The sequence below is a fragment of the Myotis myotis genome, unplaced genomic scaffold, assembly GCF_014108235.1.
Source record: "Myotis myotis isolate mMyoMyo1 unplaced genomic scaffold, mMyoMyo1.p scaffold_m19_p_3, whole genome shotgun sequence".
Lineage (NCBI taxonomy): Eukaryota > Metazoa > Chordata > Mammalia > Chiroptera > Vespertilionidae > Myotis > Myotis myotis.
In genome coordinates this window covers 141,345,641-141,417,729 of record NW_023416335.1, presented here as the reverse complement: position 1 = coordinate 141,417,729, position 72,089 = coordinate 141,345,641, and the positions used below count along the sequence as shown (strand labels likewise).

The 72,089-nt window shown below is 39.7% G+C and overlaps 2 protein-coding genes across 6 annotated transcripts; both read right to left on the bottom strand.

Annotated features, from left to right (window-relative positions):
• Nucleotides 1-11,901: 11,901 nt before the first annotated feature.
• On the bottom strand, nt 11,902-20,369 carry PHLDA1 (pleckstrin homology like domain family A member 1). Its single transcript, XM_036299703.1, has 2 exons — nt 16,558-20,369; nt 11,902-16,132 (listed from the first exon to the last, which is right to left on the bottom strand). Exon 1 carries the CDS (start codon nt 17,748-17,750, stop codon nt 16,584-16,586), a length of 1,167 nt encoding a protein of 388 aa, XP_036155596.1. The 5' UTR covers nt 17,751-20,369; the 3' UTR covers nt 11,902-16,132; nt 16,558-16,583.
• Nucleotides 20,370-33,004: 12,635 nt separating this feature from the next.
• On the bottom strand, nt 33,005-65,613 carry NAP1L1 (nucleosome assembly protein 1 like 1). Of its 5 annotated transcripts, none has more exons than XM_036297925.1 (16): nt 65,463-65,613; nt 55,274-55,311; nt 50,871-50,956; nt 49,354-49,456; nt 42,670-42,811; nt 42,150-42,230; nt 41,171-41,296; nt 40,046-40,117; nt 39,101-39,240; nt 38,510-38,655; nt 38,394-38,413; nt 37,625-37,747; nt 36,947-36,976; nt 36,385-36,432; nt 34,803-34,872; nt 33,005-34,139 (listed from the first exon to the last, which is right to left on the bottom strand). In XM_036297925.1, the coding sequence occupies exons 2-15, from the start codon at nt 55,288-55,290 to the stop codon at nt 34,837-34,839; spliced, it is 1,170 nt and encodes a 389-aa protein (XP_036153818.1). In that variant the 5' UTR covers nt 55,291-55,311; nt 65,463-65,613; the 3' UTR covers nt 33,005-34,139; nt 34,803-34,836. The 5 variants fall into 5 exon arrangements, with proteins under 5 accessions (XP_036153818.1, XP_036153814.1, XP_036153817.1 ...); XM_036297921.1 differs by having other exon boundaries at nt 41,171-41,299; nt 65,463-65,612; XM_036297924.1 differs by lacking the exon at nt 65,463-65,613 and adding an exon at nt 61,595-61,615 and having other exon boundaries at nt 41,171-41,299.
• Nucleotides 65,614-72,089: the final 6,476 nt, after the last annotated feature.

The following is a 72,089-nucleotide window of genomic DNA, read 5'->3' as shown; positions in this document are numbered from 1 at the left end:
GACCTTGTTGAAATGGTCCCTGCTTTTGCTTAAAAACACAACCTGGCCTAGTCTCTGCAAGTCACCCATGAAGAATTATTTTGCTACTTACTTTTTACCGTATATGTCACTGCAGGGTAGTAATCCGTACGCTTCTTTTGGCACCTCTGGGAACTGGGACTGGTTGCTAGGGTTCCTCTATCTGTGTGGAACCCCTGGGCCTTCCAGGAGAAACAGCAAAGGGACTTGGGTCTTGACAGTCACTCACCTGGGACACTGGAATCAGCACTCCCCAGTGAGGAGGGGAGGCAGATGCTGCCCTGGTTTCCTGGAGGAGCAGAGGAAGAGGTAAGAACATGACTTGATTGTCGGGAGCATGCCATGGCGGCGGAGGGGGGGGGGGGGTGGAGCAGCTAGGGACAGGTTGTTTGGGGACCCACACTTTCTAACATCACGCACACTGGGATCTCAGCTGGCGTTGTCCCAGGCCCAGGGAAGCTGTTCTAAGCCCTCCGGGATGACAGGACTTTCTGAGATCCTGGAGCTGAGTCTTGCTTTTCCAGTTTACACTGTGGTCCTGCTTTCCTACAGGCTTCGTGTTGACCCTTTCGTCAGAGCTGTTATCAGCCGCCCCAGTCTGTCCCTCAGGGCCTTCGAGTCAGGCTTTCAGAGTCGGCTTTTTCAGTTTGCACTGGACACTAAGCAACCAACCAGCGAGCCGTCTAGCTAGACCTTTTAGGAAAGGAGATGAGGAGGCAGAGGTGAGTGGTGCAGGGCTCAAATCACAAACTCATTGCTGCCCAGTGAGTGGCTGGGGACACTCAGGTTTCTTAACAGCACTAGGCTAGCAGGAGGGTGGATGGGCGGCTTTCCCCTTGCTGCCACTGGGCTGACTTCCCCCTGCAGGCTCGCACGAGGCCCAGCCTTCCCCCAGCCACTTGTGATTCTCCACTAAACCCCATCTCCATCCCAGCTTGTCTTCTTTGCTGGTGATGCGCTGTCACACTCTGACTCCCGAGCTCACCACCAAGGAAGTCAGAGCCGCTCCTTTCCTGGAATCCTGACACCCCGAGGGCCAGGCATCCATGAGAGAAGCCTCCTTCTAGAAAGTACCTGTGAGCACTGTCATGTTAAGTGGTCAGACATGCACTGCGTGCTGATCCCATGGGGCAGGGCGGGCAGGGGAAGGCACAGGCTGGGACAGGAGTCAAAGACGAGGGCCCCTTCCATGTAGTGGGCAGATGGTCCAGATGTCCAGTGCAAAGCCTGGCAGAGATGAGGGTGCAGGCAGACCAAGGTGGCTTGCTGGGGGGAGACAGACACACAGCTTTTGGCAAGTTGCTCCCTGCTGGGCACCATCATCACCTACTCTATAAGGCACAGAAAGAACCAAGCAAAAAAATAAGAGTTTCCTCATTACCCTTCAAGGCTATTTGTCCTTTATCTTCTCTTTGTAAGAGCTGGGGTTTGCATCCCTACTCAAAAGCTCTCCCCTTTCTGCTCCCTAGAAAACTCTATCTTGTTTTTTACACCTCTACCCTCTCTGTAACTTCTACAGCACTCAGAAAACAGGCCCTCCAAGGAAACTTACACACACACACACACACACACACACACACACACACACGGCCATCTACGTCACACACTTGAAATTTCCCTGCCCCTTCCGGTGGGAGGTGGACGGGCTCCTGGTGACACGGAGGAGCCTCTCACACCTAAGTCGCAACCTGGACTCTGAAGCCTGACCCAAGCCCTCACTCTGCAGACTCGGAGGCAGCTGTTTCAGGCAGAGTCTGCAGAGTCTCCAACGGCAACTGAAACACCAGCTGGGAGGAGAAGGGCCTGGGCTCCCACACTGAGCCTCACACGCCTCTTGACCTCATGGAGGCCCTGCCTTCATTAACGGGGCCCTGAGGATTAGGCTGAGCACAGTCAGCCCCAAGGAAGATGAAGGAGCCGGAAGAAGCTGACCTACCCTGAGTCTCACAGTGATATCATTTCCACCAAAGCGCCCACTCGGGGTTGGGGCACAGCCAAACGAGTGAGTCAGAGAAGGAGGGGCTGCAGGTGGGCGGCAGGCGGCATCCCTTCTGCCATGCCACGAATCCCCTTAAAATGCTTGTTTTTAATTTTTTAAATATATTTTTATTGCTTTCAGAGAGGAAGGGAGAGAGACAGAGAAACATCAGTGATGAGAGAAAATCATTGATTGGCTGCCTCCTGCACACCCCCTACCGGGGATCGAGTCCACAACCCGGGCATGTGCCCTGACCAGGAGTCAAACCTCCTGGTTCATAGCTCAATGCTCACCATTTAGCCACACCAGCAGGGCTAAAATGCTTGTTTTTTAAAAGGGGAGAAGCAAGAGGGCCAGAAGGGGCTTTAATAAATTACAAAAAAATAAATAAAATCAAGGCATGGTGAGAATGAGGTGAAGGCTAAGTCGTTAGTGGGCCACCTCGTGAGTCTCCATCCCCTGCCTACATTTTACCAGTAGCTCCTTTCTGGTTGTGTTCTGTGCCTGTGCCCTCGCCCCACTGGACGGAGAGTCCTAAAGCCTTCCCATTCACCGTGATTCATGTGTTTTCCTTGGTTGAGGGCAACAGCTCACCCTTGGCAGGTGGGGGGTCTCGGGGATGACAGGATGTTCTGATTAATCCCCATAGGAAGTGATGCTTCTCCTTGCAGTTGGGAGACGGGGCTTCCATTCCATTCCTTATAAAGGCCTGTGTTTTTCTTGAATAAATGCTAAATAAAACCAGCCTTTATGTTTTTTCCCCTTGATCTGCAACCCCATTAGTCCATAAATAAAATGACGCCTTCAAAGCACACAGACTGCTCTGCAGGGTGGTCTGGGGAGACAACCGCAGGCTGTGCGATGGCCTATGACACCACACTCTTCTCTGGAAAGTCATGCGGGCCACACAGCTGCCCCCGCCAGGTCTCAAGGCCGAGAGAAAGTGAGCCCCGCTGTGCTCAGTCTCCCCCATCCCTGCTGACTCTGGGGGGTGGAGGTCAGCTTCTCACTGTGGAAGGAGCAGGGCCTCCAGAGGCTCCTGGAGCTGCGGGATTGCCTTCTGGTCTAGGGAACCATCTAACTTCTGTGAGCGGTTCTTTTCCTAGCAGGAAAGGGAGATAACAATGCCTACCTCATAGCACCGTTATAAAAAAGACCTGTCATTAAGTATATGCTCCAAAACAATAGTAACTATTATTGTTAAATTTTTATTACCTCAGTCACTGGTTACATTATTGAAGTAAAACCCTGCTCACTGGAGTGTTCAGTTAATAGAGGATTTAGTTTACATAAAACAAATTTTCTGCGTAACACAAGCCTTTCAGAAGTAACCATTTTCATTTCTGGCCATGGTGCAGAAAATAATTCTAGATCAGTGATGGCGAACCTTTTGAGCCCGGCGTGTCAGCATTTTGAAAAACCCTAACTACGGTTTGGCTCTGTGGATAGAGCATCAGCCTGTGGACTGAAGGGTCCCGGGTTCGATTCCGGTCAAGGGCATGTACCTTGGTTGCGGGCACATCCCCAGTGCGGGGCGTGCAGGAGGCGGCTGATCGGTGTCTCTCTCATCGATGTTTCTAACTTTCTATCCCTCTCCCTTCCTCTCTGTAGAAAATCAATAAAACATATTTAAAAAAAAAAAAAAAGAAAAAGAAAAACCCTAACTTAACTCTGGTGCCGTGTAACATATAGAAATTTTTTGATATTTGCAACCATAGTAAAACAAAGATTTATATTTTTGATATTTATTTTATATATTTAAATGCCATTTAACAAAGAAAAATCAACCAAAAAAATGAGTTCGCGTGTCACCTCTGACATGCATGTCATAGGTTCGCCATCACTGTTCTAGATCATGTTAAAATGCTTTCAAACTTCAGAGAGTAACTGGGTACTTGGACCATTTTGCATCTTGCATCACTCTGAGCAGTACTTCTCATTGTATAGTTGTGTTCTCATTGGGTTGAGTTGAAGGCATATTGGGCTGTAAACATAATACAACAAAAACAAAAACAAATTCTACAAATGAGCATGTCTTAATTTAGTTTCCACCTTTTTCCTAAAGTGTCTGGGTAACTTGTAACTTCCCTTTTTCTGGAGCCCTTGGGGCACAGCCTAATGTACTGGGCGCCAGGACAGATACCACAAATTCCTTCATTATCATTTTAATTGTTCCTGCACCCACCTAAGTATGTGTCCATCATTTTACTTTTTATCCAATCCCAGGGGTTTCCCCCCCCCCGTTTTGCTTTCTCCCCCCTTTCTAATCTATCACCAATGGATTTCATGTAATCCACCTATGTCCCTTCCTTTGATTGCAATGTATAAATACAGATGTAACCCGCCATTCTCCGGAGCATTATCTCAATTCATTAAGGTTCTACTTCCCGGCATATGTCGACAGTTTGGCTCAAATAAATTCACAAAAATTCTTTACAGGTTTCAATGGTTGTTTTTTTTTTTTTACCTTAACATTACTGGGCTAAGCCTGAATTAATCACTAATATCAACTTTGTGGGAGAGCTACCCTTTGTAGAGTTAGTAAAGGGGTGGGCAAACTTTTTGACTCGAGGGCCACAATGGGTTCTTAAACTGGACCGGAGGGCCGGAACAAAAGCATGGATGGAGTGTTTGTGTGAACTAATACATGTTAACACTGCTGGTGGTGAAGGAGCGGAGGGGAGAGCAAGAGAACCCTCCGCTCTTTCGGCTCCGCGGGCCGGATAGAACAGCCGGATAGAACACGGCTGATAGTATCTAGAATAAAATATTCTAGTGAAAGTCAATTTTTCAAACTCAAGCCAAATGACAGAAAATGTTTCTTAAGAAATTTGAGCCTATAGAAAATTCAGTTTTGCTTTATTCTGTTTACGTTCCTTTTCAGAGACTCAGAGGAAAAACAAAATCTTAAAAAGAGAAAAGAAAGCTTAATTATTCATTTTCTTTTCCCTCTAAAATAATCTACACACGCACACGCACAAAGAAAACCACTTAATCTTAATCACTAGTTAGAAATAAACCAAATGAGTGTGCACTGAGGAAGTCTTTAGAGGAATATCTTTGTTCCTCCCCCTCCCTGCTCACTTTTTTTTGGGGGGGGGGAGGGGCAAGATCTCTTCACTTTCTAGGCCTGCCTGGATCACCCCCTCCCGCCCCCTCCCCACTTCGACTGGGCCTATCAGTATGGAATCCTCTTGCCCACCCTTACAACTCACACTCTTGTATTTAATACATGATTTCATACTTCCAGTTCACAAATTTTGTCTCTCACTCCTGTTCTACATGCTAATTTCTGTGCAGTAAGTTTGAGGTAAGAACAGTGATTGTGTATGCCAAGTCGAATGCATACAAATAAGAGGGTACCCTGCTCAGCACACCGACCTTGTCATGAGTTTGTTTAGGGGCGCTGAGAACCAGCTAATGCCACAAAAGCTGCTCTGTGGCCCTATTTTACACGGTTATTTGGTTCAACCGCGGATTGTTTTTTAAAGCCACATTGAAATCAAAGTGTTTTCCCAGGCTCTCGGAGTGCCCGGGTCAAGAATGCTGACAATCTCCTGTCAGAGAGAGGCTGTCAGCATCACCCCCTGTCAAGCACTCCCAGTCGTCACTTGAATAAGAACAAGCAGGCAACCCGCGGCCTTGTGACAAGCGCTGAGCGCGGCGGGAGCCAAGTGCTGTGAAGGGAGCCTGTAAAGGTCACTTTATGTAAGAGGAAAGAATGGCGTCACCCAGAGGCAGACGCAGTTCTGCATTAAAAACCTGCTTCCTGGACGCTGGAGCGCATGGCCTCACTGGGGACCCTCTCCTCCCGCCCGCCCCTCGTCCTCTCAATGAAAGGGACCAGTTCTGAAATCTCCAGGTTGTCCCGTTTGGGGCATCGAACGTCCTAGGGAGGTGATAAACCGTTATTCATGATTGAATGTTGAGCTTTGTCGATTGCAACCACCTAGTTCCTTGGAAGGGAAATAACAAGGTTGACCACCCCACCTTTTGGATTTCATGGTTGCCAATGGATCCGTTACCCTGGACATACCTTTTTCAGGGAATATTTCTCCTGACACTTACACAGAGAGGCGAGAAAAGCCAGTCAGCTACCTCCTTAAGCAACTGTATAAACATTCAAATCACTTCAACATTTTTCAGCTCCAGAGATAATTTCAAGACCTTGGGGTGGGGGTGAGGGGGAGTTAGTAACACCGGAAACATTCCATGAATATTTTAGGAGTCCTGTGATAACATAAATTCCAAACAGCTTTTTAACCTAGTTTCTAAATAAATAATTTTCAGTTAATTTTTGAAAAAAAATATATCTTAACAACCATATTTAAAATACATTTGTTTCAAAAGATATACCTGTTTTCTTTTGTGCATTTTCTGCTTGCTTAAAGTTTTTGTTAAACCACATGGATGATATTTGGAAGGTCGAAGTCTAAACTCGCTTTTGAAAACTGTAAAATTAAAGTTTATTTTAAATATTTATAACCGCCTTAAGACAGTTTGACAGCTTATATCATTTAAATAAAAACTTATACTTTGGCCGAAACCGGTTTGGCTCAGTGGATAGAGCGTCGGCCTGCGGACTGAAAGGTCCCAGGTTCGATTCCGGTCAAGGGCATGTACCTGGGTTGTGGGCACATCCCCAGTAGGAGATGTGCAGGAGGCAGCTGATCGATGTTTCTCTCTCATCGATGTTTCTAACTCTCTATCTCTCTCCCTTCCTCTCTGTAAAAAATCAATAAAATATATATTTAAAAAAAAAAAAAAAAAAAAAAAAAAAAAAAAAAAAAAACTTATACTTTGGGCTGGGGCGTGGTGCATATGGTGTCTGGAAGTTTCAAGTGATTATTTGCAAGAATAACACCTTGAATTTGTGTAAATTATCCTCCAAGCCCTACAAAGCAGTGGCACAGTGGAAAGAGCACTAATCAGAGAAGCTGGGTTTGGTTTGCAATCCTGGCTTTGATTGGCTGCAACCACGAGCAGCTCGCTGGCCCTTCCTGTGTTCATTTTCTTCCTCTGCAAAAAGGGGAGCGATGAATGAGGCTTTGTCTAAACTCCTAAAATTCCATTTTCAGCTCTGGTCTCAAACTCACCATTTCCACTGACAGAGGAGAGGTATCGTTGCCTACCATCTTACAGAAGGCAAATACAAACCAGGGCCCACCAGCTTGAGACAGCCACGCCACTCAGGTCTCCCAGGAGCTGCCTGGCACTCTTCCTAGGCATCAGGAATTTAATGAGAACCTCTGGGAATCATTATAATTATTCTTTGTGAACCAGTGCACTGTGGCAAGGATCAGAGTCACCCTCACACATTCAACCATATACTGATCGCTACCTTAGGAGCCTCCTTTGCTGTCAGAAACTGAAAAAGTAAATTATTAAATTATTCTCTCACTGAGATCGAGCTATTCCCTCCAGGGATGGTGTCGAAACAGGACAACAGGCAATTACAAAGGGACTTGGCAGTACCACAGACCACTGCTTTGTAACCGGGGTTTGGGCAGGCTGGGGCCAACCCTCAAAAGCAGGATGCCCAAAGCTCTGGGGGAGCCGGCTGTGCCCAGTGCTGTTTCAAACCCCTCAGATGTCAGGTTCTGCAACAGAAACTGACCAACTCACCTTTGTGAGCCATGAAAGTTACTAGCAAGAAAAGTGAATATATAAACACACACACACACACACACACACACACACACACACACACGTATGTATTGGGGGTTACTTGGAAGGATCATTAAAGGCAGGTATATGTTTACAAATTGCAGCCAAACTTTGTAGAAATAAACATTTTTTTAACAGCTAAATAGAAAAAAGAGCCCGGTTGGTGTAGCTCAGTGGATGAGCATCGGCTCCTGCACCAAGAGGTTACCGGTTCATTTCCCAGTCAGGGCACATGCCCTGATTTCCAGCTCGACCCCTAGCAGGGAGCATGCAGGAGGCAGCCAATTCATGTTGATGTTTCTCTCTCATTGATGTTTCTATCGCACTCCTTCTCTCTCTCTCTCTCTCTCTCTCTCTCTCTCTCTCGATCTCGCTCTCTAAAGGTTCAATAAAAAGATATTTTTTTAAAAAATGTAGAGGAAAGAGAATATACCTATAACCTTTACAAGTTTGGTTTCTTTGTGATTAGTCACAAAGCCAGGCTGCTCTTTTGAGGTGATGAGTCAGTCTGACAGAGCAAGCCACACCACTCGGTAGAGCCTGCTACAGCCAAGTACAAAACACTTGCAAAATAACTGAACTGTTGGCTCCGGTATGAGCGGAACTGTATGTGAGTTATCAGCTTCAGGAGAAAGCCAGTGGGGGACCATGACATAATTAGAACTTTAAATTCCTCAAGAGTCATTTCCTGTGTCTTTCTGTACAGTAGTTGAATACTCACTTATCATTTACTTCAAAAGCAAAGGATGTCTAGTCTTAAAGGACTGCAGTATGTGTTTACTCTGTTATAAATGACTGGCAGGGTTTGAGGGTATTCAACATAACCACATTTTTTTGACTATTTTTTCAAGTTTTTCTTTCCAGAGCTCAATTAAACATCAAATGCTTCAGGTTAATGCCCTGGCAGGGAGCAAGCACTCCCACATCTACCATATCTCAGCAGTTAATTCTGGCTCTGCATCAAGGTGTAGCAGAGTAGAGCTCTCTTTCCCCGGGTTCTAAAAATCCCTTCGAGATAAAATCTGATTCAGAATAACCCTCAGACCAAGGAGCTCTGCCCACATCAAATGTCCCAGGTCATCTAAGTTTCCCAAGTCCTCTGGCCCCCACATGCGCCATCTTTGATAACCAGACTCACTTTGTAAGCAAGGAAGGCCAGGGCTCTAGAACACCCACATCATGGCATTTATTTGCCATGGTGAGGGTTTCTAACAAAGTCTTTGAGAAAGATGCAAAGCCAGGAAGAATACCTTGATGAATAGATTCATATTCATTCAATAGAAGAACTGTGTTTATAGAGTTCATTATTCAGGTTTTCCTGTGTCAATAATTCTGGACAGTGGCAATATTGTGCTCATATGATTCCTCCCACTTTACTATGAACATAAATTTGGCTCGAGTTCTATAAAAAAAATTTGGAATTACTTAATGCTATTTTTAATTGCAATAATATCCTGTTTTTAAATCTAAATTATTTGGACTGCAATACACATTATGTGTATTATATGCACATGTAATCTCTGTATCTATATAGGCATAATAGAAATAGAAATATTTAAATATCTTTCTTAAAATGGTCTTTAGATAATAATAATATTTACAAAATGCTTTACTACAAGTAAAGTGGTTAAGTAGTGGCTCTGAGATTGTGCTCATAGATTCACTGCCACTTCATAGTATATCCATACGAGCTCCTCAAGGGAGCTACTGAGACGGGCCTCTGCCAGTTCTACAGGGAGCACTGCAGCTAAGATGGCCCTTACGGCTGTCCTGATCGAGACAACAGGGCATGGTCTCTTTTTTAAAAAAATTGATTTTAAACAGAGGAAGGGAGAGAGAGAGAGAGACACATCAATTTGTTCCACCCATGTGCCCTGACTGGGGATCGAACCCACAACCTTGGCATATTGGGACAATGCTCTAAGCAACTGAGCAACCCAGCCAGGGCCAGGGCCTGGTCTTTAGCCACTCCCCAGAGACCAATCATTGGATGTGGGTCACCCTCAAGAGGGTGCGTCCTAAAGCTTTATGGTTCTCCCTGAGACAACAATGAGGACAATTCTGAGAAAAGAACTCACTGAGATCATGACAGCCGCCAACACTACCATACCAGGGGACTGAGTGCTTTCTCTCTACACATAAAAAAATATATCTATAGCCCTAGCCAGTTTGGCTCAGTAGAGAGTTGCCCTATGGACTGAAGAGTCCCGGGTTTGATTCCGGTCATGGGCATATGCCTGGATTGCGGGTTCAATCCCCAGTAGGGTTCGTGCAGGAGGCAGCTGACAAATGATTCGCTCTCATCATTGATATTTCTCTCTCTCTGTCTCCCTTCCTCTCTGAACTCAATAAAAAAATATTTTTTAAAAAATATATCTATAATAGCAAAGTTATAATGAAACAATCAAAATACTCATTGTTTCACTGTAACTCTAAATACATAAGCATATGAAGCAAGACTGGAAAGTAATAAGCAAATGAAAATAGTAGTACTATAAATAATGTTTTGCTTTTGTTTTTTTTAAATATATTTTTATTGATTTCAGAGAGGAAGAGAGAGGGATAGAGAGATAGAAACATCAATGATGAGAGAGAATTATTGATTGGCTGCCTCCTGCATGCCCCCCACTAGGGATCAAGCCCGCAACCCAGGCATGTGCCCTTGGCCAGAATCGGACGTAGGACCCTTCAGTTCACAGGCCAACGCTCTATCCACTGAGCCAAACCGGCTAGGGCAAATAATGTTTTTTGTCTTTTTTCAAAGTTGAACTCAAGGATGTTGTTGTCATACTGTTCTTACCATTTTTTAAGTGTATATTTTTATTGATTTCAGAGAGAAAAGGAAAGGGAGAAAGAGATAGAAACATCAATGATGAGAGAGAATCATTGATTGTCTGCCTCCTGCACACCCTACACAGGGGATCGAGCCAACAACCAGGGCATGTGCCCTGACCAGGAATCAAACTGTGACCTCCTGATTCAAGGTCAACACTCAACCACTGAGCCATGATGACCCGGCTGTTCTTACCATTTAAAAGAAATGCTGAGATCTCAGGAAATATAATTTATAGCTTTAAAATGCCAGATATTATATGTTAATATGACTATAATGATTCCCAAGCCAATTTGTGTGCTCTAAAATACAGGGAGCATCTAAAAAATCATGTATGTACTAACTTATTAAATCTTCTCAATAACCCTAAGGTAGATACCTTTATTAACTACATTTTGTGGAGAAGAAAATTGAGTTTCCACAAGGTTATGTAACTCAAGATCTGCATGGCTAGTAAGTCATGGACTTGGGACTTGAGCCCATGCACTATGACTCTCAAATCCTGGCTGTTACCAACCATGCTTTATCGCCTATCACATACCTTTATATCACACCATACCCCTGAAGTCCCCTCCCAATGGCAGTAATTTGTCCTCTTAGGTTTCATTACTTCTTTTTTATTTATTGATTGATTTGAGAGAGGGGGAGAGAGAGGAAAGGAGAGAGGCAGACAGACAGAGAAACATTGATTTGTTGTTCCACTTATTGACGCATTCATTGGTTGATTCTTGTATGTTCCCTGACCGGGGATTGAACCTGCTCTAACCAACTGAGCTACCTGGCCAGGGTTCATTTCTTCTTTAAAAAATAAAAATAAAATAAAAAATCTTGCTTAAAAAAAAATCCTGCTTAAAACAGTAGAGAAATGAAAAATACTTTTAAGTTTTCTATGTTAAAGTCTTGAGATTTAAAGGTTTTTTTTAGATGCCAATGGAGATTGTAAAATTATGCTATTTTCCTTTAAAGAATCAAGCCTCTATTCTGCTCTCAACATAAAACAAGAAGCTTTATAGATACCTGTTTGAAGAGTGATTCTCTGAGTCAAGGCTCTACCCTCTCAAGAGACATAGAAGGACTAGACTCTTTCTGGGACTCAAGTAATTCAAGCTAATTACTGGAACCATTTCTTATCCTCTGAGGCATTATGGGAAATTCAACTCGAATTCATTAGCATTCTGAAAGGTAATTATTTTCCCAAAAGATCTAAGTGAATTTTTATATCCTATATTCAAAATGCCCAGCTAATGTTTTTAAAAGTAAATTTCCAATCCCCCAGATGGTTTTTTTCTTCTCAGAATGGTCAAGGGCTTTTCAACAGACAAGCCCTTTAGAACCCTTCTCCCATAGGGAAGCAGAGTGTCTATGCCCGGTCAGCAAGGCCTTCAAAGGGTCCACAGATCAGTCATCTCATTCGATATTTTATTTAAATGGAATGCATTTTTAAAATATGAAAAATAAATCACATCTCCCCAAATCATTTAAGAGACATATTTACACAAATTATGAGCATACTTAAGTTCAGGAATGTGATAGTAAAGCATTTGGTACATTGTGATACTTGTTTTTCAGAAGCCGGTACTTGCATATTCTGAAACTAAGCAGAAAGCCGACAGTGGAATGTAACAGACAATCATTTTATCTTCCTTCTCAAAATTAATACAGTGATCTGGACGGACCACCTATTATTAAAAACCAATTCCTCACTATCCCACTAGGCCAGCTTCAGAGCGACAGGGAGTAGGCCTCTCCAGCTTTTATGAAGATGCTGCTAATGACCCAGAGTCCTCTGCTTCCTTCACCGGACAATAATGCCCTAAGAAAACCCTGTTGGATCCTACACTCCATTTAGCAGATGTCCTGCCAATGAAGTTGCAGATCACTTTGTCATCTAATGGGATGTAATTCTAGATTGGCTGTACAACATACAGACCAAAAAGTCACCCTTCACATTGTGTCCAAACTTTAGAAAGTAGTTATTAAAAACCCACCCAACACAATTTCATAATTAATACATCTCAGGTTGTTTTTGGTAAATTGGCATATTTCTTTTATAAGAATCACAGATGTATTCAATATCAAGCTCTGTAACTTCCAAATTTAAATTTTAGTCAGCTGAAGGCATTTTACTGGTAAAGCCAAAGGAAGTTTGTTTACATTTACCAACAAAAAACAAACAAAAAACAAAGAGAAGAATGAATGTTCACAAGCCCATCCTCATCCTACAAAGCTCTATATTTTATGGGATTGATCTAGTTTTCACATACAGTCTTAGACCCCTCTTCTAAACCTGCCATTGAACATGATATTATAAACACTTGGAGACAAGCTAAAACCAAGTTACTTTCCATGGGGACCGAAAACAAGTGATGTGTTTGAACTTCCACACTAGCAACAAACTTGTAGTGTCAGATTTAAAATGAGGAATCTTTAAGAGAAATGGGTATATGAAGACAGAGTTTAAAACACACACACACACACACACACACACACACACACACACACATACACACACACACCAAAAAATGCCTTTGAACTTAAGCCAGACTTCTTAACAGTGTTTACATGTGAGGGGAATTCTTTCAAGCAATGAGTTGGGTTTTTCTACCTCCATTTGAAAAAATGTTAAGTGAAATAAAGTTGGTTCGATTTCCAGATGAGAAAATTCCAGCTTCCTCTATGAGGGAAATGTTCATTTTGAAAGAGCTCTTTATAGGCATTTACTCTGACCTCAGCATTCCCTGCAGGGCATAAGCAGATCCGATTTCCACTAAGAAAGTATGCCTGAGGAGCTTCCTCATGTTGCGCAGCTTGTCCAGGATTAGCTTTTCTCAGGGAATGAAATGAGTGTAAAAGGAAGCTCAGTGTGAGGCAAGAGAAAGAGAAACCACCTCCTGGGTGCTGGGATGTTACACACTTTTTCCTTCTTTCATTCATTATTCCCAACAAATAGTTATTGAGCTGTGTACGAGGCTTGGCGCCAACAGAAGTTTCAAGACAAAATTTCAGTTTCCAGATGAAAAATCCTTTAAATTTCCCAACTTTTTACATTTTATGTTTATTTAAGGGGTGAGTTTTCTGTTGGACCTGCCCTTTCCTTCTTCTTTTTCTTGGGTTAAAAGAAATACTTTTATCTTTTTCCATAAAGGTGATTGGTTAGGCCTTGTAATACCTTAAGTGTTTAATATTACTTTTTTACAGGTAGAATAGAACCACTGACACGCAAAATGCTTTGCATTTGTATTTTGTTTGTTTTGTTGCGCTTTGTTAAGCATAGTTGTTTCTTTGTTCTGGAAAATTATTCAACCATAATAATTTCAAAGTGTCAAAACACAAAAACCATCCTACTTCTCTCCTTTCTCATTTCTGAGTTTTCACAGTTAAATATTAAGAGATCTTCAAACTAGAGAGGCACTAAGAGGGTCAACTCAACATAAATATCACAGCAGACCAAGGACTAAGGGCTGTGGAAAAACAGGACAAGGAACCATGATTTTGATGGCCCCATTAGGAACCACAGACATGGCGGTGGAAAAATTCCACCAGCCAATAGCCTATATTTAAGCTTAATGAATCTTAATTTTAAAACTACTTGGTATAAATATTATCTTTTTATATAGCACAAGAATTGGAAGAAAAATCCTTCTATCTGGGGAAAAAAGCTGTGGTTTCATAGGGGTTATATGATCTACATATATTAAAACACTGGTACAATGAGGCATTATCTTAAAATTACAGCAGGGGTACCAAAGAAGCTGAACCAAACTTGGCTTAAGAACTCTTTAGATTTGACTCTCTGAGCTGCCCATCATATGTATGTGTGTGTGTGTGTGTGTGTGTGTGTGTGTGTGTGTGTGTATGATTTTTTTAAATCTTTGCAACAAATGTTCACAGCCACAACTTAAACAGCCTCTGGAAGTGGGAGTCCCCTTAAGTTCTATTTGCCATTTGCTCAAGTTTTAGATTACCCCTGCAACTTTTTGGATTAGAGTTATGGCCTCAAAATTCCATCATTTAAATATTGCACTAGCAAGTAATTTGACTGTGAAACTCCTTTCCAGATGGAAGGAGAATAAAGGTATCTCTAGCATAAAATTCTGCTTTCATTTCTTGACTACATAATTTAGCATTGGCCTAATATCGACCTTCCAATTTGGATGCTGGAAAAATACTGATCAAGACTTTGCAAAAGATAATGGAAAACAGAGGCCCGTTAGTAAAGCCATGCAGATAGGAAGTGATTTTCAGCCCCAAGAGGATTTTGTATCATCTATGGCTCGTTTTAAACCGAAGTAGCATCTGCCCTTGTGGATTCTGACCATCCTTTTGATTTAACACAGAAGAGGGTTTGTTCCACCTTTAAAAGTACCCCCCCCCCCCAACCCCTCAGGAACAAGTGCTGCTAAAACAAGACTGGGGTTGTTTTCCTACTGAAAACCCAGTGTTTATCCAGTCCTTCCTTTGTCAATGTCTGAGTTTAGTTAACCTAACAGCAAAACATATAACCCTCCAATTTCTCACAGAGCAATAAAAAGCAAAACAATTGGTTTCTCTGATTAACATTATTTTCAGTAAGAAAAAAAAAAAGTTATGACTCTTAGACCTTTGAAATAGTTACAAACTGTATTTTTAAACTCTAAGATTCTAGGATATGCTTCTAGAATAAAGTAAGGAAATGTGGTTCCAGTAAAGGGTGCAAAGCCCTTGGCGAAGGGTAATCTCTAGTGTGGACAGAACACAAAAATGTTCTCTCAGACAAGTTGAATGATTCCCTCCCGCCCCCGCCCCCACTATGTTTTTTGAAATGAAACACCTAATGCATTTATACTCATAAACCATAAATATCTCCTTATTAAACCCTTCACAGATGGCATAAGCAAGGTTTTTTCTACTGTAGACATAGCCCTACCACACATTCAAGATCATCCTGCCATCAGGTGGGTTACGTTTTAAATATTTCGGATTAGGTGTCATTACTACTCATTTCCTTTTAGAAAAACAGATTTTCACAATTACACAATTCTGAACATTTAGCTTCTTTAAACTTCTATTCTACACAACACAGAGTCTAAAGGGAAAAAAATAATCTCCAAAAAAAAAAGTTATATCACAGAGTTTAATTTCAACCACCTGGCATAACAAGTGTGTCCGGGTTCTGAAATTGATCTAGGAATAATGAATGAATGAAGTCTTAATGTTTTCCCCTACACCTCTCTTTTTTCCTTTCCAAGATTAGAACTTACTAGGAAATAGGTTTTTGAAAATAAAGTTCCTTTTCTGGAAAACGGCCTACATTCAGAAATGTCTTAGAACAAATATTTTTTAAAAAAAACTAATAAATAATCATAAATCAAAATACATTAAAATAAAATTACAGTACATCTTCGCTCCCAGAAGGTCCACCATACTGGGAGATCCTTTCAAAGGTTCATAAATAAAGCCTTCTAGCCTTGAAATCGTTTCCTGCATTGTGATGAGGAAAAGTATGCAGAAAACTAAGAGGAATTGCAAGTTATCGGTCGGAATTGCAAGTTATCGGCCAAACTACTTGGTCTGGTGCAGAGCAGGGAGATTTGTTTTCCATCCAAATGAAGACAACAGAAAGGCGCTCTCGTCCCACTTCCTCGAGTCCTCAAAACCTGGAAAGAAAGGACACCGAATGAAGTAGATGGCTCAGGTTCCTCCAAGACCCAGTTCTCTCCGGGCCGGTCAGACGGACAGAGCGTGCTCGCTAGGACACCGGGGTCGCTTCCTCCAGTGCCAGACACGGCAAGAGCCAGCGGTGCGGCTGGGCGCACCCCGCCGGACGCGTGCGGGCAGGGTGGGTGGGCAGGTGGCGGCCAGCGGGCCTCCCCGCCTAGCCCGAGTCCCCCGCGCCCCCCTCTCTGCCCGGCTTCTCCTGGCTCTAGCCTGCTTCGCTTCTTTCCACCTACCCAGAAACTTGAAAGAACTTCTCATTTTTCCACCCAAGAGCCAAACCCGTGAACACACTTCCAACTCCTTCTAACAGCCCGAGACCCAATCCTCGCACGGCCCTCGGGAGCCGGAGTTGCCGGGGCCTTACCTCGTCTTGCCCGGGTGCTGCCCCCTTCAGGCGGAGTTGGAGGTGCTGCGGAGAAGCCGGTGGCCGTGCGGCTGCGAGAGCGGCTGTTGGTGCGGGTGCGGTAGCTGATGCGGGTGCTGGTGAGGATGCGAGTGTGGATGCGGATACGGGTGGAGCTGTTGGGGCTGCGGCTTGGGTTGGGGTTGAGGCTTGGGTTGAGGCTGCGGCTGGGGTTGGGAATGTGTTTGGAGTTGGAGCTGGGGCTGGGGCTGGGGTTGGGGCTGGGGCTGGGGCTGGGACGGAAGCTGCGGCTGCGGAGGCTGCTGCTGGACCAGGTGCTGCTGCTTCTGCCGCGTGGACTTGACCGCCAGGATGGCCTGACGGTTCTTGTACTGCACCATCTGCAGCGTGATCTCGGCGTTCCAGCCTTGGTCCTGCGGGCACCGAAAGTCGATCTCCTTGCCTTCGGCCATCACCACAGTGAAGTACATGTACTTGCCCTTGCGCTCCACGCAGTCCACGGTCTTCATGTTGGAAAAGTGCAATTCCTTGAGCTTGGCCGGCGGCTCGAGGATGGCCGCGGTGGGGCCCCCGGGCTGGGACGGCTCCGCGGGCCCCTGCCCGGGCGGCGGCGGCGGCGGCTGCTGGTGCTGCAGCTGCTTGGGCGGGATGAGCAGGAGCCCCTCCTCGGTGAGGATGCAGCACTTTTTCTTCCAGAGCTGCAACAGCCCGTCGCTGCGCTTCTCCAGCACACCTTCTTTCAACGCCTTGCAGCCGCTGCTCTCCAACATCTTCCCGGCATAGGAGGGGGCGCCGCTCGCCTCGGCCTCTCCAATTCCAGCCGCCCGGGCCGGGGGCAGCAGTAGCAGCCGCGCTCCGTCCTCGCCCCAGCGACTCCCGCGGCGGCCGCCCGCCCGGAGCGCGCAGAGGAGGCTGACGCGCAGGAAGCAGAGCGACGGCGGCTCAGGGTCCGGGCAGAGGGGCAGCCGCGTCCTGATGCTCCACCAGGTCCCGGAGCTGCGAGCCGCCGGGCCTCGGCCGTCCTCTTGCGAGCGCTCAGCGAAGGGCACTGGCCGGGCCCCCTCGCGGCGCTTTTGAATGGGCCATCTTCCCCACCCCCGAGTGACACCCAGCGGAAAAGGCGGCTCTTGGCGCCCGCCCCGCGGGGGAAAGCCCAGCTCCGAGAGGCGCTCTGCCGCGGGCGCACGCCTCATTCACTTGGGGCCGGTCCAAAGCCGGCCGCGCCCACGCCCCCCGCTCCCTCGCCCCGCCTCTCACCGCCCCCTCGCTTCCGCGCTCCTTCCAGAGGGTGACGGCGGCGACCCGAGCCCCGGAAACTCCCCTTCTCCTTCAGGGGCGGCAAATGCCAACTCCCGGCGGGCGCTGAGGCCCTCCCCACCGGCCCGCCTCTCCCCGGCCGGCGGGGCCGTCTGCTAAGAGCCTCAAAAATGAAGATGGGGCTGCGAGGTGGGCACAGCGACCAGACAGCGCCCGGAGCGCCAGCCTCTCCCGCCGCCCTCGGGACCCAGCCCCGCAGAGCCGAAGTCCTGGCCGGGGCGGGCCAGGGGGCTGAGCATGAGGCCCGCGAGCCGTGGGATCCGCGGAGGTGTGCCCTCCCCGACCCTACGTAAACATCTCAGTGCACAAGGCCGAGAGGACACGGTGTCTTCACCCTCGTTTGCTCGCGGTCATTAACTGTGTCTTCTTGGGACAGAGAGGGCAATTGTTGAAACAGCAGCGCTCCCGTCCGTCCCATTTGGAAGGGGTGTGGGAAGGCGACCTCAGATGGCATCTCGCCTCCCTTCTGTCCAGGAGCGCAGGCTCTATCTTCACCTTGGACACGAATTCTCCAGCTCGCTTCTGGACCCACCTGGACGGTCTGCAACATCGCACAACAGTAACTCAACTCTAACTAAAATCCCGGGACTGGCCCGTGCTGAGACTCCACACTACAAGGCACAGCCGAGCGCTTCCAAGGGCAGATTGGTCTCCGTGGGCCCCTCTCTCTACAAATGCCTACGGGGCCAGATCTCTGTTTTGTCATCTCATTTATATGTGACCTGGGGAAGGTAATGCTGTCCTTGCCCCTAGCTCTCTCCTACTTCCATCTTCAAACAATTTCTACAGAAATTCTGAGAAACAAACCAGAATAAAGAGCACAAACTGAAACCAAACCTCTTGGTGGGGAGATTCATCCCCAAATAAACAGAGAACCCCTCTGTAGTGACCTTGAGGATATGAAGAAGAATCACTCGAAGAAGAAATAAACCAGGGGTGGACAAGTCAGAATTGGCCACGGTAAAAGGAAGGGCTGCTGCTTGTGCCAGGAAGAAGGGAGAGCTTAGCTCATCTGCTAGTTTCTTATGGCTGGAACAAAGAATTCAATAGGGGAACAAGTGAGAGATGAACTTGGAGATGAGCAAGAGTCAAATCCTTTGTGCTATGATAAGAAATTCGAACTTAACCCCAAGGTAATCAAGAACGAAGGGTAATTTTTGAACAGGAGGATCCTGAATCTTAATCTAAGAAACAGTGCCTTGGCAAATGAGACAATTCCAGCACCATCCTGAGTCCCACTAAATGTGCAGTTGGCAGGTTCCCGGGATCTTCACATTATTTAATGGACTAGCAGTCTTTTAAAGAAAAGGGCAATTTTTTAAATTATAGATTTTTGGTAAGATGATGTAAAAATAAAAAAAGCAATTCTGTATAACAATAACAAACACTACACTGCACATCTCAGTTCTTTCCTTGTCTTGTAGGACAAGTGAGCATTCCAGAGAATTTCTGCATGACCAGCTGTTCATCTTTTAACAGAATGCCATTCTTCTGCTCATTTGGAAAGAACACCTCCTTTAAGTGTGTAATTCAGAGTCCCCGAGGGCAGGTGAATTTGGGAAAGACATTTTATATGAAAAAAAAAGTGGTACAATACAAACTTGATTGGGTGAAAAATAAGATGTAATCTGGAAGCCCAAACCATTTTCTTAGGAGAAACTCAATATATTTGGTGTTATCCAATCTGCAGTTTATCAAGATGCAACACACACATTTTATTTAAATTTCTTCAGGATGTCCAAACAAGCACAATTTTCAAACGCACTTATTTTATTATTGAGACTTTAAAACTCGGAATTTGCAGTTGAATATTTCATGACTTAGTGACGGTGACTAGCTCAGAAGTATGTGTTCTCTCTGACCACAGGGCACTTTTACTGAAAATCTCAGTAGTATAGGAATCTTGTAGATGGGTGACAGCTTTGATCACCACCAATTCACAAAAATGATCATATTGACGATGAATTCACAAAATATGAATTATAAGAAATAACTGTTGTAAAGAAATACCACAAGTTCAGTTGTAGATATAATGAAAATCTACAAGCGTCACTTAGAAGTTGCTAAAATTTAGAAAGCTAGCTAACAAAATAATTGCTCTGGTAAACAAACCTGAAATGGCTACTTCAAATTATATATTAACGGCTGGCTGCATCAAATTGTCTATTAGCATCTGACAGTTTATCATTTTCACCTTTTGGTTACGGTTCTTCATTTGGCTTCAAGGACACCTCCCTGGTCACTGTCTCCGTCTCTTCTACAGGGTCATCCACTTTGTCCCAATCTTTTCATATTAGAGTCTCATCATTTTCAATAATATCTATATGCCAAAGACTCCCAAATTAATATCCAACTACTTGTTGCCAAAGAATAAACCAAGACTACCAGCCCGGCCAGTGTTGCACAGTGGTTGAGCCTTGACCTATGAACCAGGTGATTACTGTTCAATTCCCGGTCAGGGCATATGCCCAGGTTTTGAGCTCAATTCCCAGTAGGGACCGTGCAGGAGGCAGTGGATCAAGGATTCTCACTTGTCATTGATGTTTCTTTTTATCTCTCCCTCTCACTTCCTCTCTGAAATCAATATATTTTCTTAAAGAAATTGCTCATAAAAAAGAAACACACACACACAGAATAAGACTATCAACATTTTTAAAAAGTAATAATACTAACATGCTAGGCAAGGGAACACATACTAGTGAAGACATTCACTGAGTAGTTCACTAGAAGAAAAAGTATGAGGGGATTTTATTTATTTATTTATTAATATATTTTGTTGATTTCAGAGGGGAAGTGGGAGGGAGAGAAATAGAAACATAGATGAGAGAGAATCATTGGTTGGCTACCTCCTGCATGCCTCCTACTGGGTATTGAGCCCTTAACCTGGGCATGTGCCCTGACCGGAAATCGAACCCTGTACCCTGCAGTCCACAGGCTGACACTCTATCCACTAAGCCAAACCGGCTAGGGCTATGAGGGGATTTTATACCATAGAAAGCAGGGTTCAACCCTAGCTGGTTTGGCTCAGTGGATATAGCGTCAGCCTGTGGACTGCAGGGTTATGGGTTTTATTCCGGTCAAGGGCATGTGCCCAGTTTGCAGGCTCAATCCCCAGTAGGGGGCATGCAGGAGGCAGCAGGTCAATGATTCTCTCTCATCATTGATGTTTTTTCTCTCCCTCTCCCTCCCTCCCTGAAATCAATAAAATATATATGTATATATTTTAAAAAAGAAAGCAGGGCTCACAGAGTGTTTGCTAATACAAAATTGGTAAGCAATGCTCTAGAAAGTATGTTCATAGGTTTATATACGATGGGTTCAAAAATTTCTGGATGGAATTTGTTCAGTAAGGGTCTGGAGTCACTTAGAGGTCATGGATTTTAAACAGCTTTAACTTGTTAGAATGGTTGTAGTTAAAACAGCCTTCAGTTTTGATATATTGCAGGCCAGTATTACTGTAAGTTGAAAATTTCCCTTTTACCCTTCCCTACTGTACTATTTGGATGTCTAATAGAGAACTCAGATATATGTGTTCCCAAGCTTATCTCCTCACGCTGATCTCCACCTGCAGCCCCCTTCTCCGTTAATAGCATACCATCTGTACAGTTGTTCAGGCCAAAAACCTTAGAACAGTACTGCCCTTGATACAAGAAAAGAGAGCCTTTGCTCAGAGCCCTGAACTTTAGAAGAGTCAAAAGGACATTTCTATCTGGAGCACACTCCTGTACCCCAGGTACTCAGGATTGCAGTGACCCTGCCTAAACGACCTCAACTGTTCCAGAGTATGCATATCACCCGTGCGTGCACTGGTGTGGAAGGAGGGTGAATTTTGAACATGCAGGCTAGGATGTCCACACAAATGTGTGTGTGTGTGTGGGGGGGGGGGGGCGGCAGATGGGGGGGTGCTGCCATAGAACTCAGAGCCAGGGATGGGAAGAGAAGGAAGATGAGGATCAGCTCTGCTCGCAAGTAATGTTCTGGCACTGGACTTAAAAGAATCTGAAATTTGCCCAGCCGGCGTGGCTCAGTGGTTGAGCGCTGACCTATGAATCAGGAGGTCACGGTTCAATTCCCAGTTGGGGCACATGCCTGGGTTGTGGGCTCAATCCCCAGTGTGGGGCGAGCAGGAGGCAGCCAATCAATGATTCTCTCATCATTGATGTTTCTATCTCTCTCTCCCTCTTCCTTCCTCTCTGAAATCAATAAAAATACATATATTAAAAAAAAAAAAAGAATCTGAAATGTAAATCTGGCCCCAAGTACTTATGAAGGTATACTTGTCAAGATAGGAGTATTTTCATTTAACGAACTTTAAATATTCAATCATTGGTATATCTCCATTGTACTCTTGCCACAGGATTGCAAATGTTCATAAGCATATGCCTGCCTTGCAGTTATCTTTTACTCATGTCTCTTGACACCCAATCCACAAATTGCTAGGAAATCCCACCAGTTAAGTCTTCAAACTACATCTACATTTCATCCCTTTTCTTTCTTATCACCCTGGTCAATGGGATCACCATTCTCTCTCCCTTAAATTACTGCAATGGGCTCCTAACTTGTCTCCCTGATCCTAACACTGTTATCTTATAGTCTCTTTTTAACACTGCAGTCAGGGTCATCCTAATCACTTCAAGTCCTTGCTCAAATGTTCCTTCAACAAGGCCTACCCTAATCACTCTAAAAATTGCAACCTCCCAATTCCCCTTAATCCCCCCATAGCATGTATTACCCCCTAACATACTACTGAGTTGTTATGCCTATTGCTTATTTCTGCTCTAGAATGTAAACTCTTCAAGAGGGAAAGGATCATTCCAATCACCTAGTACACTTCTTGGTACACAATAAAGACTCATCAGATGTAGAAATTTTCAATGGAATCAGAAGCCTCAGACATAAAACCAATGTTTTTAATGGATTTTTCATAATGCATCATATTTTTAAATTTTTTCAAGCTGTAAGAAATTTCATAAAAAAGCTTTCAAATTTTGCCATACCAATATATATTTGGCATAATTTTTTAAATGGGTAACTACTACACATGCTAGGCCTCAGAATGTAAATGCTATTTACTCTATAGATGCCATCTAAAATAAATCCTACAAATCTTTTCTTTCCAAAGCCACAAGCAATTTAATAGGTATTTATATAAACCATCATTCTATTGGTTTCTAGTAAGAGCAATCATTGGACAAGAAACAGTAATGGAATTGACTTGATAGCAGTTTTGCTTACCAGTTAAACGGCCAAATACTTGCTTAAGAATCCATTAATTAATACTGGCTTAAAAACATCTGATTTCAGAGGACTTAAAAAGTTACTACGAACTGCTTAGTTTCACTTATAACTTGATTGCAATGTCATAAAAATCTTTAATCTATTAAACTCTCCAATTTGCAATATGCAATAACTTGACAGATTTTTAAAGATGTAGGTACAGCAAAGTTCAAGTGTCTTTCAAAAAAGTCAAAAAATCTACAATAACAAGTGACTCTCAGTGTATAAATGCCCACTTTGACTGCAATTTAACTTCTTAGCCATTCACTTCTTCAGTTTTACATACCATTCACTAGAAATCAATCATAAGTTCCAATGCCAAGCTGAAAAGGTTAAATGTTAACTCTCTTCAATTGAATACTAAACTATCCGGAATTCTTAGGTGCATTAGCTTAGACACCTTCCTTTTTGTCTAACTAGAATGAACTGATGCCTCCTAGTGACCAATTTGTGTAACACAACTTAAAGCAAGTCGGAATAGTAGTGTTTAATGCTCTATTCAAGTTTTAACCCATTAGCAGATCAAGCACTAGTTGTCTGTCCTTTTTATAGCCTAATTCGGGTTCCTGGTGCTCTCATCTAGTCTCTTGTAATAGCCCAACCCGTGATTACACACTATCCTATATGTTGTGTTGCTACCAGTTCTATTCCTTAAGTATCACAGAAAACTTTGTTGCCTCCTACTGTATCTGAGAACATTTTAATTCCTTACCCTGGCATGACCTCCCCCCCAACCCCCCACCCCCTCACCTCACACATACAGAATAACTCCTACTTACCTTTACACTTTAGTCTAAAGTGTCAACTCAAAGTGAGCTTACTTGTGCTATCTGCTTTCCCAAATCTTAACACTTTGTTCAAAGCCCAGTTCAAATCCCACCTTAGATTTTTTTTACTGCGTTCTTTCCTAGTCATATTTCTACTTCCAATCTGATTAGTTAATATCTTGAAAGTGTTTTAATCATTGTGCCTTGTGGCACCATGTCATGATGGAGATTGCTGACTGTGGATTGACAGCACTAAGGTTAAGGAGATTAAATGTTAGTTCTGGTTAGAAATATATTGCTGTTACTCAAAACAGGGCAGGCAGGCTGAATAGACATTTTATTGTTAAAATATATTTTTATTGATTTCAGAGAGGGAGGATAGAAACATCAATGATGAGAATCATTGATCAGCTGCCTCCTGCTTGCCCCACACTGGGGATGGAGCCCACAACCCCGGCATGTGCCCTTGACCGGAATCGAACCCAGGACCCTTCAGTCTGCAAGCCATCGCCCTATCCACTGAACCAAACTAGCTAGGGTGACATTTTATTGAAGATGGTCAACAAATAACAGCTCAAGGAGTCTGCTGATGTATTACTTGTTAGGGTAATACTAGCTCTGAAGTGACAAAAAAAATCAGTGGATAAAACAGAGCAGGGCTTTGGCTCTCTTTTTGCTTTAAGTTCAGCACATAGAAGATAGTACCTTTGAGCAAGGGGGAAGGTAGTCCAATGAAGGAGACGAAGAACCAATGTCATGGAGTCTTACAACTACTATTACTCAAAAGTATTGATACTCTGACTTCTGAGTCTTCAGGTGTGGCCACAAGAGAAGCAGCAGATATTCCATGACTGACCATGGAAGCACTGAACTTATGTTTAAGCTTACTTTGAGTATTGCACTGGCTGAAAAGCATCCAAGCCTCTGCCCTCCATTAAGAGCCCCAAAGCACCTAATATCCTTTCCTAAGTCCTCTTCTACTCCAGTAGGTAAATGCTCCTGTTGTTTGCAACCAAATATCGGATTGATAGCCTCTTGGGCAAATCTTCCATTTATGGGACTAGATTCCAAGGACCCCTCCTTCTTTTGCAGTCTTCTATTACAACATATTGTATAGTCTGAGAAAAGACTATTCAATTTGATCATTATCGATTATCTGTAAAAAAGATCAGTAAATGAGCAAGGTCCTTTTCCTGGCTTTAGAGGAAGAAAAGTAGAAGCAGTGAGTACAGATCATTCTTTCCAAAAGCTTGAGGACAAAGGAAGATAGATGATCTGATAAACTTGCCTGGGTGCTGTAAATGGCAAGTTTACTTTAGAAAAGGAACTCGGGCTTGTAGGCTAACGATGGGGGGAGGCGGGGGGAGTGGGGGTGGAGGCTGTGCCACAGGTGATAGGATAATTGACCAAGGGCTGAGGAGTGAAAATGACTAAAGAATCCTGTCAGGTAGCCAGGCCCAGAAAGGTAGAGGGACGCTTTTACCATAGACAGAACTCAAGAAATCTTTTTATGGCAAGTTTCCACACTGCCACTAAATCTATAAGAAAAAAAAAGCAACTTCTCATGTTAAAGGCAACAATATGACCACACAATTCATAGCTACAAACTACCTGACTTAAATAAATCGTTATTTGAATAACTATTGGAATCCCTTAACAGGTCAGAAACTAGAACATTTATTTCATTTCTAATGAGATTTCATTTACGTTTGCCAGTCAGGGCACATGCTGAGGTTGCGGGCTTGAACCTCAGTAGGGGAGAGTGCAGCAGGCAGCTGCTCGATGATGTTTCTCATGGATGTTTCTATCCCTCTCCTTCTCTCTTTAAAAATCAGTAAACATTTAAAAAAAAAAACAAAAAACCATATCTGCCGAGGCCGGTTTGGCTCAGTGGGTAGAGCGTCAGCCTGCGGACTGAGGGGTCCCAGGTTCGATTCCGGTCAGGGGCATGTGCCTGGGTTGCGGGCACATCCCCAGTGGGAGATGTGTGGGAGGCAGCTGATCGATGTTTCTCTCTCATTGATGTTTCTGGCTGTCTCTCTCCATTTCTCTCTGTAAAAAATCAATAAAATAAATTTTTTAAAAAACATATCCTCTGGTGAGGATTTTTTAAAAAGTCATTGAACTTCTATCCTTACATATAGAGGGAATAATTACCATAAAGTATGAAGATTAAATAGAGGTTACTTCTATTGTCTTAACTGATTAAATACATGTGGGTCTTCCAAAAATGCTGATTAAGATTAATAAAAGCCCTAGCTGGTTTGACTCAGTGGATAGAGCATTGGCCTGCAGACTGAAGGGTCCCAGGTTTAATTCCAGTCTAGGGCATATGCCTGGATTATGGGGTTGATCCCCAGTAGGGAGTGTGCAGGATGCAGCTGATCAATGATTCTCTCATCATTGATGTTTCTATCTCCCTCCTCCCTGAAATCAATAAAAATTTATTTTTTTAAAAAGAAATTATTTTTAAAAATTTATGCTACAAAAGCAAATATCCCACCTAGTTTAAAATACAAACAGTATAGCAATGAAGTTTTTCTCTGAGCCCCTCACTGTATATTATACCCAACCTTAGAAATCTGTATTTAATTATCTTATACCACTTGAGGTTTCTTTACTTGAGACATTTTTATGATTCACAAAAATTGTGTATAACAAATTCAAATGATTCCAATACGATAGACAATTTTTCTCCATAAACAGGTATCCCATCTAGTAAGAGTAATATGTAAGTTAACTGTCACTCTGCAACAAAGATGGCGGTGCCCATAGGGGCCGGGGTGGGATGCTGGTGGTGTCACCCTGGCAATGTGAGCCCAGCGTCCACGAGGAGGGAGGTGAGGGGGCTTGGGCCGGAGGCCGAGGCAAGGGACGATCCCCTCCCCCCCCACACACACCCATGCATGAATTTCGTGCACCGGGCCTCTAGTACAATATATAATTTAACCTTTATGTTTCTGGTTATTTTGGAAAATTATTGCAGCTTTTGCTGTATCAATACTATTGTAGCCAACAGTATTTTCCAAAAAAGACAATTTGTGGCAGAAGATTCCAATTAACTTTTTCAAAATCTTACCATTCCTCCAGCAATGTGTAGTCCCCTCCCATTAAACCTCAGTGACTGACTCTATAACCAATACAGTACAGAAGCGATGACTTCTCAGGATAGGCCACAAAAAGGATACTGTTGACTCATTCTTGGAAACCAATCATCCTGTGAGACAATGTCTAGGTCAGCCGTGGGCAAACTACGGCCCGCGGGCCGGATTCAGCCCGCTTGAAATGAATAAAACTAAAAAAAAAAAAAAGACCGTACCCTTTTATGTAATGATGTTTACTTTGAATTTATATTAGTTCACACAAACACTCCATCCATGCTTTTGTTCCGGCCCTCCAGTCCAGTTTAAGAACCCATTATGGCCCTCGAGTCAAAAAGTTTGCCCACCCCTGGTCTAGGTAGAGCTCTGACCACATCCCAGCTGAAGTTTCATCTAACATCAACCACTTGTACATGAAGAACCTTCAGATGATTCCATTTGCTTCCCTTTAAAACCTGCCCCTGCTGAGACTGGTCGGAAATGAACTATCCAGTCAGCCAAACAAATCTTGTTAATGCTTTTAAATTTTGATAGTGCTCTCGTTATGCAGTACTAGGTAACTGCAACTGTTGATACACTGTCCACACTGTAATAGTCCCACTGAGTTTATAAACAATATTCACAGCCCAGCTGTTTTATTGGTTTCCTCAAAAGTGACTCTGTAGGAATGTGAAAACTACAAAGGACCTTGGAGTATCTTGGTTGACATAAAATTGAAATGAGAATCAATGACTGAACTTGCTACATGGCTCCATATAGTATTACTAGAGGCCCAGTGCATGGATTGTGCACTGGTGGGTTCCCTTGGCCTGGCCTGAGGGGATTGGCTGAAACCAACTCTCCAACATCCCCCAAGGGACCCCACCAGTGCACAATCGGGACCAGGGAAGGACCGCGGGAGGGCTCCAGGGCATGTCCAGCCCATCTTACCCAGCCCCAATCGAGCGGCCGGACCCCAGCAGCACTCTAACCTACTGGTCAGAGCATCTGCCTCCTGGTGATCAGTGCACATCATAGCAACTGGTTGAACGTTCGGACACTTAGCATATTAGGCTTTTATTATATAGGATGGTTGGTACACTGGAGGGAGTGCAGATAAACCCTGGGTAATGTACATACAAAAATTTGCTATATACTTACCATCTTCAAAGTCCAATATTAGAAACTAGGAAACCAATGGTGAGCAAGTATCCCTAGAGTACTTCTTGAACTAATAGAACCACTTCAGAACTGAAGAGTAAATAAAAAGGTGATCATGTTGAATAAGACATATACACAAAGATCAGTTGCAGAAAGTGAATGAAAAGACAGCCAAGCAGAGCTGAAATTGCAAATGCAGGCAAGATAGGTTGGGTTGCTGCTGCCCAAGTTGCTCTAAAGCAGTGGTTCTCAACCTTCCTTATGCTGCAATCCTTTAATACAGTCCCTCATGTTGTGGTGACCCCAACCATAAAATCATTTTCGTTGCTACTTCTTAACTGTAATTTTGCTAGTTATGAATTATAATGTAAATATCTGATGTGCAGGATGTATTTTCATTGTTACAAATTGAACATAATTAAAGCATAGTGATTAGTCACAAAAACAATGTAATTATGTTTTCCAATGGTCTTAGGCAACCCCTGTGAAAGGGTCGTTTGTCCCCCAAAGGGGTCGCGACCCACAGGTTGAGAACCACTGCTCTAAAGGTTCTAGGTCTACTCACCAAGGCAACTGAACAGCAAAGAAATCCAGCCTGTATTGTTTTGGAACACTTATGTATTGACTAGCCTGATCCAAGCTGAAAATCACATCAGATCTCAACAGACACTTCTCATAGCCCATATCCAGGGATCCAGGTAGATGTTAGGGATATCCAGGACAGGGTGACAAATTATGACTTCTTAGTTTTACCCTAAATCACTTCAGGACTCAGCCAAAGACAAAATAAATCAGCACACGAAAACACTTTTTATTTCAGAGAGGAGAGGGCAATAGAAATATCAATGAGAATCATTGATTGGTTGCCTCTTCCTGCATGCCCCCTATTGGGATCAAGTCTGCAACCCAGGCATGTGCCCTTAATCAGAATCGAACCTGGGACCCTTCAGTGAGCAGGCCTCTATCCACTAAGCCAAACTGAATAGGGCAGCATGCATTTTTTAAAAATTAGATTCTTAAACTGACTTTAAGTGTGGCAAATTTTCTTCAAATTCTACATGAAAACCTTCAAAATGTTTATTATGCAGTCTAAATCTGCATAATAGGGCACCTCTTAGCCAGGAATGATTTTCCCTTTAGAACAAAAGAAACAGGCCTCCTCCAACTACTTCTGAAATTAAAGGCTAACATCAACTTAAAGATTGATCTTAATCTCTAACTCAAGATTTTGTTAGAATGCACACCTTATTAAAAACTCATTATGCATGTTCTAAGTATTCTGCAAGTACTATTATGTCCTCAGTGCCAACAAATCTTTCACAACTTATTAAAACAGAGCCTGGCCCTAGCTGGTTTGGCTCAGTGGATAGAGCTTTGGCCTGGGGACTGAATGGTCCCAGGTTCGATTATGGTCAAGGGCACACGCCCAGGTTGCAGGCTCGATCCCCAGTAGGGGGCGTGCAGGAGGCAGCCAACGATTCTCTTATCATTGATGTTTTTATCTCTCTCCCTCTCCTTTCCTCTCTGAAATCAATAAAAATATATTTTTAAAAAACCAGCCTGAATAAACAGAAATGGACTCTAAAGGCGGTTTAACCATTCTACTTTGCAATGTAAGAACTATTTTATTGCAATGTCCATTATATATGTCAATCATTTGTTTAGGGCCTGCAGGGTTAGTCTTAAAATTAGATGTTATTTTTTTCCTCATGAAGGTAGATATAAATATGGACTTGGGCAAGGTTAGGAATCCCATTGTGTTCCACTAACTTTGAAGTATCCAGTGTGTTAGTTTCTGATGTTTTCTAAGTCTATTGAAACAAGGACATCCCAGAAATAAGCACACCCAGCACCCAGACTTGGATTCTAAATACCATTCCCTTTAAAAGGTTCCAGAAATCCTTAGCGATATACCCAATTTCAGGGCTGGGACAGAAAAAGTCTAAGAGAAGCCCCCAGTCATTTTTGAACTGAAGTATATTAAGTGTTCAATTGATGCAAAACATACCAAACGTGCAGAGGAACCGGCCTGGAAATACTACTGGTCAAATCTGGAATGATTTAAGCATCAAAATGAACTGTGATTGCATAGTAAGTTCTCCTGATTTTTAATTGTTCTGTGATTCTCTAAGAATGTCTCCAGTAATGAGTAACCGCTGCATTTAGAGGGTGAAAGAGCATGTCTGCAACTTTGTCAAAGTTTAAAAAAAATGCATACACAATATAAATTTATGTAGCAAAATCAATAAATGGTGATGAGTAAGGAACATATAGAAATTCTTTCAACTGTTAGAAAAAAAGAAACATTGATAAGCACCCCCTTCTGCCAAAATCCTGGTATTTTACTTCATTGCAGATAAAAGGAAATTTGCTCTGCTTTTGACAGAGCAGCCTCTAATTAGCCTTGAGGCCGCTGGCATAAATGTCCTTATCTTAGTTTAAAAATTCTTGGAAGATTTCACTTTTGAAATACTAAGGTAGTTTCCAGTGTTTTAAACACTTTAAAAAGTAACAATTTTCACCCTAGCCAGTTCAATTTGTATAACCCCAGAGGGGCCTCATGTGGGAGGCAACCAATAGATGTTTCTAGCTCTGTCTTCCTCTCCTCCCTTCTACAATCTCTAAAAATCAATGGAAAAACATCCTCAGGTGAGGATTAACCAAAAAACCCCACAAAAGTAACTATTTTACCACTCTATGAAAAACTGAGCTACAACTGCCTAATTTCATTATGAAAAATTATGAATATGACTATCATTAACTCTTGCTGCCAACTTCTGGTCCTTTTATTTTTCATCACTTGTCCCCAGTTCTTGCTTTTAAGTTTAAAATACATGAAGATCTAAAAGCACTGCTTTGATTTTTAAGCAACATTTTACCCCAAGTTTCAAAATTAAACAACTGCATTAAGGACTTATTTCCTGCTGACAATTTATTATTTCTAAATTGTTAGGCTCTGTTTCTCATTTTATACTTAAACACAAGATACAAAGAATGCTGTATTCTTTGAAAATGTAATCAACTAAATACAATAAAAATTTCTCATGGATAAACTCTTATTCTTCAATAATTTCACACTCCAATAAAGATGTTTCCATTTCTCTGAAGTTCTTAATCGGTCCAAGAACTTGGTTAAATTTTATCCAATTTACTGTTTAATAACTGGATTTTTAAACCAGCATACAAAAAAATCATCACTACACAGCTAAAAATTAATCTGTTAATTTCACCACTTAATTTTCAGCTATTAGAGTGTTTTAAGTAGCAAATTACCAAAATTATGAATATTTTCAAAACAAAACGGTTTACAATTAGCAATATACAGTGAAGATTAAAAAAAAAAAAAACGCCTATACTAAATTCTCATGCTTTTTCTTTTCAAAGGCTCCTATAAAGAATGTATGCTTCCTCTAAGTCAATCGTTTATTCTGTACATTTAAAATAACATCTGGTTTAAACAGTTAAAAATATAAATGCTACAATTTTTATAAGGTCATCCCATAAAAATAGACTCAAATGCTAAACCATGCCCTGAAATCAGATATTTAAATAATATTTTAATATTAGCTTAATATTTCTGCATGGCCTAATGCTTTCACAATTCAAAAGTTTTACATTTTTAATAATGGGAACTGTCTACAACTCGGATAAACCCACAAATTCAGTCTGAAAAGCAGTAGTAACATAGTTAATTCAATTATCTTAGAGGACATATATACCAAATCAATCTCACTAACCTATTAAAAAATAATGAAAGTATTTCTATCAAAGCTAATGTCTCCTTTTCAGGTGTATTTATTAAATGAGCTAAAAAAGGAAATAGAAGCCCGTTTTCCTTAAGTACTACTCTAAGCCAATTCCATACAATTAAGATATTTTTGTCACCATACTGCTTCAATGAATTAGATAAAAGAATTCTGAGAAATTCCATACATTTAACTTTCAGACATCCATGTTAAACTAAAAACTACTAGTAATTGGTTTATGGAATTGTTGTTCTCTGCTTACCAATTTGAATGACTGTAAAATGTCAAATGTTTTCAAAGTATTACTTTTCAGGTGATCAGATTGGATTTTACCATTTACCATATTGGGGGGGGGGGGCCTGTGGTGGGGAGAATGAGAACTTGGCAGCCAATGCCTGGGCTAGAGAAAACTAGTAACTAAAAGCTTGAAGTCATCTCAAAAATGTCTACAGTTAAGTCAGTAAATCTGTAGAACTGTGCAAGTTCCTTTTAGTCTTCCAATAGAAACTCCACTTAGCAGGGCTTGGGAGGTTGCTCATAATTTAAAAGTAATCAAATTTACAGACCATCATGGTCTAAGCACAGAATAGCCAACTCTAAACATCTCTACTCTGTTCTTATAAAAAGGTAGTATTTTTATTTAAAAACCACCCAAAACATCACCAGTACATTTTATAAAATTAAATGCAAATTTTATTAAGGTCTTCCAATTACATATCTCAAATTTCTTGAATGGAATAGAATATTTTGGAACTGGAAAGATGGCAGAGATGAACACTGATATCCCTTGAAACCCCAACTTTATTAATAGAGAGCAATTCCTCTGCAAATCACATTGCCCTTATATAACAAGATGAAATAGTATCTTCTCCCTCACTTTGGCAATAGCTATTTCCTAATGAAAAAAAAGAATATAGTGGTTTTGCTACTTAAAGTTCATATAAAAATGAGAACCTATCTTTAGGTTAACATTTTTAAAGTTCAGATGTGTTCAAATGAGCTATGGGTACAAAAATACATTAGCACAGAAGTCTAATCAAAGCAACCAAAATCATTTTGAAAATGAAGAGGAAAAACATTAGGTGTTTTCATGGCACCCCCCCCCCCCCCCCACATAAACTATTGCAATTGGTTGAGGATTTCCAGCAGTTAATTCAAATCTCAGGAGTGAAAAAGATAGTACTATACAAATAACAAAATGTATTCATTCACATTCTAAGACCATAATACTAAATTTTCAAAATGGAAGCTCTATCATTTCTAAAAATGAACCTAATGTTATTTTATTACAAGCAGAAACTCCAAGCTGTTTTCCAATTACAATCCAATTAGTCCACCCTCACTGCCAAAACTTTCTTTTAAGTTCACCAGAAAAAATCAACAGTAATTAGCCTGAGGTATTTTAAATGTGGCTCTACAGTATCAAATTTAATGGGATTCCCCCAACCCCCTTAAAAACGGTCTTACTTCTACTTTAGAACCATGATCTCTATGGTCATAACAAAAATACCTAAAAACGATCCTTGGACCTTTGAAAATAGTTGGTTATCCATCCACTTTTATTAAATAAGGAGCCACTAAAAGAGCACTGCCTGACCAGATCCAGAGTAAAGTACTTGACTTTTGTTTTCTGGTTTATTTAGCAAACTGTGGTAGACTAAAAGGCTGAATATCATACTTGTGGTGCAAAAAGTTCCAAATTTTTAAGCTTTCAATAGGTTGAGAATTATTTCATATATAATTTAAGTTAATATGTCTAACACATGTGAGGTAGTTAAGTAAACAGTACTACCCATTTTAATACATAGTAAACAGAAGCATGGGTAAACAACATACTCATACTTTAAACAGTAAGAATTGGAATTCATCAGAGGCTTGAGGCCTTCTCTCATTCTAACCAAAGGAAATAAAACTTAACTTACTCTTTAAAAAAAATTACACCATTTGTCTTTTTTTTATACTTTCTTATTAAATGTAGTACACCTTGTCCAGAGTTGGCACCCTTTTCTTCAATATAATAGTAAACTGGGCACAATACTTAATTCAAGCTAAGGCTTCACTTCTGCCTGAATTAGTACAAAATTGTAAGACATTATCTTGTGAGAACTAAAATTATTATATTTGACATTTTTATTTTAGGCTACAAACAAGCAAACAAAGAAACAACAAAAAACTTGAAATGAACTTGTCAAATGATGAAAATTCATCCTTTCCAGGGAAGCAGAAGGTAGACCCTACCACAAAGAAGAGATGTTCAGTTAATGGAGGTTAAATTTAAAAGTACAGTTAAAATAATAAAGCTTAATGTCTGAAAATACTAGATTTCATTTGTCTCCCAATGGTAACTAACCAATAACCATACAATTGAGTTAGGGTTCTTTATAGTTAACTATGTCACCTAAAATATTAAAAATCCATTAAACAATCAAAGTTAATAGATGTGATCTTACTGGAAATTCTTAACCATAGATTGTCTTGACCAGTTTGTTTTTAAAATGAATTGTTTCAGTATAGGCACTGCATCTCTTTAACAAAGTAATGAAAGACAAAACTTAAATCCACTTAACTACCAGCTGAAAAAATACTTTGGTTCTTCAGGAAAAAAATTAGGATAACAAAAAAATCTGTTTCATTTAACAGTTTGTTTATTTTCATAGCTGTATCTAACATTACATGATAAAAATACCCCAGAAGAACCAAACTATGTAGCAATGAATGAAAATGTGTGAGAGAATTTCTGCATTCAAGATATCTGGCAGAAAAACTAAATTTAAAATGCTAGGTAGAACAAAATTGTCTTTAAAATATCAATTCCTTCCCTTTAAAAAAATTATTGAGTCTACCAAGAAAATACAAAAACATAAGTCTGTAAATAATAGTTGTATTTAGGCTATTACAGTGCAGGTTATCCTCAAGGCCATACATCCTGCTTCACTGCTGCTTGCACTCTGCTGGGTTTTGATCCTTCTGTTAAAGGAAAACAACAAGTCAATCTATTTTTTTCTACCAGCTTCAGTTAATATTTCATTAGTAATTAATGACCTTATCACATTATCTCACCGCTGTCAAAAATTTGGCAAATCAAAAAAGGGGTATTAGCAACGATAGCAAATTATTATTCAAACATTAGCAGATCATGAAAATGCTAAAATAAAATCCAAGTTTTATACTACTGAATGAACTCCATAAAATGAGAGCCATAATCTTGAAAAATTAAATAACCAAGCAATTTGTTAGTTGTAATAGCCATTATTTTTGCCGTTTTATAGATTAGTTACTCAAAAATACTAATCCCATTTATAATTTAGCTGTTAAGAGTAAGTCCTATGTGTTGGAATATTTAATTTGATTTTTAACTATCTCCTTACCTGCCCAGTACGTTAAAGTATCTTCTGGATATTTTGTAGCATTTAGCAAATGAGTAAATTAAAGAGAAACCAGTTTCAAATGAATCCTGATAAAATGTACCATGTATTTTTTAAGAAAATAAAGGCCTTTACTAACCCTACTATGACAAATTTCTGGGACTCAGATGGAGAAGGGAGGTGGTTGGTAGAATCTAACAAGCAGTACTGCTCCCCTAATTCTCAAGCACTCCTACATTCAAATGGTTTAAAAGTTGACCTTTGTTTATAAGCTTTCCTTTGGAGGGGAAACAGCCTAAAACAGCTGTGGGCAAACTACGGTGCCCGGTTAAAACGAATAAAACTAAAAAAAAAAAAAAAAAAAGACCGTACCCTTTTATGTAACGATGTTTACTTTGAATTTATATTAGTTCACACAAACACTCCATCCATGCTTTTGTTCCGGCCCTCCGGTCCAGTTTAAGAACCCATTGTGGCCCTCTCAAAAAGTTTGCCCACCCCTGGCCTAAAACCACAAGCTGTGATTTAAAATGTTTCTAAAAAAAAAAAAAAAAAAAGTACATGATAGCATGCCATTAAAATAGAACCCTAGCCCAGCCAGTGTGGCTCACTGGTAGAGCATTGACCTCTATACCAGGAAGTCACAGTTGGATTTCAGGTCAGGGCACATGCCTAGGTTGGGAGCTCAATCCCCAGTAGGTGGTGCTGGAAGCAGCCGATCAATGACTCTCTCATCATTGATGTTTCTCTCTTTCTCCCTCTCCCTTCCTTTCTGAAATCAATACAAGTGAAAATAAAAAGAATTCTAGGGCTTACTTAGCCTGGAATTTAAAAATATAAGGTCAGAACCTAAAATAAGTTTCTTAGGAGAGATGCATTGAAATTATGTGTATTGTTGAAATGCCAGTGAGGATTTTATATATATGTATATGTATATGTATATGTATATGTATATGTATATGTATGTATATATATATATATATATATATATATATATATATATATATATTTAATGGCCTAGACTTTAATGGATAAAATTAAACTTTATATTGAGATATTAACTTTTATTTAACCTGCCTTAAATTTAATAGAAAACAGCACTAATTATACTCACCTTTGAGTCATAGTCTGGATCATTTTCCTCATCTTCTTCTTCCCCTTCCTATATTAAAGTTCAAAATGCATCCATGAAGTAGGTACATAGTAGGCAAGAAATGGCTCATAATGTAGGAAGAATTTAAAACAAGTTACTCTATAGGTCAATAGAATTTCATGATTACAGAGTTTGGTGACAATGCAATTTAATATGAAAGCTTCTATTATGAAAAATTTCCCAACACAACTTGAGACATCCAGACAGCTTTTATTGAAAAGATTTACTGCAGCCAACGTGGGAAAAGTTTACTGCAGCTTTTGACTTCTTCAAAGAGCTGATAACCCTGCAGCAGAACAGAATTATTTGAAATAAAAAAAATGTTCTGAGTTTTACAATTTATTTATTGAAACCTTATACATACATTGTTTGGCTGTAGATTCTAAAATCATAATTTTTCCAAAAATGTTTTTTATGCATTATCACAGAATAATGATTATAGCAAAGGAATACATAAGTCATTCAATATGCTTCTCAATGTTTTGTTTTAAACAGTATTATTTGCTCATTTGGTAAACATTACCTCATCCGCTTCTTCACCTTCTTCATCATACTAAAAAAAGGAAAAAAGGGTCAAGTTTGATGAATAAACTTTTGAGAACAGCATTATTTACATCCATCATTGTATCCACTAGTATCTAAAAAAAGGAAAAATATTTTCCCTAAAGTGAATGATTAAATGTGATGTAACAGCTATTATTGTAAATATTACTTTCTTATACTTAGGTGTGGAATACAAGGCACAAAATGTCTATCTGAATTATTGCCATTTAGCAATAAAAGACACCCAAACCTTTGAGGGCAACCTAATTTTACCGAAATCTTTAATTAATATTCCTTGGAATAAAAATTCTATGCTTCCTACTATTGTTATCTTAAGCACTAAAATAAGTTCTTGGCATGTTTTATTTAGTCAAAGACAAGAGCATAATAGATCTACACTACTAACCAAACATTGTGAAGTTTCACTAATTCAGAGCAGTCTTCCTATTAGCAAAAAAATAAAAACTATAATAAATGAACCCAAAGAGAATCTATTTAAAACAACTCAGAAAATTTATCTACAGGACATCAGGAATTATCCTAATAGCATTATTCTGCTGTGCTTTCTAAAAATTACATCTATTCATTAAACCTCTCACCAATTCTGACTATCATACACTCACTAAATGATTTTACTGCAGGATTCAGATCCACTCACATCATCATCATCATCTTCAATGGCTTCTCCAGTAAAGTACAACACTGATCTTGGGATTATACGCTCACGTAAAAAGTGACCAATTTCAAAGTCTGCAGCAAGGATAGCTTCAGCGTCATCATCCTATTTAAGGAAAACAAAAGCACAAAATTTAAGTTTGTTACTTAATTCAGCATATGCAACACTCTTGGGTTTAAATCATGAGGTAACTCTCAATTTCACTTTTAACTTTCTGTCATTTGAAAACTTACTTAAATGTGGTATGACCCACCAGTCATTTACAGTTTTTTAAAAAAAGAAAGTTAGCAGAACTGTGTATATACTCAGAAATCTGGGGGAGTAAAAATTAGTGAACTAGTTATTGTTTATTTTTTATGGCTTAAAGGTAAAATATAAATAAAGCAACTTAATTACATGACTGCCGTTTTCCTTTTAAAATATTAGTTACTGAAAACACCAAGTGGAATAATAGAATCTCTCAGGCTATCACAAATACATTCTAGTTTCAATAAGGAAGAAAACTACAGTCTTGAAAACTTTGAATCCCTCAAAGTATTTGCCAAGTTCCAAAAGAAAAGAAACTCTTGAGCATGTCAGCAGTTTTCAGTGAAAGCACTATGAGCATTTGAATGGGACTGTTCAGATGCATCGAGGGCTCCCCGTGCACTGCAAACCTAGTGGCAATACCCCAACTCCCCACTTTTGAGAACTAGTCCTTTAATTTCATACGCAGTAAACAATTCAACAATTAAATAACAATTCAGCTTACCAGATCTCCACTCTCAGGAACTGCAAAATTGAGAAGAGAAATTCAAATGAATAAAAAAATTTAAACAAAGCTTATAATAAAACCACCACCAATATGCAAACTAAAACACTATTTACCTTCAGGAGGGGCAAAAAAATTAAAGAACGAGTCATTAGAAACTGTTTTGGTCACAGTACGAACTGTCCCACGTCCCTTGTGTTTCTGTTTCTTTTTAATGGTTTTCAAAGTGACATTCTTCCCTTTTTTCCAATCTATCTGGCACCTTCCAAACAAAGAGAAAAAGAAAAATCTCCTATCACAATTAACATATTACTTTCAACTGCTAAGACTTTCCCAAATAAGTAGTATATTTAATTTCAAATTTTAGAGGGCAAAATTGGTCCAAGTGCTTTCTATAGCAGTGTAAAGAGAAAAATTTTATTTCTAACCGAATTTTTTCAATAAACATATTTACAATCACCATAAACTCACAATATAATAAATTTAAATGTGCACTTCCTTTGGAGAAATGTCTATAATATTAGCCATTTTCCAAGAAGAATTCTAGGAAAATGGCTAATTTCTCAGATAACATTTTACTCAAATATTTGGAGATAAACTATTTATGTATGTATCTAACACACAGACATGGAAATACCAATATCACAAATCATAAGTACAACAAATACAGACTTAACATTCTGTTAATATAATAAAATTAAACTCACCCTGTACAACCCATAATTTCTGGTCCATCAAAAGAAAAGGGATCAGAATCATCTGGTTCTGACCTCATTCTGTATGTTTTTGTCAACACTTCATTTGTGAAATATTCATTGGGTTCAAAGTGAAATTCTAAAACAAAACTCTTTAAAAAAAAAAAAGTTAAAAAATGAATTAAATTCCTACATAATCAATTTCAATTCTTTAATAAGTAAAGCTTTATCTTTAGTTTTTATAAACATAAAATTCTAAGTGACAGTGTTTTTCCCACTCTGGGAAACAGTCAAATAAATCTCCTTTATGTTAAAAGCAAAATGACGCACAAATCTTAGTTCAGCATACAATACTATTTAGTAACATGTCTATGAAATAGGTTGAGCACATCTGAATAAACTGACCAAGTCCTCATTTCTCTCTCCATCCCACAAAGAGAAATTTTAAATCTTTGACTAGAACGTAAGCTGGACAGAGAAAAGGCCCAACCTTATTACATGCCAATATAAGAATCTATAACCTTTAGTAGCTTTGCCCATACTTTACATTATACTACTGATGGTTTTGGGGAAAAGCTGTTGGTTGAGCTCTCATAACGGGAAATTAGGGGCCCCCCTCTAGTATCTTCTATTTTATGTAAGTCCCAGACACATGCCTTTTAATACAAAATAAGTACTTTTTTATTCATGTTTCCTTGGTATTATTTTTTTAATACATTTTAAATCCAGGAACAATGATAAACTGTATTTTGAAAATAGTTAAGAGGGAGGAAATGTTGCATTACATTATCAACATCTAAACATTTATTTCCTACCAATAATTAAGTATACCAAGTATCACTTTTAATATCTCATCCCCATCTCTAACCCTTAAATGTCACACCTCTTTTTAGAAAGTTCCACTTATTTATCTGTAAACACCTGTTACAAAAATTGAAAGTATTTCCAAGTTTTTACCATAGGCTGGCCAGCATCTGAGAACTTCACTTTAATATCTTTCAAGTGCTTCAGAATAGGTTCATCATGTTCCTTCAAATTAAAAGAAAAAAAAAATGAGTAAGTAATGTGGCATTTTAGGACGAGTGTTCTCCTACTGGACAATGAACACTGAAATGACTGACATTTTCAAGTTAAGTTTTATGTAGCAATGACTACTTCATTATCCAGACTGAATGGGCTGAAGAGCACAAAACCAAGTCTAAAATAGGCATGTTTGCTTTCAAATGTTTCCTGATTGATTGTAACTGCTGCTCTTAGCTACTCTTGTTCCTTTCCTTCTTTCTGCTTGATGTTTTCCTACTTGGTTAAAGTAGAATTTCTATTAAGGAGTCATTGTTTTGGGATCATTTGTTTTTCTTGATACTAACTTACAACAATCAAAATATCAGGAAACAAGTACTACAGTGCAGATGGCAGTGGCTCAAGAAATGCTTCTGATTATAAGACAATGTTTCCCAGAAAAAGTGACAACTGTAAGAGTTAAAGATAGCCCAGCTGGTGTGGCTCAGTGGTTCAGCATCAACCTATGAACCAAGAGGTCAAAGTTCAATTCCCAGTCAGGATTGCAGGCTCTATCGTAGTGTGTGGCATGCAGGAAGCAGCCGATCAATGATTCTGTGTCATCACTGATGTTTCTATCTGTTTCCCCCTCTCCCTTCCTCTCTAAAATCAATAAAAATAATATTTTTACAGCATTCTTATAAATACAAATGTACTTTGGAATAGCTGTTTCAGACTGAAAAGGTCTTTTGGGTAAGACAATTGAAATGGTTGTCTCTCACATCCTACCTCCACACTAAGCATCTGAGACAGAAGGCACAAAGCTATTGTCTGAGAAAGCACCAGACAATAATGACCAATTATTAAAGGGACTATTTCATTATCTATTTTTTAAAAATGAATCATAATTTATTTGGTTACATTAAAAAAAAAGTTGCAATTTCCCCTCTACAGACAACAGCTGTTTCAAAAGAAAGCAACCATTCTACAAATGTCAACTATGGAGAGACTAGTCGTCAAACATTTAAATTTCAAAGGTTTACACTCTCTGAGGTAACTTGATATTTTTATGAGTAATATTACCTGAACCATATCACTGAGCAAGTCAACATTCTTAAAAACAGTCAACCAAAATTCAGGAATTCCCTTGGGGTCTTGTTTTTCTTCATCCTTTTTCTCATCTTCAATTTTGACCTTTTCTTTCAGCTCCTCCTTGATAAATAACAGCATACATTACTGAAAACCTAAATTAAACCTCTTGATAAAATCTTATACATCCCCTTAAATTAAATGTAAATATAGAAACCAACAAACCCTCAATCACTAATTATAACTTTCAGCCCAAACAGTTCTAGTCCAATTGTGTAAATACTGCTGTTACCCATACCAAACCTTACTTTTATAAATATTGCTACAACCATACTGCTCCCGAAGAGAACAGTTTAGTAGGTCACAGTTTACAGGGCCATACGGTGTAGAAAAAAGTTTTAGGAAAATAATTTTTTAAAGTCATGAAAAATAATTACTTTTAAGCATAGTAAACAGGAAAAGCAAAAGAAATATAAACCTAGTCCAATGCTTTATTCTTGATGTTTTCTTATAGAAATACTAGTGACCCAGCGTGGGAAATCGCGCAACACCCGGGGCCCCAGACCCCGCCGAGTCCCGCAGCGCTGCGAGACTCAGAGTCATATCTCTGCCCAACCGCGGGCACCTCGCTGTGCAGGCAGCCCCACCCACCCCGCACATGCCTCGGCATGCACGCAGCCTCCTAGTGACCAGTCTTTGGTCGTATGGCATTAGGGCCACTGGGTTTTTATAATATAGATTATATTCTCTTAAGCAACCAACATTAAAATAGCAATTCTGGAGAAACAGGGTCATTTAACAGAGCACTGGATTTGTGTCTCAGCTCTGCCATTAGTTGTGGGCAAGTCACCTAGAAGCCTCCATTTTCTCACTTGAAAAAAAGGGAACAATCATTTGTATGTCATCATGAAGTTCGAAGGAAATGCTTTCATTCCCAAAGTATAAAACACCCCAAATTAAAGTTGGTACCAACCGAAATGTCATCTTCCTCATCTGGTTTCCATTCACATTCTTCTTCCGTAGGTTCATAAATTGCATTAATGATCTCAAATCGCTAAAATGATTGAAGAAAAAAAGCTTACATGATATCCAAGCTAAAAACTATCTGTTTCTCATTAGGAACCCATAGGTTTTAATTAATGCACACCATAATTTGAATTGCTATTATTGATAGTTTTCCCAAATACATCAAGTAACCATTTTTGCTGAGAGGTCTAAAGAAAGCTTATTGCTGGCCCTGGCCAATGTCTCAGTGGGTTGGGCATTGTCCTGATTCCCCGTCAGGGCACATGCCCAAGTTGTGGGCTCGATCCCAAGAGGGTGTGAAGAAGGCACCCAATTGATGTTTTGCTCTTACATTGATGTTTCTCTTTCTCTCTCTCTTCCTTCCTCTCTAAAAATCAGTAAGAAATCTTTAAAAAAGTTTTGCTTCTGGAGCTTTACTACCTTCTCAAATTTTACATATCTAAAACAAAAGTAATAGAAAGCATTACCTTATCAAATAAAGGTTGATAGAGAACAGCATACTTTCTTTCAAGATCATGAACTTCCTCATAGAATTTGGCTTCTATCTGTGCACATTTAACTTGAAGGTTTTTGAGAGCATTCACTCGTCTTTTAACTACCTTAGGCAAGCTGAAAGATTAGAAAGCATCAATTACATAGCATGCCAGTAAGACACAAGTTACACTTCTTTTATCATTCTGAAATTGAAGCATAATAGGTTTCCTACTTGAAGTGAAGATATACTAACTCAAAATAATTAATCTTTAAGAGGTATAAATGCATGGGCCTCTGTACTATAAAAGTTCAAAAGTAGATATTTAGCCGGATACATTAAACTGACAGGAAAATGTAAATTATATTATCAACCCAAACCTTTCATTGTACTCAAGTTCAACTTTGTTCTTATGCACTGGCATCTTAGCTGTAAAATACAGCCTTATCTTCTAAAGTTAAAAAGTCATAGCCCTAGTCAGTTTGGCTCAGTGGATAGAGCATCAGCCTACAGACTGAAGAGTCCTAGGTTTGATTCTGGTCAAGGGTATGTACCTCAATTGCAGGCTCCTCCCTGGTCCAGGCCCTGGTTGGGGCTCATGCAGGAGGCAACCAATCGATGTGTTTATGTCACATTGATTTTTTTCTCTCTGTCTTTCCCGCCCCCCTCTAAAATAATCAATGGAAAAATATCCTCAGGTGAGGATTATATATATATATAAAAAAAGCCACCTACACTAATAAAAGAGAAATATGTAAATTGGTCATCACTCCGCTACACCCACCAGGCAATCAGGATGATTGCAAATTACTGATTGCAAATTAATGCAAATTAACCCAACAAAGATGGTGGCTGGAGCGGAGAAGCCTAGCCTTGGGGCTTGGCTTCTCCGCTGCGGCCGGACCAAAGGCCTGGGTCTTGCGTGGCAGAGGAAAACCAGTGCCAGCAGCCAGGGGAAGGAAGGTCTATTGCGCGAACCTTCGTGCAACGGGCCTCTAGTGGAATGATAATACTAAATGATAATTGAACTTTCTTCAAACAACAGACAAAATAATTTCTCACCTGTATAAGTTAGTACTAGGGGAAAGGAAGGGAGCATATGTATACTGGGAAATAGGACAGTACCCTACACCATTATTTTCTATTGTAGTCTCTATTTAATTTGGAATTTGAAATTATATTAAATAAGACTATAATATTTTATGACAAGAGGATGTGTTTTCTTTAACAACTTTATTGAGATATAATTCATATATTATACAATTTGCTACGGCACATAGATTTTTAAAAGGTTATACATACCTAGTCTGTGAGCCCCTCAAAGAATAAACCCCTCAAAGAATGCTTACATGTATGAACCCCTCTACCTCCCCAAAATATGCTAACATTCAAAATTTACCTAACTTCAGTAAATCTGTGCAACAGATCCAGAATCCAGATTAGAATTTCCTGCCATACACAGATTGTTGTAAATCAAGTAATATCTTACTTAATCACTTTAGTTAAGATAATTAAGTAAAGCCCTGGCCGGTATGGCTCAGTGGATAGAGCGTCGGCCCTCGGACTGAAGAGTCCTGGATTCAATTCCAGTCAAGGGCACATGCCCGGGTTGCGGGCTCGATCCCCAGTTGGGGGAGTGCAGGAGGCCACTGATCAATGATGCTATCTTATCATTGATGTTTCTATCTCTCTTTCCCTCTCTCTTCCTCTCTGAAATCAATAAAAATATATTTAAAAAAAAGATAATCAAGTAAAAAAGCAAATACCAAAACATTATCAACTTTATTTCTTACAAACAAAAAGCTTAATGTTCTGTCATTGGGCTGCTGACCCCTACTCCCACTCCAATGTGCACGTGTGCATGTACATATACCATACATGCACACATACACAAGCAATTTCCAAGATTGAAGTCTGTGTTTAACTGGTATGGGGTTGACCTACCACCTGGGAAAAACATCCTAGGATGACCAGAGTGGTTAGCCTTTAAGTTCTGTGCTTGCCTTTCAACACTCACTGCTGTCCCCTTCACCCTTCAGAGCCCAGTGCCAGTGTTTCTAGAATAACAAGAATTTGATGAAAACTGGACTGACTCAAAACCCACAAGCACTGACTCCAACTCCTCCAATCCAGATACAATGGATTACAACCAGGAGACTGCCTCCTCCCAAAGCAGCCAAAATATTGCCCAGAATTGTCAGCAAACTTTAAATCTGAAGTGACTGAAACTCTCCTTAGGCTCATCCCCTCCCCTTCTCCTTAAACTCCACAGGATTGTCACAAACCAGAGTCTGATCTTCATTCCTCCCTCAATACTTATCATAATCCCCAAGCTCTAAGGCCAAAATACCTAGACACTTGAGTACAGAATGAATGAAATACTTACCACCCGAAGCAGAATTATTAGACTAAGACTTTCAATAGAAAATATATACTTCGAGAAGAGGGAAGATAGTAGCAGTATGAGACAAGACCAAGATATCTGAAACAGGATTATTATGATAAATGCAGTAACTAAAATGACCAACAAATAGGATAAACAAGACAGGTTCAACTGAAGAAAGTCTGAGGTTGAAAAGCTCTCCAGATAGGAGAGAGAGAAAAGCTCTGAGATATGAATGACAACTTTAGCAATAGTTAAAAAACAAAGGGAGGTGAATATCTAAAAAAAGAGAGAATTTCTCAAAGTTAAAAAGCAATATGAAAATCTTTACCCTAACCCCAGACATGTTATTGAGATTTAGGAATATCAAAGACAAAAGAAAATTGTAAGAGTTTAATAAAGAAAGCAAATAACCTACAAAAGAAATCACACTGACATAAGGCTTCAAAAGAAAATACTGTATATATACAAGAATAAAGTGAAATTTTAAGGTAATTGAGAACTTTAAAAATAATTTGTAAGTTTTAAAAAAATCCACAAGAGGCTATAGATAAGGTAAGGGTGGTCAAATACCTTGAGAAATTTTACTGTTGCCTTAAAGGAAAGAAATAGAGGTCTAGAAGTTATTTATAAGCAATATAGATATTGGTGAATTTAAAAAATCAATAGGAATAAATAAAATTAGGTATTGGGTTATGAGCCACTCTCCTATAAGAACAAAAAAAAGAATGCACTTAACTTTGAAACCAGAAGTCAACTTGTTCTATTCAATGAAAAACAGAAGACAAACCAAACAATAAATCTAAAAATAAGGAAAATATGGTAGCAATTGAGTCTAAAAATATTACCACTTTTAAGAAATGTAAAGAGTTGAATTTACTAATAAGAAGCAAATATTCACATTAGAGTAAGATACAAGGATGGAAAAAAGACATGCCAGGTAAATAAAACCCAAAGGAAAGCTATTTTAATCTCAGACAAACAGAATTACAACACAATCTACAACTGATGGATTTACAGTGAGAACAGAAAAATTAAGATTTTTAACACATCCTTCTCAGACATCGTTAGATCAAACAGACAATAATGAGAAGTAAGAAGAACCCAAACAACACAATGAGTAAGCTTGGGCTATTAATTTACGCATATAGATCTTCATATTTAACATTCACAGAACATTTACAAAAACAGAATATTAAGGTCAAAGAGAGAAATTAATCTCTTTAAAAAATTAAATGAACTAAGCATTCAATTAAAAAATTGTAAACAGAAATTAGAAAATTAGAAATAAGAAGGAAATAATAACATTAAAGCCACAGAAAGAGCAGCAATTAACAAATATACATATGGAAATAAAAAATCAAAAGTTGGTTCTAAAAACCAAATAAGAGGCAACTAGCAAAACTGAAGATGCAAATTACAAAGGGAAAATAATCACAGATTTAAAAAAATATCATGAATTATATACTAATCAATTTTAAATTTGGTAAAATGCATCCACTTTTTAGAAGAATATAAACTTTGAAGTTGGCATGAGAACTTGAAGAGATCAATTAGATTTAAAAAATAAGAAAAAATTCCCCAGAACCTCTACTTCCCAAATCCCAAAGATCCAAGTCAATTTTTTAAGAGTTTTACCCACAATTTAAGAAACAGTTAATTTCTATCTTATACAAGTCACTACAGGAAACAGAAAAAAAAGTAAAAGTAGTCATGTTCATTTCATTAGGCTCTAAAACCAAGGGATAGAATTACCACCCTTGGAAGTTTTTTTATTGTACATACATACATGCATATATTCATTTCACTAATGAATAAGGATCCTGAATAAAAGTATTAACTACCTAACTCAATGATGTAACAATACATCATGATTAAGCTTATTCCAGGAATGCGAGGTTAGTTTGATATTCAAACTATGTATTTCAAAAAATATATTTAATATGTACTTAACGATTCAAATAAAAAGTCAAAAGACCATCTAAACTTATAGAAAAAAATGGTCATAAAAATCATAGACACAAATGTAAATGGAGATTTTATATTCATTCCTGGTTAAGGTTAGAAATAAGACAAAGATGCCCATTTTTAACACTGATGCTCACCATAATATTGGCCAGTGTTATACAAAAGAAAAACAAACATGTGGTATAGTGTAACGTGGAAGATTACAGGTAAAACTGCCAGTATTTGCAGGTAAGATCTTTTACCCACGGGAGAAAATATAGAATAAATTACTATAGTAAGTGTACCAAGATTTCCAATATAAAATCAACTTAAAAAAAACCAAGAGCCCTCCTTCTCTACATCAAGAACAGCCAGTCATAAAATACATTAGAAAATTAAGATACTATTCACAACAGCAACATAACTAAGGTATATAGGAATTAACCAAGAACAAACTATATAGAAAAGCTGTAATAAAGACACAGAGTCTGATCTGAATAGATATAAGGATACGGATGAAACAATTTAATATGAAAAATGGCATAACTCCCTACCATGCTAATATACTTATTTATTCAATGCAATAGCTATCAAAAATTTTAGTTTGGGCCTGGTTTATCTCAGTAGATAGAACATCAGCCTGCAGACTGAAGGGTCTCAGGTTTATTTTAGTTTGGGCCTGGTTTGTCTCAGTGGATAGAATATCAGCCTGCAGACTGAAGGGTCTCAGGTTTATTTTGGTCAAGGGCATGTACCTCGGTTGCAGGCTCGATCCCTGGCCATGGTCAGGAGCAAGTGGGAGGCAGCCAATCAATGTGTCCTTCTCATATCAATGTTTCTCTATCTCTCCCTCTCCCCCTCCTTCCTCTCTAAAAATTAATGGAAAAATATCCTTAGGTGAGGATTAACAAAGCAAAACAAAATTTTAGTTCAGTTTGTTTTTTGAAAGAACCCTGATAAACTTACTATCAATCATATATGTACAATAAAGGTGTACAGATAGGTCAAACCATGATGGGAATGGGAGTAGGGAGCTTGTGTGAGGTGAGGGGTGGCAGAAGAAAGCAACTCATCCTGCCAGATATTAAAACATACTATAAAGCCATGGTAATTAAGTGTGACAATGACAAAACAAGAGGGAAAAAAAGATCAATGAAACAGCAGAATCCTGCTCAAAGACAAACACATGTGTTTATAAAAAAGTGATATGCAATAAATGTGCTAGCACACTAAAAAAGAAAAAAAAAGTGAATGCCTATTCACATTAAATACAAAGATGTACTCTAGAGGAATTGAAGACCTAACAGTAAAACTAGTCAATAGGAAATAGAGAAGAAACTAGAAAAGACTTAACTTCAAAATAACAAATCATAGGTAAAAACTGAATAAACATAAAAGTAATAATTTTTGTTCATTAGAGGGTGTTATGTGTAAAGTAAGTAAAAATGACTGGTAAGGGATTAATATCTAGAATACATATGAAACCCTGCAAAACAAGGAAAAGACAGTAAGCCCAAATAGGAAAAAGAATACAAATGAGCAACCTAAAAGCCTCACAATTATGAGAAAAACTCATCAGAAATCAGGAAATCTAAATAAAATAAGCCTGTACCTCTTCAATTGAAAAGTAAAAAAACTATAAAGCTGAATGATGCCAACTGTTGGAAAGGACACAAAGATAAAGCAACCTTCATTGTTGCTTCATTGGATACAGTCATCCTAGAAAGCAAGCTGGAAGTACCTAAGGCTTGCAAAGCCCAGAACTAGCAATCCCACTGATAAGTACGGATCACAAAAAAATTCTTACATCGTTCCTTAAGAGGAAATGTACAATGACCATTACAATGGACTTTGTGTTGATGAAGCTTGGAGTCAATCTAGTTATCCATCAAAGAAAACGCATGTAATAAAAAACATGGTGGACAAACATCAAGGAGAGCTGGGAACCATTTAGAGGCTAGAAGCTACTACAGATACATATGGATGGATCTTAAAATCATAAAGCCATATAAAAAACTGCAAGCAGAATAGAATATTTGGGCTATTACTAATGATTTATATTGCCAACAAATTAAATAAGAAATCTGTTATTTCTTCTAATTCTGTGCATTTCTAATAAAACCTCTAAACAAATCTCAGAAATGATTAAGATCAGTATACTTCCTGTGGAGATGAAATTAAACTTTAAAAAGACCAACTCTAAATTGGTGGTACTTAGCAAAACCTAGATATTAACAAACATGAGCTTTCCACTATTATGTACATAAGTCCCAGATGGCCTTAAAAATAGATACACCTGCAATGTTGATTACAGAAAGAGAAATAAGAACTATGAAAAAGAACTTGTACCTTTCAATGTATCCTGTTGGTGTTTCTACCAGACCATCAAGTCTTTCTTGGAGGGCTGCAAGAATCTGAGGATTTTGCATCATCTGAACAGTCAGCTGACGCGCTTAAAAAAAAGGGGGAGGGGGCATTGAAAGAAGGATTTTATGAAAACGTATTATGCTATTTTAATAGGACAATCCAATCATGAGGTTTCCTGACTAGCTGGTATGAGTAGAGATGAGCAGCAAGCTAAAGAAAATTCACTCTAGGAAAACCTAATATTCAGATTACTAATGATCTCTAGTATGTGCCATGTCTCAGGACCATTTACACAACTTCTATCAACAGTATTCCTTCTCTAATTACTATCTTGTGTTTCAGCCATCTTGCATTTTGGGATGCTCAAAGCTTCATCCAGATGCCTATCTATGACTCGATAATTCTTTGAAGGCAGACAACACATTATCAGAAAACTGCAAATACAGTAACAGTTTGGAGCCTGGGAAAAAGTACAATGAATAACCTAAATAGTTTACTTGATGTTTGTTTGTATAACGTGCCTGCATATGTCTTAATAGAGAAAGTTAATAGTTAAGTCAAAGGTTGTAACTAAAACCAAACAAAATTTGGTTATCAGCATGTCTCGAAATTATACTTAACCCAAATGTAGCTAGATATATGCAAAAATTAGTTTGCTGTCTTCTTCAACAGACACTACCCAAAATTTCCATTTAATTTTTCAAATTATGTTTTCAAATGACTGCTAGTTCTAATTTGATTAGATGTATAGTTGTGATAACCTATATCTTTAGAATATCAATACTGGCCACTAAGGACACATGGTCTGTTATCTTTTAAGAAAATGTTGATGACTAAAACTAAGTTCACTAGTCTTAACAATTAACCTCATTCTGGCTTAAAAATGATAAGTTGATTCATCTGTTACCTTAATATTCTTGGCTCCTATCTATAGGACAAAACTTGAAGAAGTATAATTCCACACTACCATCGTTAATTTTAATGTCTCTTTTTTGGTTGGATTAAAAAGGGCATGCACACACACTATATACTGTCTACATATTAAATACGAAACATTTTCAAGTAAATTTAAACTAATGGTATTTGTTTAGAAGCACCACCAAAAACAACTCCCACCATCTCTAACATTTCTAAATTCAGACAAAACTCATGGGTAGCTAAGCTGTTTGACCCAACTATGCCATGTCACTCTAGCAGTGGAGGGTACACACACAGTGACTTCTGAGGGGTCACTATACTCACACCTTCCTCCCTTACCATCATTTCATCCCCATCTTCCTCTAGCCCTCCTTTCTTTCTTCCCTCCCCCAACATCAAACACACACACACAACTGTTACTAAACTGAGGTACGGGCTGGTGGATAAGGATCAAAAAGAGAACTACCTTCTAGAACAGCAGTCGCCAACCGGTGGTCCGCGAGGTCCGAAAGGTTGGCGACCACTGCTCTAGAAGACATGTGCCAGTAATCACTAGAGCCTGAAAAAATGTAAAATAATACCTTTGATTTTTGTTTCTTCACCAGTTTCTTCTTCTTCTATTTCTTCAACATCATCCAAATCTTGATCAAGTTCAGACTGTTCTTTGCTATAATATCATAGTATCACACCAAGGTTCAAATGTACCAAATTACCAAAAATATAAAATATGTAGAAAAACTTCAATTCATTTCCTAGGTTAATATGCCTCTTTCAAAAATATGAAATAGAAAATCTAAAAGGGAATTCTGTTTTCTTTCTAACTTCATATGTAAACAACTACAAATATTTTTAAATTTCATTTAAAAGCATGTGGTCAAATATAAAGTTTGTACTTCAACCTTTAAAAATATGGTTTAACAGGTTTTGGTTCAGAGAATATGATGTCAGGAAGTACATTTCCTACCCAATATTTATTGATTTTTCTTAGTAACAGCACCCTAATTTTATATGAGATGACAATTCACAAAGCTAGAAAAATCTACATTTCCCAGCCTACCTTTTAGCTAGCTTGTGGCTACATAACTAGATTTTTAGCAGTGAGAGAAAATGAAGTAATATAGAACTTTGAGAAACCTTCCTTTATAGGATGGTAAACAGCTAACAGCCCCACCCCCTTTTTTTTTACATTTCTTCCTCCCTAGAATATGGATGTGATGGCTAGAGCCTGGGCAGCCACACTGGACCATGAATGAGGCAACCTAGAGAATGGAAGTCAGCAGCTAAGGATGAAGGAGTTTTGAAAAATAGAAGAATTCTGGATCCCTGATGGCTGTGGAATAACCATAGCAGTCTGTACTCATTATCTTTGTGGACTTTCATCCTTTTTCTTTACTTCACAGTGAAGATGGGGAAAAACAGTAAAAATTTAAAAAGCCTGAGACTACTTTATGCTTAGAGCAAAGCCAGGAGGATGGCAGCATTGGAAGAGAAGGTAAAAAATAATAAAATAACATTCTTCCCATTTCATCTTAAAAGTCTAGTTTCTGAAGATGAGATTATAATTAGCATTAAAAAGGGAAATAATATCTAAATCAATATATAGAGATTTTACATTTTACTATTTATTTGGTTTAGTGATTTAGTTGCTTTACATGTTTAGAAAAGCATTTGAAAATTTTTCATATATGGACAAATACTGTCTAATTTTCATATGGGGACAAGTACAGAAAAAGTCAACTGTATTCTGCTGGCAAAATTTATATTCCCTTTAATTAAGGGACAAAAAAAAAATCAGCCTTCTCATCAAAAACAAAAATTATCATTTCTGGAATATCTCTGACGTATAAACTTGCTCTTCCTTCAGTGTCATTTCATACAACCATTCACTAAACATCTAAATCTTAAAGGTAAAACAGGGGTCCACAAACTATATGACATGGCCAAATCCAGCCCACTCCTATTTTTGTAAGTAAAGTTTTATTGGAATACAGCCAGTTAATTCATTTATGTATTGTCTTTGGCTGCTTTCACACTGTAACATCAGAGCTGAGTAGTTACAAAAGATCACATGGCCCAGAATGCCTAAAATATTTAACATCGGGTCCTTTACAGAGAGTTTGCTAACTTTTGCTTTAAATAACTCCCCTCTTCCCTTCCTTCTCCAAAGGCTTGCAGGCATCCAAAATTAAATAATAAAAGAGGTAATTAACTTTTCTTTTTTCCTCAAAATTTAAAAAATGAAAGTGCCTGAAGGGTGTGGGTTCAGTAGTTGAGCATCGACCTATGAACTAGGTCACAGTTCAATTACAGATCAGGGCACATGCCCGGGTTGTGGGTTCAATTCCCAGTAGTGGGCATGCAGGAGGCAGCCAATGATTCTTGCTCATCACTGATTGTTTCTCTCTCTCTCTCCTTCTCCCGTCCTCTCTGAAATCAATAAAAGTATGTCTTAAAAAAATACAGTTAAGATGGCAAATTGCACATACTCATCTTATCTCAATCCTTCCAGGATCCCCACTAAAATTATGATAAAGGGTTTTTAAACAGACACACTCTGAAGGACAGACAAGGAGACTCAGGAGCAACAACTTCACTGAGGACCAAAATCTAAGCAGAGGGAAAGCTGAGAACCAGCTCAAACACAGAATCTGAAAAAGAACACTTAATCTGGATAAAACAGGAAGAACAGAGCAAAACCTGAAAAGCAGTTAAATTCTCAGGTCCTCTCCCTCACTACAGCAGATGACAGTTTCTTCTCTGGAAAGGGTTAAACTGAGAAGCTGGATGAAAGGATCACAGACAGTTACGAGTATCAAACATATGACATATGCACACTAGAATAGTGAATATAGAGACCCCTTCCTAGCAGTCATCTCCCAATTTGACTCCCAGAACACCCATCCTTCACTGAGGTGTATCTGACCAGCCCAGAAAAAAAAAAAAAAAAATACCATTCTGTCACTGGGGATTCTCATAACAAATGCCCACATTGAAGACCTTCCGTTAAAATCCCAAATGAATAAGCTTCCCCTTCCCCAACACTCAAATGTTCTAGTCAACTTTTTTAAAAAAAGTTCTTCAACTGCCTGTCCCACCCCACCCCAACCTTAATGATTACCTTCTTTTTTGAGGAAAGCCTCTTACATTGAGACCAAAACAGAGGAAAGAAAAATGTAAGAGCAAATATGACTACACAGGGAAGGAAGCATCCAGAGAAAATATATTACAATCCATAAAACAAGAACAAGATGCTATAAAAACAGGAACAGAGAACAAAGGAGCTCATAAAAACTAAAAAACAGAAATTTAGAAACTCAATACAAGAGTTGAAAGATAAAGTTTCTTTAGCTTTCCTTAGAAAGAGCAATGAGACAAAGATGGAAAATAGTACAAAAGGTTATTAGAAGAATCAGTCCAACACACAACATAATAGGAGATCCAGAAAGAGAAAAGAGAATAAAAATAAGAATATTCCCCGCTACTGAAGGTCCACCAGTGAATGCACAACACAAGAGATAAAAAAAAGTTCCAATAATATAAAATTTCAGAATTCTGAAACCAGAGTAGCTTCGAGAATAAAGATACATTGTGTAGCGTTTTTTTTAAGTGCCACATATAAATGATAAAGAATTATGACTTTGAATTTCAAAACAGCAAGACTAAAAGCCAGGTGACAATGGAGCAGCAATGCCTTCAAAATTCTTAAGAAAACGATTTCTAAGTTAGAATTCTACACACAAACTATCATGCATAAGAGCAGAAATGTCATTTTCATTCATGCCATCTAAAATAATTTACTTCCCTTGTACTCTTCCAAGATACTAAAGAACCAACAAAGAAAACAGGGGATATCACAAACAGCAAACCCAAGAGAGGAGAAACAAAAAGAAACCTCAGTAAGATAGAAATAGATGCACAATTTCTTAGCTGATCTAAGAAATCCAGATTGGAGGAATGTGATTGAGGCAACAATACTTTGAAAGCCATGATCACTAAAATGCCTGTTGCCCATCTTCTTTTTATGCTGAAGACAGCATGCCTGGGAAAATTAGTCAGACTCTTACATGTATAGTACGTCAATGTGTTACCCTTGTGATAAAATTTTCCTGCCTTTCCATCTCCATGCTGTTGCCTGTAATAGCTGTAGATAATATCATGCCACCCTACCCCAAGTATTGTTTTAACCTGTTCTCTAAGTTGGCAGGCTACTGTAAAATTACAAGCAGCATATACTGCAGCACATCCCATTTTTCCTGACCATATTTCTGCAAGATACCCATACACACTATATTATTAACCCTGTTTGTAGGATGCATGACCTTGTCCAATGACTTCTCCAAAATAAGCCTTTGAAAAGTTAAAAAAGCCTCAATAAAGTTAAAGCCAGACTACGACCCAGATAGCCTTTTATTTTCCTATCTTGAAGTTTCTTTATATATCTAAGTGTGTGACCACTATTCAGATTTTCAGAATTAAACATTAAGAATTTATAGGTGGTAAATTTCTAAAGAAAAACAACAAAGAAACAAATTAGACAAAAGCCAAGATAGAATTGAGAAGGGACACACATTCTAACAATAGTAATGTTCTATTTTTAAAAGCTTGCACACAGTGCCCTATTATTCTTTAAACTCTACATAGACATTTTATAACACTTTCTATCTTGCATGTATGATACATTACAATGTTCGGCATAAAAATCTTTGGGAAATACATATAGGGTAAAGTGGATTCTGCAAGTATTTATGATTCATTATTGTGCTCAGCACTTTCCTAAGAATAAACACTGACAAATGGTTTGCTGTATTTATGACAATGATTATATATACAACATTTTGTCTTGGATACATGGTATGCAACTTTTATAAAGAGTAGGCACTAAACAGTCATTACCATATTATTTCCTACTACATAACTAGTACTGCTGTTAACTATACATCACAATACAAATATCTGAAAAAGAAACAAACTATCTGCCACTTACTTGTCAATGTCTGCCATGTTGTTAAGAACTCCAAATATCTGTGGAGAGAAACAACAATGTTAAAAAAAAAAAGCATACAACTTATTTAAAACCAAAACCCTTTACATCAATACCACATTGAAAACTATTCCAAAAGAAATGTATACTCCCATTAAAAAAGCATCAGTTAAGCCCTAGCTGGTTTGGCTCAGTGGATAGAGCATTGGCCTGTGGACTGAAGGGTCCCAGGTTAGATTCCGGTCAAGGGCACATGCCCAGGTTGTGGGCTTGATCCCCAGTAGGGGGCGTGAAGGAGGCAGTTGATCTCATCATTTATGTTTCTATCTCTTCCTCTCCCTTCCTCTCTGAAATCAATAAAAATATATTTTTAGAAAAATCATGGAACAGAGACTTTCATGTAGCCCAAGTAACTTTTCAGAGGATACAGCTTAAAATAAGCAAGTTACTAGTAGGCATTTAGAATCTATCATGTAAGGACTTTTATAATGGCACTACTGCTAAAGAGTCTATGTTAGAATCACAGAAAAGAAACAATACAAAGGATCTTTATTCAAATTCCTGTGACAACTAGGAATGGTCAATTCTTGCATAAATTTTTAGGCTACTTAGTACCTCACTGAACAAACCCCCTTTATTTTTAACAGCATTAATTTTTATCAAATTCATGTTTAAAAGCCAAAATTTGCCACCTACTATACTCACTATGATCCCTCCAAAATCTTTTTTTAAAAAGTTTAATAATCCTTCTATCAAATGCCAGCCTTTTAAATTATGTAATGACTAGAGGCCTGCAGCCCCTTCCGGACGTCTGGTCTATTTAGCATATTACGCTTTTATTATTACAGACCAGAGGCCCGATGCACGAAATTCATGCAAGGGGCTCGGCCCTTGCAGCCCCTTGCAGCCTTGGCTTCGTCTAGAAGGTTGTTCTGCTGTTCATCTAATTAGCATATTAGCTCTTTATTATATAGGATAGTTTAAAGGTCTGGGTCCCGCCCTGACCAGTTTGGCTCAGTGGCCAGAGCTTCGGCCTGTGGACTGAAGAGTCCCAGGTTCGATTCCGGTCAAGGGCATGTACCTTGGTTGCGGGCACATCCCCAGTAGGGGGTACACGCAGGAGGCAGCTGATCGATGTTACTCTCTCATCGATGTTTCTAACTATCCTTCTCCCTTCCTCTCTGTAAAAAAATCAATAAAATATATTTTACAAAAATAAAAAACAAAGGTCCGGGTCCCAATCGATGTCAGCTAAACCTTCCTGTCTCTTCAAATGTACTTCATGTCATATCGCTGATAACAACCACACCCGTTAGCCTAACCTAGATATGCTTGCTGAACACTGTCAACAATGCTCTTGGTTAGCCTGGATACTGTTAGAACTGATCAAAACACAGCCTAAGTTCTTTCTCATTTAGGATTAGTATTAACTTAAGCCCTAGCCTGTTTGGCTCAATGGATAGAGCATCAGCCAATTGATGCCAACCATCAATTGGTTGCCTCCTACACACACACCCCAACCGGGGCTGGGGAGGAGCCTGCAACCAAGGTACCTGCCCTTGACCAAAATTGAACTTGGGACCCTTTGGTCTGCAGGCTGATGCTCTACCCAATGAGTCAAACTGGCTAGGTAATAGTGTGTGACCACTATTAGAAACACTATTTCTGTTTTTTAAAGTAGGCTTAATTTTGAAGTCAGGTCACGTGGGTTGACATCAACTTTGTAGCAATCTCACTTAGGAAAAAAACTTCTGGCCTCATTTAATCATCTATAAAATTAGATAAAAAATCGTTTCCTCATTGGATTTATCTTATTAAGAAGCAAATTCATGTAAAAGACTTAAATAATTTGCTGGAACGACAGTTAAAAAACAGATTCTTTTCGTTCTGACAAATGTATAGAATGACTAATAAATATACCACTGTAATGTAAGATGTTAACATTAGGGGAAACTGGTTAAGGGGTATATAGGAATTCTCTGAACTATCTCTACAACTCCTCCGTAAATCTAAAATTACAAATAGTTTATTATTTTTAATATTTTATTTTATTGATTTCGGAGAGGAAAGAGAGAGATAGAAACATCAATGATGAGAGAGAATCACTGATCGGCTGCCTCCTGCATGCCCCTTACTGGGGATCAAGCCCGCAAACCAGGCATGTGCCCTTGACCGGAATCAAACACGGGACCCTTCAGTCTGCAGGCCAATGCTCTATCCACTGAACCAAACCAGCTAGGACAGCGGTTCTCAACCTGTGGGTCACGACCCCTTTGGCGATCGAACGACCCTTTCACAGGAGTCGCCTAAGACCATCCTGCATATCAGATGTGTATACATTACAATTCATAACAGTAGCAACATTACAGTTATGAAGTAGCAACGAAAATAATTTTATGGTTGGGTCACAACATGAGGAACTGTATTTAAAGGGTCAGAAGGTTGAGAACTACTGAGCTAGGGCAATAGTTTATTTAAAAAAAAAGAGAGATTCAGAGATTCTGAATCATCAAGTCTGATGAAGCAGACCCAAAAATCCACATTCTATCTAAACAAGAAACATAGCTTCTGAAGTAGGCTATCTTAAGATTTAAAGTGTCAGATCACACTGAGAAACACAAGTTTAGGTTAACACCTACATTAATTATTTTACTGCAGCCAATAATTAAAGTCAATGAGAATTTCATTAATCCTACATGACAATGCTTTCTAAGAAAACTGAAGAATTTCCATTCCTGGTAGCGAGCAGTTAGATCATGAAGATCAATTCTACCAATGAAAAACAGTATTTGTCGCCCTGGCTGGTTTGGTTCAGTGGACAGAGCACCAGCCTGGGGACTGAAGGGTCCCAGGTTGATTCTGGTCAAAGGCACATGCCTGGGTTTCGGGCTTGACCAGGCTTGATCCCCAGTAGGGGGGTGTGCAGGAGGCAGCCGATCAATGATTCTCATTATTTTTTTAATATATTTTATTGATTTTTTACAAAGAGGAAGGGAGAGGGATAGAGAGTTTGAAACATCGATGAGAGAAACATCGATCAGCTGCCTCCTGCACACCTCCCACTGGGGATGTGCCCGCAACCAAGGTACATGCCCTTGACCAGAATCGAACCCAGGTCCCCTCAGTCCGCAGGCCAACGCTCTATCCACCGAACCAAACCGGTTAAGGCGATTCTCATTATTGATTTTTCAATCTCTCTCTCTCCCTCTCCCTTCCTCTCTGAAATCAATATCAAAAAGGATATCCAAATGTTTCTTAATAAGTATTTAAACTAAAGGGGCCCATTAAAAATTGTGAATGAAACACAATCCTAACCAAAATTTTTATTGTTTAAAGATTACAAATAGTAGTACATGTCTCCTTTTTTCCCCCATTGACCTTCCCCTGGCCTCCCCTACTTCCCTCCCTCCGCACATGCCCTCACTCCACCCCCTCCTCCAGTGTCTTGTGTCCATTGGTTATGCTTATATGCATGCATACAAGTCCTTCGGTTGACCTCTTACCCCACCCCAACAATATTTTTTTAAAAAAAAGAAAAAGAAAAACAGTTATTTGTTAAAACCCTAAAAGCAAAAAAAAAAAAATACGAGTAAGATAGTAAAGAATTCCTAACCCCAAACAAAAGGCAAAAGAGGAAGCAAAAAGATAAGTAGAAGGAAGTCCCTTTTGGCATGAGGGCAAGTGCCGACCACAAATTTAAGCTATTGTAGGGTGAAATCAAAAGCTCTGGACCTTTTCAAGTTGAGGAGTCTTTATGACAACCCTCCTCAATTAAGCAGTAACCCCAAAGTGCTAAATTCTCAGGGATAATAAACCAGTTATCCTGGATAAAAGCCCAAATTCATCTCATCAGTGTTGCCCTCAACACCCCAAACTAGGAGCTTGAAGTGGTCTTCGACAGCATGTCCAAATATAAGCGAAAGGCACTTTCATCCTAGACCTGAAATAATTCATTAAAGTAATTTTCAAGAGCAATAGGGGCAACAGAAAAGAACACAATAGAAACCAGTCTATAAAGATTTAAATATTATCAAAAAGGCTACAAATGTATAACTATAAACATAGACAAAAACAACCATGTTAACTGTGTTTGAAAATACAATGCCTGCATCCGTTATCTATAAGGATCAGTCATCTATTAAAGGTGATATAGCTACTTTGGCAAAGAAATAAATAGAACTTCTGGAAAAAAAATAGGTAGGATTAACAGCAGACTAAACACAGCTAGGAAGAGAATTAAGTTAGCTAGAAGCAAGCTTAGAAGAAATCTTCCAAAATATGGTGGAAACTAAAGGATGGGAAACACTATAGTTCAAAGGCATTTTGGGATACAATAAAGTCTAACACAAATTAGATCTAAGATTGAACACAAATTCTAGGAATAGAGGAGAGAATGGGCAGGATATTTGAAGAAATTAAGAGCAAAAATTTTCCTACAACTAATGACTGATAGTCCTACAAATCCCAATCAGGATAATTAAGACAGTTCTTTTTTCTCTTCAGTAATACCAAAAGACAACAGAATGTGCTGTTATGCTTAACATGCTGAAAATAACAAAGGATTTTAAATATATTTTTTAATTGATTTCAGAGAGAGAGCAGAAGAGATAGAACCATCAATGATGAGAATCATTGATCAACTGCCTCCTCCATGCCCCCTACTGGGGATCAAGCCTGCAACCTGGGTATGTGCTCTGATGTGCTCCAACCAGTAACCTCTTGATTCACGGGTCAATGCTCAACCAGTGAGCCTCGCTAGCCAGACAAGGATTTTTAGAATATTATGCCTAACCAAAACATCCTTTAAGTATGAAGATAAACTTTTAGGCAAAAATTTCTCCAGTAGGGGGTGTGCAGGAGACAGCCAATCAGCGATTCTCTCTCATCATTGATGTTTCTATCTGTCTCTTCCTCTCCCTTCCTCTGAAATCAATAAAAGAAACCTCCCTGCTGAAAACAATCCTGTTTACTTTTTGTTAATAGCAACTTTTAGGCAAAAATTTCTCCAGCACTAATAAATTCTATACGAACCTTCTTCAAGCAGAAGGCAAGTGATCCCAAATGGAAGGTCTAAGATATAAGAAATGAGGGGCAAAAAGGATATCCAAATGTTTCTTAATAAGTATTTAAACTAAAGGGCCCCATTAAAAATTGTGAATGAAACACAATCCTAACCAAAAAATAAAACTGGTATCACTGTATTAACATTATAAAACCAACTTTAAGGAAAAGCATCCTGTATAATAAAGAGCTAATATGCTGGTTAGACCAAACAGCAGAACAACAGTCCGGACCATCATCCGAAAGACCTTCCGGACGAAGCCGGGCTTCAAGGGCCTGAGCCCCTTGCACGAATTTTGTGCATCGGGCCTCTAGTTACTAAGAGATAAAAAGGTGAAAGGTTCGCCCTAGCTGGTTTGGCTCAGTGGATAGAACATCGGCCTATGGACTGAAGGGTTCCAGGTCCGATTCCCATCACGGGCACATGCCTGGGTTGTGTGCTCCATCCCCAGTAGGGGGAGTGCCGGAGGCAGCAAATCAATGATTCTCATCCAAAATACATAATATATAGATCTCAATGGAAAGATAAGGTTCATCAGGACTGAAAGCATATGTTTACCTGAGAACTTGAATGCAAAGAAAACCTTTCAGTGGAGAAAAAGAGGGTAGCAAGTGATAGAATCAGACCATAAACTGATTATTTTGTGATCTTATAATAGTTAGATGTCCAGACATGAGCTATCAAGTAACTTATCAATGCAATAAACCCGGTTCTAAGTAAGTTCTCCTTACTTTCAATGAGCAGGAAAGTTAACATTTATAGGGCCTTATTCTATAGTGGATTAAGCTTTCCTCTTATTTACAGATAAAATAGTAAGCAACTTGCTCAGCAACACACCAGAGGTTAAGTGAAGAAACTAGGAATTAAAATCTGACTTTTAAAACCCATGCCCAATCCACCATTCCCCAAATACCAAGGTGCCTTCTCTATCAGCCTAGTGCCCCATGGATTATGCCAATTGCTACGAACTACACATTTTAAAACAAAAGAGTTAAAAGGTAATATTTCCCTTTACCTCAGACCTCATTCCAAATGCACTTCAATAAATCTGTCTTTCAAGTATTGCTGCTCCATTAACATTTTCAGGGGTCCAGGGCCTCAGTACTTTAGTCCCAACCAAAATGAACACCTATTTGAGAGCACTATCTTCTGTTCAAGGGATCTCATTACCTAAGGTAGTATCTGATCCAATGGCAAAGAAATGTACTGGACTGGACTGATATTTGGAAATACACGCAAGCATAAACAAAAATTTTATTCACCTGAAATATGACATATGTTGGAAGACAACTTCAAAACCATCAAGTGCCACAGCTTTTCTTCGGAGCATAGTGAAACCCAAGAGGGCTTTTGAATTCCAAACTGATGTACAGCATAATAATTTACGTCAAGGTAACCGTCCCTTTTAAAGCAATACAAAATCCTATTCATAAATCATCATTACTCAGTTATGCATCCTTGGATAAGTTCTTCCAACTATCCAATTTTCTCAATAAAATGGTCATAGCCCTAACCAGTTTGGCTCAGTGGATAGAGCATCAGCCTGCGGACTCAAGGGTCCCAGGTTCGATTCCGGTCAAGGGCATTTACCTTGGTTGTGTGCTCCATCCCCAGTAGGGGGAGTGCATCGATGTTTCTAACTCTCTATCCCTCTCCCTTCCTCTCTGTAAAAAATCAATAAATTGAAATAAAAATAAAAATCATAATTCTCCTTTAAAAAAAATAAAAAATAAAATGGTCATACTACCTACCTCCAGGAGCACTATATCAGTTAATAATACATGCAGAATTTAAAATGTTACTGAATAATTACCCAATAAGTGCCGACTGTTGTGTTCTTCTGTACCTGATTTACCTTAGAAAATAATCCAAATAAACTCTTCAAAATTACAGCCCCCTTTCCCAATAAAAATAAAAATATAGTAACCTTCAGAACAAGTATGTAGCAGTAAAAGGCAGTTGATAACCAGAAGTATATGGGTTACCTTCTGTGGCAAGCCCAGTAATGTGATCTGGTGGTCTGCTGTCAATGTACTAAACAATTTACAAGGATGAGTGAAATGACAGCATTCACCTTCTAACCCCTACTCTGCCCAACATGAAAGAACTTCTTATTCAGATGAAATGGGACTTATAGGTTCTTTCATGTAAAGAATGTTATAAATACTGATCCATCCACCAATCTTTTTCTTCACACCATCATCACAATTCTAGAAAACCAATTTGCTTTTTTGGTTCATAATGTATGATATATATTCAAATAAGAGCTAAAATATTTACTCAAAGAATCAACTAAGAATACAAGTAATCACAGATTTGATTAGACTTGAGGATCTGAATAGATCATTAGTTTTCTAAAATAATCAGGATCCATTCCTTCTAATCCTTTCTTTCATTAGTATTTCAAATTTATAACCAAGCAAAAAGTGAACAGAGTAAGCAAAGTGGTATTTTATTTTGACATTGTTAAAGAGAAAACCAGATACCCAAAATGGCCTCACTCATGCTAAAAGCCCATGATACCAAACCTAGATTTAATACCTGATCTAATTGGAGTTTCATCCTCTCCCAAAAACAATCTTTTTAAAAACATATGTTTTTATTGATTTCAGAGAGGAAGGGAGAGACAGAAACATCAATGATGACTATTTCCCAGAAACAATCTTAATCAATCTGGAATTTTTTGCTCAACACCAATTAAGTAATCTGTCCCATGGACCATCTCCTTGCCCCCCTCCATCCTCTTGGAAAGAGGCAACTGTATAACAGAAACCTCCCAGCCCTAGCTGGTTTGGCTCAGTGGAAAGAGCATCAGGCTCAGGGCTGAAGGGTCCCTGATTTAATTCGTCAAAGGCACATGCTAGGGGTTGCAGGCTTGATCTCCAGTAGGGGGTGTGCAGGAGACAGCCAATCAGCGATTCTCTCTCATCATTGATGTTTCTATCTGTCTCTTCCTCTCCCTTCCTCTGAAATCAATAAAAGAAACCTCCCTGCTGAAAACAATCCTGTTTACTTTTTGTTAATAGCAACTTTGCCCTACTCTTCCCATAAAAAGTTTCCATTTGGTACAAGCCCTCAAAGGGGTGGATGGGATGCTACCCATCCTTTAAAAAAGCCAATTAGATCTTCAAATGTACTCGGCTTAATTTTGTTCTTTAACATCTTGAAATCAAACAGATTCTGCTGCTTTTAGCCCCCTTTCCTACAAAAGGACTATGTAATTAATGTTTAGAATCAAATCAATAATCTGGAGATAACATGGACAAGTTATGTAAGTAATAAAGTGAGCAAAAGCGCCTGGCTGGTGTGGCTGGACGGTTGGGCGCTAACCCATGAACCAAGAAGTCACCAGTTGATTCCTGGTCAGGGCACATTGCCCAGGCTGTGTGCTAGATCCCCCAGTAGGGGGCAACCAGGAAGCAATAGATGGATGTCTCTCATAGATGTTTCCATCTCTCTAGCCCTCTCTTTTCCTCCCTCTAAAAAATAAAACATTTACAAAGTCAATGGTCCTGTATAATTAATTATTTTTTAAATGATCAATAGCATTTTGTATTAAGTGTTGGTACAGGCAAAATTTTTAAATGCTATAAATCAAGTAAGAAAAACAATCTATGAGGTCAAGATTATATTAGATGTTTAGTTCCATCTACCCTTCAGGCTTCCTAAAAAACAAACGCACGTTTAAATGGGGCCCATTTTTGAACAAGCATTTGATACTCATTAATAGTCCCAGAGGATCGCTGTAAATCTTTTACCTCGTTTTTAAAAATTATTGATTTTATAAAGGGAGAAACACTGACTTTGTTGTTCCATTTATGCATTCATTGATTCCTGTATTTGCCCTGATGGGGATCAACCCACAACCTTGGCATAACAGGTCAACACTCTTAACCAACTGAGCTACCGGCTCCCCCCTCCACCCCGCAGTTCTAAATGATCCTAAATGCAGCAGGTCCTCGGATATGGTGGTTCCCCTCAATGTTGGTTCATTATAACGTTGAGTAGGTGGTGCCGGAACTTAACTCGTGTTCATATTGATTAGCCTACGGTAATCTGGTTTCCTTGTACAGCACACAGTTTTGCTTCAAGCCAAAGAACCTCTCTCTTCTGGGAACTTCAATAAGAGAAAGCAATGCAAGTCCTACAATGGAAGACACTGCGAGCCTGTGGCATTGCCCCTTCAGAGCCGTTCAAGGACTACATTAGTTAGGATCAATCCTCCCCCAACAAAAAAGCCTGGCCAGACACCCATCCAAATCCCAGCTCTACCTGAGGTACACAAAAATGTCCTGAGGCCCTGCCACCCATCACCTGACATTCATCTTTCCTCCTGTATCCACAGAGAGATGAAGACCAAACAGAGGCAGGTTAAGAGCCGGACACCCCAGGGCTGGACTCATTGTTCACTGCTCATGCTTCCATCCCACCCTTTCTGCAACTTCCAGCAAGAAAGGGCCGCTGGAGCTGGGGTCTCCGACCCGCCCCAGGTGGCGGCCACGTGTGCGGGAACCCGCCGGGGCCTCCCCGCCCCACACCGTCGCCCCCTCCAGGGGGCGGAGCGCCCGGGAGCCCGCAGCCTCCCCGCCCCGGGGCCTCATCCCTTCACGGCCCCTCCCTCCCTCCCATCGGAATTCGCAGCCTCCGCCGCTCTTTCCATCCCCCAGCGGCCTCCTCCGGGTATTAATTTTGAGGAAACGGGGACGTCGAGCCCGGCCGTCGGCTCTGCACCCGAGCCGGGCCGGCGATCCGGGAGCCGGCAGCGTCGTCCTCGCCCCCTCCGGGCGCCCGACCGACGCCGCGGCCTCGCCCCCGGCCACGCGGAGAAGCCGGTGGCGCTCGGGGTCCCGCGGCGCCGCCGGGCACGGCCCCCGACCCTCGCAGGCCGCACCAACCCCCGCGCCTCCTCAGCCGTCCCCGAAAAGAGACGCAGGCTGATCCCGGGGCCCTCTCGGGCGATGGGGTCGACACTCGGCGGACGGCCCGGCTCTGGCCTCGCAGAACGAGCCGGGAGCCGCGGACTCGCCCCGCGGCCCCGCTCGGGCCCCCCATCCCTCCGACCCGACCCTCCGCGCCGACCGCCCGGCCGACATCCCGTCCCCCCTTCTCGTTCAGGCCCCCATCCGTTACCGATGGCGAGCACGGGGCGCCCGGCGGCCGGAGCTGCGCAGTCCGTGACTCAGGGCAGCGGCGGGAGGAGCAGGAGGCGGCGCTGCGAGCAGATGGCGCTAAAAAAGACCCGAGAGCCCGCCGCTCGCGCTCATATACAATTAGCGTCAGCACGTAGGGCCACTCCGCCGCCCTCCCCCCGGCCTCGCCGTCGCCTAGCAACGCGAGAGGGAGGCGGGCCCAGGACGAGTCGCTTAGCAACAGAACCGTCCTTCTTCTCTAACCACCTCCCCGCCCTCGGCGCGCAGCTCGGGTTCCCCCGCTCCCGCTTCCGCCCCCTACTACGCCCCGGGCCGCGTCGCGTTTTATCCGCTGCTCTGGAAAGGACATTTCAATCCTCTTCGTTCCCGGGAAAGGCCTCGAACTTCGCGTCTCGTCCCTAGGCGCCTCGCTCCCCTTGGCGTGATGCTGGCAGAGGATGAAGGGGAGGGAGGAGGGCCGCCAGCCGTCGGGTCCCGGCTCGCCCCAACGTGGTGGGAGCGCATTTTGGTTCCTAATCCTGCCTCTCCCTTTCCCGGGCAACCATTTTCTCCCCCCAGAGAACAACAGCGCTTCCCTCCTGACCCCCTCAGCGGCGGCTTCTACCGGTTTTGCGTCTCCTGAGAGTGGATCTCCGTGGCTTCCACGGGTGCCCCTCAGCCCAACTTCAGCATCCTTTCCCTTGACTGGTGGTCCCTCATGTTTGCTTCAGTTCTTTGGGTGGAGGAAAGAGGCACGCGTTTGTGTTTTCTCTGGATGCTTTCTAATGAGAATAGACTTGGCTCATCTTTCTGAAAAAGTAAATCCCATGTAAATGTTCAAGACTGCCCAACGGCTTGGCTATTTTTCCATTGATGTTGGATTGACCAAGAGTCGCTCTTGAAGCAGTGGTTCTCAAAGTGTGGTCCGGGTTCCCAGACGCTTTCTAGGGCAGTGGTTCTCAACCTGTGGGTCAGGACCCTTTCACGGGGGTCGCCTAAGACCATCGGAAAACACATATATAATTACATACTGTTTTTGTGATTAATCACTATGCTTTAATTATGTTCAATTTGTAACAATGAAAATACATCCTGCATATCAGATATTTACATTACGATTCATAAGAGTAGCAAAATTACAGTTATGAAGTAGCAACAAAAATAATTTTATGGTTGGGGGGGGTCACCACAACATGAGGAACTGTATTAATGGGTCGCAGCATTAGAAAGGTTGAGAACCACTGTTCTAGGGGGAGGTCAAATGTAAAAATACTTACTAAAAACTTGCTTTTTGCACGTTTATTCTCACAGTGGAGTTTTCCTGAGGCTACCTGACACGTGATATGGAAACATTGAAAACAAGCAAATGTTACCACGCAGTCATCTGCTGTGAAACCAGACATTCGAGAGTTTTGCAGAAATGTGCAAGAATGTTCTGTAAAGTGGTTACTTTTGTCAACTAAATGATAGCTGGGGCTCATTCAAACCAACAGGAACTCCAATGTGGGGGGTCCAATGTGAAGAAGGAAACTTTGTGCCAACAGCTCAATTGTGACAGCATTGGAGCAGCTCAATTATGAAGCAGCCCCGGAGAGGCCTCTCCAGCCAGGCAGCGCTGTTGTGCCCCGGGCAGGTGCCCTCGGCTGCGCCTGCCCTGCAGCGAAGAACCTCAGTCTCGGGTCTTTGGTGCGAGGAAAGGTGTGCCCTCCAAGCCACCGGAGATCTTAGTTACAGAAGTCCCTGCCCCTGGCCCCTGATTGGGCCCCCCTCATGTAAATGAGGCTCCAACTCCTCAGTGTGATTGGTCAGAATGGAGCTGCTCTGATTGGCCAGTGAGGATAGAGCAGCGCCGCTCTGACTGTAGAAGGGAGGTCTCCGTCCTATAGATTGAAATGGGAACTTTGTAAGAGTTGGCTCAGCACTGGAAGCAGGCATGTCAGTGCTGGAGGCAGGCAGTTTAGCTGGGGTTTGCTGAGGGAGCCCCTGTTTAGAAACCACTGCTAGGCTCTGCTTATAAATTTGAGCCCAGTCAGTCACCGGGAGCACTTAGCAGGTATCTTCTTTTTTAGGGTCAACACTTTTCATACGAAAGATTCTTTCATTTTTAATTGGTTTATTGTTTTAAATAAGAAATAACTATTCTTAAAATGCCTTTGTTTTAATTTCTAATGTGATAAATATCAGTATCTGTAATGCACATAGAAGTTCTTTGGGGTCCTCAGTTTTTAAGTGTAAAGGGTCCTGAAACCAAAATATTTGAGAACCTCTTCTTTAAATGTTGCATTCCTTGAAACTTCAAACTGCCTAGAGTTATCTATTGTAAGCCTCACATTTAGTTACTGTCTCTATTCCATTTGAGAGTATACAGTTTTTTTTCCCTTGACACTCCCCAATCTCATTGAAATTAGTTGCTTTTCCCACTCTATGCTACAGATGCCTCAGTTTATCCATTTTGGTTTTTCACATGTGATTCTTTTGTTTTTCTCAATCTTTATTTTTATTGTTTTAACCTTTTTTTCAATCTTCTTTATGTACATCCTACTCAACAATGATGTAAGGCTATCAAGGATTATAATGACATCAGTACTGACTCCATGAAGAATCCACAATACATAAACTAGATGGACCAGTGCCCAATATGTACATACATTTGGCACTATTTTCAGTGGAGGTCTCAAGAGCACTGCATTTTAATCAAAGCTATGTGCAATGCAAGGTAATTCACATATTAAAAATGAACTAAATAGCTTTCTCTTCCTTTCCATAAACCTTTTTGGTGGTAGAACAACGTCTGAGACCAAACTGAGTAGTTAGCCTTCATGATGGTTTCTATCCCACTCCAGGGGGCCCCCACCAATTTCAAGCACTGACCTAGTGCCCCAAATTTCTGATGCTTCAACTCCCAACCCCAGGTTTAAGAGCTTATCATTAGTAATATATATTTTTTCCCCCTCTTCTCCAGCATCCTCCCCCAGCTTCCTCCTCCCTTTCTTTCAATATATCTTAGTCAATCTAAAAAAAAATTAAACAATAACAAATTGCTAATCATGCCTTTTAATGTGATCTTTTGAACTACAGTTTGTAAGTCTAAACCTCTGCCATTTAAGTCCAGGGAAGGCCAAGCATTTATGTATTCGTTAAACAAATATTTATGTCAGGAACAACTTGAGACACTGGAAATACAGCATTGAACAAGAAAGACAAGATTTTTGATTTTTAGTGAGCTTATGTGTTAGTGAAGTTGGGCAAGTGGCAGACAAGTAATGAAATAACTGTAGATATTAGTAAGTGAAAGAGCTATGAAGAAAATAAAATGAGACAAAGGGGTAGAAGATGAATAACCTAAAGTAAGCCTTGCACATTGGCCCCTCTTAGATCCCCAAGTCACACAATGTAGTTAACTCGTGTAAATACTATAAATGGTGGCCCTGGTCACTGATCTTAGACTATTCTAAACTTTTGGTTTAAAGTTCCCTTTTTTTTTATCCCCCATTATTTTCACTTGATAGATTTTTTTTTTTTACAGCATTGTAACCTAGTCGATTAGAAGTATGGCTTTGGGAGTCAAACAGCCCAGGTTTGTCCCTATTTTGTTGTGAAATTTTAAACAATATGTAAGTTCCATAACATGGTACCTGACATCTAATAAACACTAAGAGTTAAACATTATAAACCTCTTACTAAGGTTACTGTATTTTTTTTTTTTTGCTTTATTTAAAGGTTGAGGGACCTTCCCTGAAGTCTTCTAATAGTATCTAACACTGTTTTTGTGAAATATTTTATCAAAAGCTATCTTTTCACAAATTTTTATTTATTTTTAATTGATTTCAGAGAGGAAGAGAGAGAGACAGAGAGATAGAAACATCAATGATTAGAGGGAATTATTGATTGGCTGCCTCCTGCACGCCCCCTACTGGAGATCGAGCCTGCAACCTGGGCATGTGCCCTTGACAAGAATCGAACCCGGGACCCTTCAGTCCGCAGGCCAACACTCTATCCACTGAGCCAAACTGGCCAGGGCCACAAATTTTTAAACATATTTTCCTGAGCTGAAAGAATCTACATCAATTACCACAAAACTAGTATAACCTAAATTTCTAAATTGGATACAGATACTGAAGAGCTCAACCAGACAAGCCAATAACAAAGACAATATTTTAAGTGTGCTTGTTGTCTGTATTTCAGCCCCTAAATAATAGGAAAGTACATAGGGTTGAAAGTCAGACAGGCATACATTCATCCCAACACTCTGTGACCTTACACAAGTACTTACGCACTCTGACCTTGGGTTTCCCCATTTGTGAAGTGCATTAATAATTCTAATAACGGCTGCCTCTTCGTTAACATGAAACAGAAATATGTACGCCTCCAGAGCAATGACTTTCACTTACAGTACTGAATAAATGTTTATTCTCTCCCCTCCCAATAAATAAGTATGCAAAATGTCTAATTGCAAGAACAATAATTGTAATCTAAAAATGACACAAGTATATTTAAATAACTGATATCGTAGTTTTGAATCTAGTTGGTTTTGTTTTTTCCAAATTGTTATATAAATGCAATCAATCTAAATTCATAAAATTATAAAATCAACCTAAATTCCAGTGGAGAATTGTGAAAAAGTTGCCTTAAATTTCTCCCTCTATATCCAAAGAAGGATAAATAGGGTTTTTTTTTATTTGAAAAATATCTTTATTTTGCTGTCATTTTTTATTGAAAATTTTATTTAAACAATTGAGGATTCACATGCCATTGTACAACATAACACAGAGAGATCCACCTAAATTTTACCCAATTTACAATGGTAACAACAATCCACAACCTTATTCAGATTTCCCTAGTTTCACTTGGATCCACATATGTGTGTGTTTAGTTCTATATAATGTTATCACATGATAAGTTTGTGTATCTGTCATGACAAGCAAGATACAGAACCATTCCATCACCACAAGAATCTCTGATGTTGCCCTTTTATGATGATTGGGGTTTTTTCCCTAATTTATATGTCAGATATGGTCCTACTGTCCCAGATTTTACTTTTTTCCTTGTTTCTCACAAATAGACCACTTAGGCGCAGAATAGGTCATTCCTCAGTGTGGATTTTCACAATTTCTTACCTGAACTATTTGCAATAGCCTTGCCTTTAGTCTCCCTAATATCAATCTTTTATTCCTCTCTAATCTATATTGCCAAAGTTATGGTTCTAAAATACAAGTCTAGCCCTATCTGTTTTGGCTCAGTGGATAGAGTGTTGGCCTGCAGATTGAAAGGTCCTGTGTTTGATTCCAGTCAAGGGCTTATACCTCTGTTGCAGGCTCCCCCTGGGCCTGGCCCTGGTCAGGTCGCCTGCAGGAGGCAACTAATCAATGTGTTTCTCTAACATGGATATTTCTCTCTGTCTTTCCCTCTTTCTAAAAATTAATGGGAAAATATCCTTGGGTGAGGATTAAAAAATAATAACTAAAAAAAAAAGTCTCTATAACAATAGTGTCAATAAAAATTTAAAAAAAATAATAAAATGCAAGTCTAATCAAGTCTACTTTTTAAGAAAACCTACAATGGCACTTTATCTACATGACAATATAAGGTCTATAAAGCCCATTCCAGTCTGATGCCATCTTATTTTTCTAGCCACGTAATCCCACTACCCATTGTCATGAACCCACTTTTTATGACTTTGAACTATTCACCAGACCCTTAACATGCCAAGTGTTTTTATGCCCTCTGCTCTTCCTTCTACTTATCCTTAGACACCTAGTTCAAATTTTTATCTTCTCTGGGGAACCTACCCTAACACATAAAGGCATAGCTGGCTGCACACTTTTATCTGTTTTCAGGCAACTTTTTAAAGTATATATGTATGTATGTATGTATGTATGTATGTATGCATGTATGTTTCCATGTTTCCTTCTCCTTCAGCATACACTATCCTAGATTATTAATTGCTATAGGTAAGTGTCCTTTTTTTGTATACCCCTGACTTAGACAGGGACTAAGCAGGACAAGGCCTTCAATAAATATTTATTTGAAAGAATGAAATGGAAGGAAAAAAGCAAGGAAGAAAGCATTGGGGGAGGGGAAAGGAGGGAGAAATCCTCTGTTGAAAATACTACATTTATCATGGAATCTATGTTTCATAGAGAAAATTTGACAATCTAACCTATGCAAGAATACTTTTGGGTATTATTTGGAGACAATTGGAGTGTCCATTATTGGGAGAATTGATAGTGAAATGTGGTGATTGCACACAAGTTGATGTACTGATTCCCTCAGATAGAAGAGTTCCAAGACTTCAATAATAAGAGTTATAACCATTTCAAATAATAATGTTTGAAAGTCCAAATGGGCTTTGTCTTTTCAGTATCAAAAATGAGCACTCAAGGAGAATCCTCGCTTTTTTCTGCTGCTAATCACTTTAATGGCTTTAATGTACTAGTAAAAGGTAGAAAGAGGTATTTTACTTTCATTTCCCCAATTTTAGTGATATTTTATTAGCATAATAATTATTTCACTTGTTCAGGTGTGGGTGCTTTTGTTTTTATATACAGTTTATTCTTATGACATTTTTAAGCTCCTGAAATACTTATCAAATTTCACCAGAATCACCAATAATTAACACTGATTTTTG

What these genes read in the sequence shown, in the direction of transcription:
- PHLDA1 (XM_036299703.1), bottom strand. Translation starts at nt 17,750, where the DNA reads ATGAGGCGTGCGCCCGCGGCAGAGCGCCTCTCGGAGCTGGGCTTTCCC.
- NAP1L1 (XM_036297921.1), bottom strand. An exon ending in GAAATTATGGGTTGTACAGG is followed by an intron (nt 38,656 to 39,100) that starts GTGAGTTTAATT and finishes TTTGTTTGGAAG; the next exon opens with GTGCCAGATAGATTGGAAAA. An exon ending in TTCCTGAGAGTGGAGATCTG is followed by an intron (nt 37,748 to 38,393) that starts GTAAGCTGAATT and finishes TTCCTTAAATAG; the next exon opens with GATGATGACGCTGAAGCTAT.